The following is a 72089-nucleotide window of genomic DNA, read 5'->3' as shown; positions in this document are numbered from 1 at the left end:
ATTCGCTTTCGATATATAACCAGACAGCAAACTATTCTCACCGCGACTGACACTTGTATGTATTGAGGACACTGCTCAGACGCCGTTCGTGGTCAAATACAACAGCGCCACCTGCATTCTTCGCTAGCATCTGCATTTATGTTTAAGCAAGCATTTTTCGCGGCGTTGTCATATTTTTGTACAGCACCAGTATCACCATACTGTGCAAACCCCGGTGTTGTGAAGTGCAATTTTGTATTTAATCTTTCGAAGCATAATTGCCGTTTACACAAAAGAAAGATGGCACAAGTAGTAACAGGTTTAATCCAATACATTTCGGGCATGCAGCCGCGCAAATAAAATTTCCTCTACTGATATTTCGGCCGCGTATCGTCCGGCTATCTTCAGAGCGAGTCACAAGGTGCCAAGCGCGGCCTTATATGCTCCACCGCGGCGGTACTGCGCATGCGGGTCACAGATGCTGGTCGGCGGCAGAGACATGCGCTTACACATGCGCCGCCTGTGGCGAAGGCGTACGGACATTCGATATGCTTATCAATGTTTGATCGGCGGCGGTGACACGATGACGACTTCTCTGCAATTTAATTACTCCAAGAGCCGGATTCCATGCTTTGTCCAAATTAAAACCATTATCTCTGTTTATTAAATTGTTGGCTAATCGAATTTCTATAGCTTCATTGAATACAGATTCCCAAAAAGAAGAGGTGTATGCTAAAATCTTCACATCACTGTAATTCATGGAATGACCCGTAACAATACAATGTTCGGCCACAGCTGACTTGTCTGGTTGTAATAAGCGTGTGTATCTTCAGTGCTCCACACACCTCTCATGAACGGTGCGTGTTGTTTGACCTATGTATGACTGCTCACAATTTCCGCAAGGAATCTGGTACACACCCACCTTACGAAGCAGTAAATCGTCCTTCACAGAGCTGAGTACAGCCGCAATCTTCGTGGGGGGCCGGAAAATCACCTTAACACAGTGTTTCTCAAAAATACGGCCTATCTTTGAAGAAAGAGCACCCACATAGGGCAGAAACGCCCTAGATCTGAAGAAATTATTATCTTATTCCCATCACATACCTGCTTTTTAGGTTTTGCGTCGAATGCTCTACGAATTTGTTGCGGAGAATATCCATTCGATTTAAAAATGCTCTTGAGGTATGTTAGCTCTCCTTATAAATTGTCTTCATCGGATATACAGTGCGCCCGATGCACTAAGGTCTTAAGGACACTCATGGTCTGAGAAGGGTGATGACAGCTATTGGCATGAAGATATAGATTTGTGTGCGTTGGTTTCCGATATACGGCATGTCCTAATGTGCCATCACTTTTACGGCGAACGACAACATCCAGAAAGGGGAGGCAGTCGTCTTATTCAATTTCCATAGTAAATTTAATGCTAGCATGGATGGAAATCAAATGCTCAAGAAATCGATGTAATTCATCCATACCATGGGGCCATACCACGAATGTGTCGTCCACGTACCTCCAGAAGATCGTAGATTTAAAACATGCTGAGTCCAGTGCCTTGCCCTCCAAGTCTTCCATGAATAAATCAGCTACCAGATGACAGAGGGGGCTTCCCATGGCAACACCGTCAATTTGCTCATAAAATTCACCATCAAACTGAAAATAAGATGATAAAAGCACATGTTCAAATAAAGCCGTAATGTTCATATCAAAATGTTGGCTGATAAGAGATAAAGAGTCCTTTAAAGGTACCTTGGTGTATAATGATACCACGTCAAAACTAACAAGCACATCCATACTATTTAGCCTGACATTGCTAAGTCTCTGAATAAAATCCATAGAATTACGAATGTGGTGACTACGTTTTCCTACCAATGGTTTTAATAAGGAAGCTAAATATTTGGCAGAAAAATATGTTGGTGAACCAATAGTTCTCGTTATAGGTCTCATAGACAAGTCCTCTAGACGCTCATCCTTACCCATCTTGTGAACTTTTAGGAAGACCATAAAATCTCGGTGGTACTGCACCTCGTATTTTTAAACTTCTTATGACTTCCTTCGGTAGTGATGAAGCGTTCAGCAAGGCAGCAGTCCTTATTGTCACCTTGTTAGTAGGATCTTTGTTAATCTTCCGGTATGCACCAGAACTAAGTAGACCACATATCTTTTCCTTGTAGACTTCCTGAGGCAGAAGTACGGTAGCATTACCTTTATCAGCACGCAGGACGACTGTATCAGTATCGTGAGGATACTGATACAGTCGTCCTGCGTGCTGATAAAGGTAATGCTACCGTCCTTCTGCCTCAGGAAGTCCACAAGGAAAAGATATGTGGTCTACTTAGTTCTGGTGCATACCGGAAGATTAACAAAGATCCTACTAACAAGGTGACAAGGTAACAAGGCAGCTTTCGTATCGCACGTCTTTCTTCCTCGGAAACATTGCTTCTTTGTGGACGATGCTTCTTGATTGCTTGACAGGTTTCTCGTCTGATTTCTTCCGCAGAATCCTCTGATAGTGGTCGGATAGTTTCTTCAATGGCACTGATGAAAGATGATATCGGCAAAGTCTTTGGAGTAGGGGCAAAATTTAGCCCTTTACTTAAGACAGACAACGTAGCTTCGTCCAATTCCTTACCCATCAAATTTATGACAGGGCGTCGAATAACAGAGTCCACCTAACAAGGCTGGTCCAAACATCGATAAGCAAATCGAATGTCCGTACGCATTCGCCACAGGCGGCGCATGTGTAAGCGTATGTCTCTGCCGCCGACCAGCATCTGTGACCCGCATGCGCAGTACCGCCGCGGTGGAGCATATAAGGCCGCGCTTGGCACCTTGTCGTCAGTCTTGTGACTCGCTCTGAAGATGGCCGGACGATACACGGCCGAAATATCAGAAGAGGAAATTTTATTTGCGCGGCTGCATGCCCTAAATTTAATGGATTATTCATTACGCCGCGAGAAGTTGAAAAAGTAACAGGTTTGTTTCATTCACGGAAAATAATCGCGGAAATGAATGTACTGAATTGACCGACACTCGAAAAGAAACGAGATTCATCCCGCGAAAGACTAAATCCCAAATGTCACTGACTGCCCTCAAAACATTGCTTCCCCCAACATCAATCAGGGTCCCCTGTCCTCTGCGTTACGCACAATCGTAACACTGCAGTATATTTCTCTTACTACTATATATAGTTTCTTGCACAGCTCGTACCACGTCATGTACGGATCCTTAACCAGTCCAGAGATATCTGATGTACTGGAGGGTGTAATTGAGGAAGGCCATGCACCTAAGGTAGAATAACGTTGCGCACAGCAGACTAAAATCAGTACGGTGCCTCTGGCTGTTGCACTGTTAGTCATGTTCGTATGCTGCTGCTCCTTACGATATTGTTGTAATCGTACAAATGAAAGTATTTGCTCTTCCGAAATCCGTCCCTCTTGTGTGTCTGTTAGCCTGGTAAAGGATAGGACTACATTAGGATCTAACATTTGATTTAAGTAAATCAGATTTCTTATTGGAAGTATCGCTTAGGATTTCTCTGGCTTGTACAACTGTGGCTGCATAATTTGCAATTCGGTTCTCCTGTAACGGAGGCTGACAGGGTGAAGGTCAGGTCTGTTATATTACAGTCTGTCCCGTATACGAGTATACAGGGTGAGTGAGAAGTCGCTTCGCAGTTTTAAACGTTTATAAATTTCTTATTAATGAATATTTGCACGCGGAACAAGTGAGTTCTCAGGATCATGAGAACATGTGTAATACACAACAATTCCATACATATGTTCCTGCATTGTCGACCAACCGACGCAAAGGTATACGAATGTCATCAACTGATTTCTGCAGGAAGGTCACAGGTACATTTACGGACGTACAACTGTGACCTTCTTCTCTAATTCGTGCAAGTTTGATCGGTCACCTCCTCTTCTTTGGCCCGACAAGAACGAGTCACAAGGGGTGAGGTCGGGACTTCTCGGAGGCCATTCATGGTGTCCTCCCAGTCCGAGCCAACATCTTGGAAAATGTTCATCCAACTGTAACGAGCGATGCAGGCAAAATGATGTGGTGCTCCGTCTTGCTGGAAAAGGATGTGAGCAACGTCGTCCCATTATGACACCAGTGGCCAAACGCATTCATTCAGCACCTGTTCATGGCGTCGTACAATCTGAATGTACCAATGAGACGATATGCAGTCTTACCGCACCAAACAGTCGATTTTGATCGATTTCGTGATTTTTTTATTTATCATTCCTGGATTTGTTTCTGCTTCATTGTGAAATCGCATACAAAGTCCCTGAAAAATAATTAAATGTGTGATGTGACCTTCCCGCCACGCTCACTCTTTGAAGCCACACACCTGATCCACACCGTGTCGATAGGTAGCGGTATCGCTTCCGCATACGATCTTCGCCTCTAGCGTAGCGCGTGCCGTTTTGACGTAAGCAAGCGGCAGTGTGAGGAGTGAGTCGGACGGCGGCAGGCGGCGGAGCAGGAACAGCCCTCAGGCACGGCGTGTTATGATGTGGGCTGTGCTATTTCTCTGTAGAACGTCTGGACGTCCGTATTCCGCTTGAGGCCGCGTGTCTGACAATAATTTTCCTCCTGGCGGCTCCGGAGGCCACTAGGTGGCCGAAGCTATGATTTACAGATCGTGTTGGTTAAGACAGAAGTGTGCCGTCTTGGACCTCTGGTGAGCTACCTTACTTCTGTTAAGTGAATTTAAGGACAGCGTGAGGTTCACAAAATGTTTGTTTCTATTGTCTCTCCCAGTAACTCTAAAGCTACCAGTTCAATCTTATGCTTTCTTAACCCCCGGTCGTGGTGACGTTGGGTGTGGGTTCAAAAGGCTTCAACGTGTTTGTACTAATTTCTTATTAAACGAGCGCAAATTTATGATTTTCAGTTTAATAAGGCATTCTATGTTTTTACCTTCATGTATTTGATAGCTTTGTGGACTTTGGTTTGAAATACCTCAGTTATTGCTGTGAGTGGCTTTTGTGCTTGCTGGTTAACTTGTTAATGCAGGGAGAGAAGGATTTATGCCAACTGCTCGATATTTAAGGTACTTTGTGCCAATGTAATCACTTGCCGACCATGTGCAGTCACTGAAATCTTGTCGACTGTCCGTCCCGCCTGGCAGCCCCTTGCGCCGTTAAGCCATCAGCCACTGTTCTGAAAGTGACCTGCGGTTGGTGGGCGAATATCTTCTTGTTGAGATTTTGGTGTGTGTTCAGTAATAAGACTCCATTATTTTCTTTTTCCTCTTAATATTGGAGGTCTTGGTTTCTGCCCCTTTGCTGGTATGTGGGCGTGTGATTAAGCTCGTAGCCATACTGTGGTCAACTCATGATTGAGAGGTTAAAGATCATTTATAATTTGATTATTTGCTCAACTTAAAGATCATTTTCCTCTCAAGGCAATACTAGCAGTTACCAGTACCATGTGCACAACTGTCTCCATTATACGGGAGGTGCGTATATCTGATTTACACTGGGTGCAGACGGTGATTCTGAGGTCGCTGGTTGCGCTTGCTACTTGATCAACAGTACTCGTGTGGGGCACAAAATAATTGCTTGACGCAACATTGTATCTGGCTTGTTTAGTATAATTATGTGTTTTTTTGAAAATTGTGTGTGTGTGTGTGTGTGTGTGTGTGTTTGTGGGTGTCTTTGGGAAACTGAATGTAAATCTTAAAGTCATTGTTTTGGCAAGTTTAGTTTCCGTTGTTCAGTAACGTTGTGGAACATTCTCTGACTCCAGGCAATTCTAAATCAGTAAACAGGATGTCAGAAAAATACGATAAGGTGATTTGCTAAATAATTTGTGACGCAAATTCTTCTTGTTGTAGCTATCGTTTTGAAGCATAGATACTGTATTAAATTTTTACATCGTTCTTCTGTCACATAAACTTGTATTGAAAAGTTTATTGCGTCCTAATAGTTACATGGTATCTCATTATACACACATCAAAAAAAGTTTTGCATCACCTCGGTTCAGAGTGTTCCGGAACCTGTACAGAAAATTGGGAGAGAGATCAACAAAAACATCATTTCCGCAATTTTTATTGCTCATGAAAACCACACATTGCACGTTGTACCACCATACAGTGTACCACCTTCAGAGGTGGTGATCCATATTGCTGTACACACTGGTACCTCTAATAACCAGCAACACGTCCTCTTGTATTGATGCGTGCCTGTATTCGTCGTGGCATACTATCCACAAGTTCATCAAGGTACTGTTGGTCCAGATTGTACCACTCCTCAATGGCGGTTCGGCGTAGATTCCTCAGAGTGGTTGGTGGGTCACGTCGTCAATAAACAGCCCGTATCAAACTCTCCCAGGCATATTCAAGAGGGTTCACGTCTCTAGCACATGCTGGCCACTCTGGTCGAGCAATGTAGTTATCCTCAAGGAAGTCATTCACAAGATGTGCACGATGGGGACGCGAATTGTCTCCATGAAGACGAATTCCTCGCCAATATGCTGCCGATATATTTCCACTATCGGTCGGAGGATGGGATTCACGTATCGTACAGCCGTTACGGCGCCTTTCATGACCACCAGCAGCAATGCAATCCGAAAACAGCAGGAAACCTCCACTTTGCTTCACTCGCTGGACAGCGTGTCTAAGGCGTTCAGCCTGACCGGGTTGACTCCAAACACGTCTCCGACGATCGTCTGGTTGAAGGCATATGCGACACTCATCGGTGAAGAGAACGAGATACCAATCCTGAGCGGTCCGTTCGGCATGTTGTTGGGCCCATTTGTACCGCACTGAATGGTGTCGTTGTTGCAAAGATGGACCTCGCTATGGACATCGGGAGTGAAGTTGCCATCATGCAGCCTATTACGCACAGTCTGAGTCGTAACACGACGTCCTTTGGCGGCACGAAAAGCATTATTCAACATGGCGGCGTTGCTCTCAGGGTTCCTCCGAGACATAATCCGTAGGTAGCGGTCATCCACTGCAGCAGTAGCCCTTGGGCGGCCTGAGCGAGGCATGTCATCGACAGTTCTTGTCTCTCTGTGTCTCCTCCATGTCAGAACAACGACGCTTTAGTTCTTTCCGAGACGCCTAGATACTTCCTTCGTTGAGAGCCCTTCCTGGCACAAAGTAACAATGCGGACGCGATAGAACCGCGGTATTGACCGGTGAACTACAGAAAACAAGAGACGTGTATCTCCTTCCTGGAACCAATTATCGAACCCCCTCCGTCTAACTGTCGCTGCTCCTGCATGGTTTGTTACATCTTTGGGTGGGGTTAGTGACATTTCTGAACAGTGATACGATATCCACAGCCAACGTCTGTCTTCAGGAGTTCTGGGAACTGTGGTGATGCAAAACCTTTTTTCGTATGTGTAGGAACTGAAGTTTAGTGGTAAGTGTTTAATTCTGAAGGACCTGCGGCAAGTTTCTTTGCCTCTGTGATGTGAGATGTTGAACGTATTTGCTTCCATAACTGTGATAGTTAAGTAAAAAGCTCATTTTTTGTCTTTGAACATAGATATTTTCATAACCGTCTACAATATTTCGGGTTTCCTATGTTTTTAACATTACCATGTCGGTCAATATGACAGTGTATTAAAGTCTTATTTGAATGCAAAGTAAACACTGTAGTAGATGCTCAGGGATGTGCAAATTTATAAAATTTAATCACTTTTGAGACTTGTTGTTGTTGTTCTTAACGTGTTTTTCAATTGATTTGTGAAAATTTACAAGTAAATTTTTTAAAATTGGTTTGATTTCTCCTTTAAGAATATGTTGTTTAATAAATATTTTGGTCATGAATAATGTCCTGCCCTTACTTGGACCTAGTCCTCCCTGTCTTAGACAATCCCACGCAGTACCTGTGTACCACCTTCTATATTAGGTATGTGCACAACGACTCCGCAGATGACTTCCAAGCAAACTTGCACGGGTTTCATCTAGACGGCTATGATATACAGGGTGAATCACCTAAGACTTGCACCGGAAATGTTGTTAGTTAGTTAGGTAGTTGGTTACATGTTTCATTGATCAATAGCACGGAAAAACCGTTATGATGTGGAACGTGTCAAATGCACAAGAATTGCGCACAGGAAACAAGATTTTCTTCTTTTTTTTACACATTATAGTGTTATACCTAAATATTTTTATTATCTATCCCATTGCAATAAATGGCACAAAATGCATATATTATATCTCCAGATTTATTTACTTATATTCAAGAATTCACCTATGGTATAGAAAGAGATGCCAAGGCGGTATGATTTCAATTTGTTTTTGAAACTATTACTGCTGTCTGTCAGACATTTTATATCATCTGGTGATTTATCAAAAAGTTTTATAACAGCATATTTTACCTCTTTATGTGCCAAAGATAGGTTAAGTAAAATATAGTGTAGGTCTTTTTTTCTGGTATTGCAATCATGAATGTCGCTGTTGACTTTAAACTGGTCAATGTTGTTGAGGAATAATTTCATTTCTAATTAAATGTACTGTGAAGCAGTTATAAGAAATGGGAGATATGGGAAGTGATAATGATTTGCGATTTTCACAGAATGGGTTGATAGATGCTCGTACTGTTATCAGATACAGACTGTAATTATATTTAGAAAGTGTTTTTTGTGCTCACATTTATTAAAATGGAACAATGCCTACTGACAGATTAACAATCTAAAATTAGAATTAGGTTAAATTAGAATGTCAGTGATGTTTTTCGGTATGAGTCAAGTGTGAGACATTTTCGATGTGTCTTACTGTGCAACGTTTCCACACCGAGACTTGTTTGTACCATTCAACCTGCATAGTTGCCAGGCACTATATTGTTAGCTTACAGGGTACTCGTGTGTTCCTTAAGTGCATTGCGACTTGCTAGTCAGTTAGTGTGTGACTGTCCAAGCAGTGGTTCTTGAGCGGCGATGGGATTTACCAACGCAGAAAACACCCGACATGCTCATGATGTGTGGGTAATGTAGTAAGGATGTAGTTCAATCTTAAACGGTGAATGCGGCAACATATCCCAATAGACGTCAACTATTTCGGCAATTATTTATAACCTCATCAACCAGTTACGTGAGCGGGGTAGTGTAACGCCTAGACAACGTAACAGAAGGAAACAAGTGATGACAGAAGAGAGCGAAATTAATGTTCTTGCAGCTATTGCAGTTGATCCACATGCTAGCTCCCAAGCCACTGACTACCAGTCCATTCTCTGAAAACCGTACATCAATAGCACTTTCTATTTCTGCAGGTTTTGCGGTGCAAGTTTTAGGTGATTAACCCTGTATTCTCTTTGGTTTTATAGATTATGTGCGACTCTGTTCCGTATCCTAGAAACAATAAGAAATGAAGTGCTTCATGAAGAAGCAACTCTTCTCTTTTCGTGTGATTCTGACGGAGATTTTTACGCAAGTGTTGGATTCTTTCATCATTCAATAATGCCGAAACCTATCCAGTGTATTGTATGCATTTGCATGTTACAAACATATTTGCATATTTGGCTCATTTTCATCGGTTATTGCACACTTTATAACTAAAAACTAGTGATGATGCATATTTCCAGTCTGTTTACAGTATTTTAAAAATCTAGACGAGCAGACTCTGGCTCCATGTCTTTTTGGTGTCTCACAGAGAGAGACCGCGACCTGCAATTACGTGCGATTGCTAACCGAGAGGCTACTCGCTAGCGGACTGATGGCTGAGCGGGAACAGGCAGGCAGAGTCAATGCGCCTGCCCCCCCCCCCCCCCCCCCCGCTCACTCGCCACCACTGTCGTACCGCACGCGTCGCCAACAATTAAATTAAAGAAGATGTGAGTTGCACATACATTGTTTCAGCTTAGTTTCCGTTTTATTTGTACCAAGTTGACCGTGTTTACGTGTAGCGTGTAACGTGTTGTGCACCGTGCCACTCAAAAAACGAACTGTCATTCGTGGATAGCTGACCATCCTGGAACATTTACATATGACGGAAATGTTTTGTATTGTCAAGTTTGCGAGAAAAAAGTTTCGTACAAAAACATGTTTCAAATAGACCAGCATATCAAGACAAGTATTCATACCGCAAGAATACAAAAGACAGGCCCATGAAAAAACTTTTGGCAGCGGCAGGTAGCAGCACCACAGACTTAAACTCCAAAGGTAAACTATGCGAATAATTCATTTCAAGTAATATTCCTCTTCATAAACGTACGGACTCTATCCTCAAAAGGTTTCCTGAGCAAATAGTGCTTAAATTCAAATATACCATATGAATTAACACTGCGTAAAAATTGCATACCCACATGTTCTGGAAGAAATACGAAATGAACTCAAGGACAACATTATTTAGATTTTAGCTGAAGAAACTACCAAAACTTTTGTCCGTTACATGGCAAATTTAATTGTTAGTCCTTTAAAACAAAAGCGTTCTCCTTGCTAATTAGCTGTCTGCAAAGAATTTGAAAAGACAAATCATTCTACGACAGCCAGATTTTTGAATGAGGGTATTAGATAAATATTTCCAGATTGTTCTGCATATGATAGGGTGTTCGTGTGTCTCTCAGATGCTACTGCCTATATGATCAAAGGAGGAAAAGCCGTGTTAGTATTTTATCCCATAATTTCATTCATGCGACGTGCTTTGCTCACAGAGTACATCGCAGTTTTGAAGAAGTACGATCCGCGTTTGGGAATGTAAATAAACTGATTTCATCCACAAAGTAAGTGTTTCTTAAGGCACGAGATCGTATCAAGACCTATAAAGAAAAACAACCAAATATGCCTTTACCTGCCAAAACAATGGTAGCTCGTTGGAGACGTGGGTCGAAGCTGTGCTGTTTTGCGATAAACATTTCGAAGCCATCAGAGGCGCAGTAAAAGACTTAGACAGCGCAGAGGCGTTGACAGTTTCCTAGTGCAAGGAAGCATTTAATATTCCAGAATTTAAGAAAATAAAAAAACAACAACATTGTTATGACTAGCACTCATTTTGCTCATATACCTGCGAGTAGCCTATTAAAAAATGGCGTTGAATGAATGTATTCAGTTAATGAATATAATTAGTTTAGTGAAATCCTTATTGCTGGAGATATATAAAGAAAAGTTTGAAAACATTTTGAATGACAACCCAGGCTTTGAGCTCTTGTCCCAAATTGATAGTTTTATTAATGGGACAGGTGAACTTTTTCTAGAAACAGTAAATGCAACATAGCACCCAAATTCAAATACTACCGTTATACCTTAGCTGATGTAGAACGGTCTGTTTCGCTTATGAAAGTGTTTCGAGTGATCGAAGGCACAACTTTAGTACCGAACATTCGGAACAGTGCCTGATCGATTATGTTTACAATACTGGCAAAATGAAAATAATTTGTAACTAGAGTCTGATAATATTAATTAAACATTATTGTAGTTCAAAAAATTGCTGATTGTTGTTTTTAAAATAAAATGTTACCAAGTTCTTGTGTGTGCACCTCTGCGTTCGATATATATCATTGTAGGACCTGTGCATATCGATTTGTTCTTGGCAAGTATGTCACTTTGCATTCGCTTGTTACCGATAACAATAGCAAGGAAGAAACAATATTTGAAACACGGTGTTACTCTTTTTTACACTTTTTTCATAAACCAATCTCAAAAAAACCCCTGCTGAGCCTCTACTAAAAGAAATACAGATCTTGAGATCAGATTTCTAAATGTCCCGATTTTCTGCGCGTCCGGCGCTCTTCCTCGCAACCAACATACAAAGGTCCAACTTCGAGATATCTCTCATGCATTGTTGTGGCCGTACACTTCATACATCGTAGCGCATACTGCATCGGCATCCCACTTCTGTTCCAACCAACACGGGATGCCTGCATCACAGGGTGTATATTCACCAGGAAAACCTACGTCGTCTGTGTTGTCAACCCAAACATTTACCGGCTGCCACAATACAATACAACACCAGATCTCCACCAACGGCCGCCAGGGACCACTACGCGTTCGCGGAGCCTGCAGAACAGCTTCACCAGAGGTCGCAGCTAGCCCAGGAACGACTTTCATACGCCAGGCAAGTGGTCGCAAATAGCTCCGGCAAATACATCCGTCAAACGGGCTTTACAGGGCTGCGCAGTGCCGGCAAAGGGCAGCTGGACGCACCGCTTGGGAGTGTCCAGAGCTGCAGCCACGGCCAGACGCCTCTTCTAGCTGTCAGATCTACTGCAGGTGGACTTGGTATAGTCGACAAGCATCTTGACATTGTAGAATGGTTTTATCGTGATCTCTCCCCGTGAAGAGACGGGTCTTTTCTATCATTAATTGTTAGTTAATATTTGTGACGATCCGCAGTTGGGATCGAGTCTGTTGTTTTTTTGGAGATTGTATTATTGTTTCCTTTTGGTGAGCCCAATAAATTGTTTTCCGCATTTCTATTCTGCTAGCGCAGTTACTTCACCTACATTTTTTAATTATTTGGTCTTGCATTTTCCGACACTTTTCTTGCACATTTTAAGCATTTTTAATGCACATTTTCAACTTCTTATGTTGCATATAATACAGTCTCCAATAATCGCAAACTACTTGGTCTTAAGCGTCCTTGATGTAAGGGCTCGACAACATTACCCATTGACCGACTGTACACTACAGCAGTTTGCCCAAATGATTTCCAAACTGCGTTTGGTGTTTCAAGGCTCTGATGTTTGCTCCCTGAACGCGCTTCCATATTTCCGTCAAAGTATTAGCAAAATTGTTGGCAGACTCTCTGTTCATTCCAACCTTTTGTCTTTCCTTGTCAAAAAGCGACAGCATGCACCTCCCATAAAGTGCCTCATAAGATAAAACCCACGTTCTAGAATGGATGTTTGAATTGTGTGCAACCACAACAAATGATAGAGCTGTGTCCCAATCATTATGCTGTGAGTTCACATAATGAGTCAGCGCTATCCCGATTGTGTGATGCACAGTCTCTGTTCTACAATTAGCCTGAGAGTCCAGCGGACTTGTTCGTAACTTTCAAACCTTTAGAAAATTACACAGCTGTTTTAACAAAGCCAGCATTAAATTTGTCCCTTGATCTGTTGTTATCTTTTCCTCCACCCGAAATCTGAGCTTCTGACCAATGATTATATGTTACCATTGGTGCCAGTGTGTTAGGGTGTTTGCAACCATTTCCACATGTCAAGAAAAATAATCAGTAACAGTTAACACCAATGGATTCCTTGCCAGACTCTCATTAAATGGTGCAAGCATATCTAACCGAATTACTTGAAATGTTCTGCTTCGTCTGGTGGCCTTTGGAGAGATATTAATTTAAGGCTTATATGTACCCATTGCGCATGCGTATGCAATCTCCCATGTGTTGTAACCTCCCAAGAAATTTTTTTTGAAAAGGACAATAATTAAATGTTAATGGGAATCGTGTTAAACGTAACCTCCCAGCAAATTCTTACAAGACAATACAAATGTTAACGTGAACAGAGCCAAGTGTGATTTCCCAGCAAAAGATTAAAAAAAAGTCTATGATAATGAAAACGTGCCAAAAGTTATTTCCCCACAAGATTACTGAATAATAATGACCCAAATGTTGTTCAGCTCCCACAAAACATCGTTAAATTGAAATAAAAGCGACTGTACCTTCGCTACAAAAATATTGAAAAATAATGGCCCAATGTAAACTCGACACAAAAATTGAGAAATGAACATTCAATTGTAATGATTTTTTTCTGTTTAATAACGATTGCCTTGAAAACAGAATTATTATTGGGGCATTTCTTGAACAAATTAATTACAATTAACATGTTATTAACTGAGCGCAATGCTGCTTCATTACCTTTTACAACAAAATACCTCGTCCCGAATCATGACCAGAGATGGAGGGAGAGCACGCCGCCGCCCACTCGCTACAACTACTGACTCGCGACTGCCCACTCGCGCGGTTAAGTGCAGACTAGCAACGATAAACAACTCTCTGGTCAGAGATTCTGTCATGCCTCGCCATCGCTGGTACTGAATACATACGTGTTTCATAACCCTCCACTGAGGGGGCAACAATTTGGCAGCGATGGTGAGTCATTTGGACTTGCCATGTGCAACAAATTTTTTTCTTAACTAATTAACTTTACAATTACAGAGAATATACAGATGTAGAACATGAAGTAAATATGGTGCACATGCACCAAGTACAAAATATATCAGACAAAGACAAATGTATACACAATGAGTACAAAACATATTCACAAATGGCAAAGGTGCACACGCACAGTAGTACAGAATATATCAGCAAATGACGAAATGTATATACAATGAGTAACAAATGACATAAGTGCATATGCACTGAAGTATTCAACATATCAGGAAATCTCAAATGTATAGGCAACGAGTACAAATCATATTAAAAAATGAGAAAAGTGCACAGGCACTGAAGTTCAGTAGAAAACATATTAACACATGACATAAGTGCACATGCACTGAAAAATTCTTCAAAGTTTTCACAACAAATGTCATTGACAAATGACATAGGTGCACATGTACTGTAGTTTAGAACATATCAGCAAATCAAAAAAAAATGTACATACAATGAGTAGAAATCATGTTAGAAAAATCAGCAAATCACAAATGTATATACAATAAGTAGAAATCATGTTGGAAAAATGACAAAAGTGCACATGCACTGAAATGCAGAATATATCAGCATATCGAAAAAAATGTATACGCCATGAATATAAATCATGTTAGCAAAAAATGATTTTCATTATGTTACAAGAATTAGGATAGGAAAGGGAAGGATTGCATCATGGTTGTAGCACTTTAGGTTGCACGCAGCTGCACTGAAAGTCCATATCTTTCCACAGAAGTACAACATCAAGTGAGACAATCTGAAGTTCCTTTCCCAGGAGTATTAATCAGCGTACCCAAGACACTGAAATGTCGTAGTAATATTCCATGTTATCATTTTGGCAGTACATTAGGTACATCAAACAGTGCGACCATAATAACGTCTCCATCGCTCACGGTGGTGGACAGCATGTCGTGTCAACACCACGCTTTTACAAGGCACACCAATGTAGAATTAGTGCAAAACCAAATATAGTGCTCCATGATCAAGAGGATATACAGGACAAATGGATATTGCAGTAATTCAGGGTAGTCAGGTCAGAAGGTGAATGACATTAAGTCACATACTAGTCTTCATTGAGAATTACATTAGTAGTTTGCGGCATTCATAGCCCAGTTATTGAACATTTCTGTACCATGTATGTAGTATTACAGAAAAATCTTCATTAATTGATTTACAGACAACATTGTCATTGGTCATTTCAATACCGTAATCAGTAGCGTTCATTTCCCAGTTACAAAGCATAATCAGTAGCATTCATTTTCTTGTTACAAAGCATAATTAGTAGCATTCATTTCCTAGTTACAAAGCATTATTAATCATTGGTCATTTAAATACAGTAATCATCTCAATACAGTAATCAGTAGCATTCTTTTCCCAGTTACAAAGCATAATCAGTAGCATTCATTTCCTTGTTACAAAGCATAATTCAAGCATTATTCAAGTGACATATTATTCATAGCTGATCAGCATTACTCAGAACTCTCTTAAACTGGTATCATTATTTGGGACTGGTAATACATTGCTTTGGGTAATTACAGGGGAAAGAGAAAAAAAATTGCTTTTGGGCTTTGCTGCAAATGAAGATGTGTAACGTCATTCGTCATGAGTCAGCTGTAGCAAGGTTATGAAACAAGTAGAGTATATGTGATCACATTCATAGATGACAGACACAACCGGGTAAAAAAAATGCAAGTACTAGAACACGTTTAAAAAGTAACAGGTTTAGTAAGTATCATGAAAAGCTTCTCCTGGAAAAAATACAAAATGGATTATTGAGCTGAAAGAAGAAACGCATATTATGCTGAAAAGTAGTGAACTTCGAATTAACAGCTAGCGAAATGTGTATAAAAGATGTGTTCCATAGCTATCCCTTCCAAAACCTTCAGTCATCCTACTAAGCAATAAAATACCTACTGTCAAAACGAACTGCAACAAATACTTAAATAACTATATAGCATAAATACATAACTTCAACATTATCCTCATCTGTAAAGAAAAAGACTTCATTATTCATCACTTCATTATCATAACTCCATTATTATCATCACCTGTAAAGAAAAACTTCAGTATCCATATCGTCATCTGCAAAGAAAAACTTCATTACCCATATTATCATATTCTTCATCATTATTCATCAGCATTCATTATCATCTACAAAAAATCACTTCATTACTCATTATACAACTATTCCTTATCTCTAGCATATTTCATCACTAAAACTAAGATGTGTAGTTCTGTCTGACAGCCTGCATCAATCGCCTCGTATTCTGAAAGAAAAAATTAGTTAAGACTGCTATTCTACGATGTGTATAGTATATTCTTGTTACTGCTTGTTAATCCTGATCCATTTACTCTTCCTCATAAGGTTTTTGCATCTTCTTTCGTCTATTCCGTAGGTGAAATTCCCATTTCTGTTTAATTTGTTTCCTTTACACGTTATTTCTTTCTGAAAATGATGAACAAAGATTAATGTCTTGCATTTAATTCATATACTCACTAAATAATGACTGGTTTATGGTAACATAATTAAGCATAAAAAAAATGTAAAAATTGTCGCGATGTTGAGATTTCATAAGGCAAAAATGTCAAAGTCAACTGGTGTGTGTTATATCTGAATTATTTCATAGTGCATACAAACAAAACAGTAAAACAATCACACATACATAAAAAATGGAAAATGTGCACGGTCTGATGTGTAACGACAAGTAAAGCGACCTGCTAACCTTATCTTGCCGGGCACTTGCCAAGAAAAAATACGACAGTCATCAGTAGGTAATCACATAAATATAATTGCATAAGTGGTCATAAAATGTGTAAGTTCGTCTAGAAAAATATACACGGTCTGATGTGTGACGACAAGAAGAGCGACCTGCTAGCCTTACCTTGCCGGGCACTTGCCAAGAAAAAATACGATAATCATCAGTAATTGGTCATGTGAATATAATTGCATAAGTGATCACAAAAATTAGCAAATGGCATTACAGCATGTTAAATCATAAAGTACCTTCATTCAATAAAAGGTTTAATATTGGAGACATGGTGGTTTCCTTTGGATTTTCTGGTTCTCAAAGCTTCGACGTGTACAACATTGGGGTGAGGAATGCTGCGAATCCGATATGGACCTGCGTATAGAAGTTCAAATTTACTGCACTTACCTTTCATTCTGCTGGATGAATAGTGTGTTCGTACTAATATCTTCTGTCCAATGTGAAAGTCACGGCGTATACAAACCTGTTTTTGCTGTCTACTCCGGCGCTCTGTGGCACGTTTGATGTTGTTCAGAGCTATGTCAATTATTTCATGGTGTCGTAGGAAAGGTTACTAATTCTGTAATTTTGTTAGGTGGTTCAACATTTTTCAGTATAACAGACGGAGATAGCATAGTTGATTCATTTGGTATGGAGTTAATTACATCCTGGAATGAGTGTATGTGTGTGTCCCAATCAATACGTCTTTTATGGCAGTAAATTCTACACAGTTTACCAATGTCTTTCATTAATCGTTCACAAGGGTTCGAGGAAGCATGGTACCTGTATATATAAATCGGAGAAATGTTTCTGGCTCGTAACATACGTGTCCATATAGCAGATCGAAATTGCGATCCATTGTCGGAAATTACTTTCAACACATGCCCTACATGAAATAAGAAATGCTTTCAAATGCTTTCGAAACGGTTTTAGCAGTAGCTTTGCGTAACGGAGTGAAAGTAACAAATTTTGAAGTGAGTTCAACAGCGACAAAGATGTAGCAAAAACCTCTATTAGTTCTGGGAATCGGACCAAAAATGTCTACAGCGGCCATATGTCTTAATTTAACAGGTATAATGGGATATAATGGAGGAATATGTGAAGTTGTGTCTGACTTAGCTTTCTGGCAAATTTTGCATGACTCTAAAACTCGTCGATTACGTTTCTCCATGTTCGTAAAATAACAGTTCTGTCTCAGTACAAGAAAACATTTTCTAGCTCCGTAACGTGCGTAACTTAAATGAGTAATTTGTTAACCAGATTAATTTGTTAACCAGTTCGTCAGGAATGCATAATAACCAATTGTTGCTGTCTGGATGAGAGCGGCGAAACAGAATGTTATTGCTTACAGTGTAATGGTATCTAATCGTAACATTATTCCTATCTTGCCAAAGCTGTTTAATTTCTTTCCACACGTTGTCTTTATTTTGCTCCTTTGCTATGTCCTGTAATGACGACGAAATAAAATTTTCAAATGCAACTTGTTGAATATACATAACGCTGAAATTTGCTTTGCAGAAGTTGGTTGCGACGTCTTGCTGATTGTTGCCGAGAGAACGAGATAGTGCGTCTGCTACAACATTTTGTGTGCCGGGAATGTGAACTATTGTAAAACTAAATTCCTGTAGATAAAGTTTCCATCTGCTTAATCTATCGTGTGTAAATTTAGCCGAAAGAAAAAATTGTATCGCTCTGTGGTCTGTATAAAACGGTGGTATGTCTTCCATAAAGAAAGTGCCGAAATCTCGTAAAAGCCCAAACAACACATAATGTTTCAAGTTCTGTGACAGAATAATTACGTTCAGCAGGTGATAGAATGCGACTTGCAAATGCTATGTTTTTAATTACTGTAGAACCGTCTTCTTCAATTTCCTGAAAAATATGTACTCCTAAAGCGGTGTTAGAACTGTCGGTGGCAATGGAAAAATTTCTGGTAAGATCTGGGTGCGATAAAAGTGGTGCATTTAACAAAGCATGTTTCAAGTTCACAAATTCAGAATGTGATTGCTTATCCCAGGACCAAATACTGTTTTTTCCTGTCAATTGACATAATCTGGGTGTGTCCAAGGCAGAGTAATGAATAAATTTGCGAAAAAAGTTAATTAAACCCAAAAAGCTGCGTAATTGTTTCTTTGTCGTAGGAACAGTAATGTCACGTAGAGCTTGAAGTTTTTCCGGGTCAGGCGCAATGCCTTCTGCTGAAATTACGTGTCCAAGAAATTTTATAGAAGTTTTACCAAAGTGCGATTTACTGAGATTAACTGTGAGTCCTTGCGCATGAAAAGTTTGCAACAGTCGTTCTAAAATCATATTGTGTTCAGACCAGGTAGCTTCTGCAATAAGAATGTCATCTACGTACGTCGTGATTCTGTCTTTAAGTTCTGTCGGAAGTATTGTGTTCAAACCCCGAATAAAAGCAGCAGAAGAAATTGTTAAGCCGAACGGTAATTTACAAAATTGATAACAGTCGCCAAAACAGAGAAAATCCGTGTACTTTCTGCAATTCGGATGAAGCTGAATTTGCCAAAATCCTGATTTCAAATCTAGTGTGGAATAAATAGCCGTACCATGAAATTTCTGTAGTAGTTCCTCTAGTGTCTGTGGTCGATCTGTTTCATTAATAATAATGTCATTAATGTGACGCGAATCAAGCACGAGGCGAAGTGAGGCATCTTTTTTCTTAACAATATGTAGCGGGTTTATGTACGGACTAGCTGCCGGTTCAATAATTCCTTGATCGAGCATATCCTGCAACTCTTTTTTAACTTGTTCTCTGTGGATATATGGAATGGGATAATGCTTTGCTTTAAATGTGTCGTGCTGTTTGACTTGAAATTCATACATAAAACCGGACATAATACCAGGAATGTTGTCGAAAACTGGAGCTTGCTGTAAAAGAATTTTGCGTAGTTGCATGCGTTCGTCGTCTGTATTTGCACTGCTTTGTTTAACTTTATCAGAAATCATTTGCATTACGTCGTAGTCAGCTTCGTCTGGAGTGTTATAGTTATGTACGTACGTATCCGTGAACAATGTGGAATTACAGTCTATGTTACGTGATACGGAAATGACCTCTGTGCGATTAATTGTCTGTTCTTCCGCAGATAAAGAGTGCTGAAATTCTAAAGCCAATTGTACACTTTCATCCTTTAGCATTAAATAGGAATTTTGAAAATCGATAGCTGCGTCGTGTTGTACCAGAAAATTAGTACCTAAAAAAACGTCTGTTGTCAATAAAGGAACAATCCAAAAATTTGAGTGAAATGTGTGACCTGCAATGCAAAATGATAAATGTGTCTGTAATTTAACGTCTACTCCTTTACTCGATACTGCTCCTTTTACTTTCGTTTTGCCTAATGGTAATATGGGATAGGTATTCTCCTTGTTACACTCGTTGAAAGTTTCTTCATTTATTACTGACATAGGTGATCCGGAATCGATTACTGCTGAAAATTTCGATGAACCAATTTTAATTTCGATGACAGGATGTGAAATGGTTTTTTGAACAACTGGTCTTTCTTGTAAAAGAGTGTCTCGGATGTCGTCAAAAGTAATAACATTTTCGTGAACAACATTCTGCGTGTCAAAACTAGTGCTTCTGTTACTGGAAGATGCGACCTGTACAGTATCTAGTCAGATTCTATCTGACGTGTTATTATTTTCAGGAGGATCCTGTGGAATTTCCGCTATTTGTACTGTTCTATTATTTCTTCCAGACGTATTACGCTCTGGATGATACCTACTGTCGGGTTCATTCATGAGAGTATGTTCTTGTGGATAATTTTTCTGTTGGTAACACCGACTGTTGTTAGATGTACGCTGAAAATTGTCCTCGTTATTTTTACGTCTGTCGTAATAGTCATTCCTATACGGTGCATTGCGATAGGAATTGAAGTACTGTGTTTTCTGCACGTAGTTGTTTCTTTGCTGCCGTGCGTTACTATTTGTTGTACCTGGGACTATACGTCCACGCGGCGAAGCATTAAAGTTAGGTTGACCTTGTACATTACATTGTTGGTTAGGTATTCTAACCGGCTGGTTTTGTTGCAGTTGTTGTGAAAAACCTCTATTGTTACTAAAATGTGGTTCTTCTTGCTGATAATTTTCTCGATACTGATAATCAAAATTTTGTCTGCTATTAAAGTTCTGGTGGTTGTCGTTCCTAAAGCGTCTGTTACCTTTGCTATTGAAATTACGTGGTTGACCGTAATTACTGTAAGTTTGTTGGCCTTGGTTGTTATATAAAAAATTTTTGTTTACCAAGGAATAATCTGATTGCTGCACTTCTAAAAGCTGCAACAGATCCCTGAATGCCGAAATATTTTCTTTTTGCTGACCCATTAAAAGTGACACTCTTAATGATCGTGGCAATTTAGAGATACATAATTGTATGAGTGCAGATTCACTATATGGTTCACTTAAGTACTGGTTTTGTTGCACCATGTGCTCAAAAAATTGCGTCACACTGGTAAAATTTGAGTTCTCATAATTTGGTAAACTAATTAACTGATCTTTAATTCCGCGCTGTGTCGTCTTCGACCAATACGCTGACAGAAAAGCATTCTGAAATTCTCCTACCGAGTAACATTGCCTAGCGATCGGTCTCATACGAGTTGCCGGTTCGCCTTCCAAAAAACTGCAAATAAATTCAAGTTTATGCGTTACGGGCCAAGTCGGTGGAAAAGCAAAGCTAAATTGTTGTATCCAATCTAGCGGGTGAATCTGTGTTCTGTCATTTTTAAACACTTTAAATTTTCTCACTGATAGAAAATGTTTGTAATCAAAATTATCGTCTCTGTATGACGGAATAGGTTCTGTATTGTGAGAGAATCTATTTGTCTGTGTCTGTTCTGAATCTAAATTTCGTACTCTCGGTAGATTACCCATCTTACGCGCCGCGTGAGTCTGATAAATGTTCACAAAGTGGCGTCTGCTGTGATGTGTTAAACGCCGAAACATTTTTTATCTCTATTACCTCTTGCTGTAAACTTGACAATTTTCTACGTAAGGTGTTATTAGATGAATCGATCTCATTGATTGTCTGTTGTAGATTTTGAAATTCCGGTGTTTGATTAAATGAAACCGGTGAAGTATCGTCTGATTTGCTGTCTTTATTGCTTTCAATAACATCAATACGACTGGCCAATTCATCATATTCTTCAGTCAGTATTTTTACCTGCTCATCGTTTTTAGTGTCAGAGGCATTAATCTGTTTTTGCAATTTACGTGTGGTTTCGTTCAGTTTTTTAACGTCAGCTTTAATGTCATCGGAATCCTGTGTTAATTCTAATTGTTCGAGTCTGTCGGTCACTGTTTGAAAATCTGTTGTGTATGTGTCTGTTTTCGATTTAAGATCAGAAATTTCGTCACGTAATTCTGTGTTCGACTGTTTGATGGTATTAGTTTCATCGGACACTGCAGCAATATTGCTGTCCACGTATGTTTTTGCCTTCGCGAACAATTTACGTTTGTCTTCTTGTCTCTATGCTGTGATTGTTTCCATTACTTGTCGTTTTAGTTTACTCTGATCCTGTATAAATTTACGGAAACGCGTATTACTGTTTTCTAGGTGGTGATTAAAACGCTCGTCAATTTGACTGTTCTGTTGTTCGAATTTCGCGTCTATCTTTGCATCCATTGCTGTCATTACTTTAAACTCGTCGCGTAATTGTGTTGCTTTTTCAGAGCATTGTTTACCGACTGCATTAATTTCTTCTCTAAGTGATTCTGTTACAGTTGTTTGCATATCTCTTAATTCTTGCGCAACAGATCTAATCTCTTCGCTACTTTTTCTTGAACAAGCCTCAATTTCCTCGCGTAACTGTTCCTTAGTGTCATGACACTGCGCGGCAACGGCTCTAATCTGTTTTCCAAACTGTCTGGAATTGTTGTCTAAGTTTTCATTTAACTGTCTGGAATTGTTGTCAAATTTTTCATTTAACTGTTTGTTCTGTTCACTAAGTTGTCTGAAATCTTCACTCTGTTGTCTGACCTGTTCCCTAAGTTGTCTGAAATCTTCACTCTGTTGTTTGGAATTGTTATCAAGTTTTTCATTAAACTGCTTAGTCATTTGTAGCAACAATGCCATAATTGGATCCGACCCAAAATCAGCATTCCTATTCTCTGTGTTTTTAGTGGTGTACCAACAATTGTCACGTTATGTGTAACCATTTGGTTATTATGTGATTCTTGAAAATGTCTGCTAATCGGATGTGCACTGTTAGGCGCTACACCGGGATTAAATGAATCTGTCGTACTCTGATTACACTGTTCATTTTCATTAGAAAAGTTTGTCTGTTCGTCACGTAAATCCTGCAAACCGGGTGTGTTAAGCTGGGCACCACTCATTGCAACAGAACGCCCCGCGTCATCAATTGTCGTCAGATTAACAGAGGACACAACTGAATTCGTCTGTTCATCATTAGAATCAAAATTAACATTAGTGGTCGGTACGTATTGATTGTCAGTAAACGGAGGATTGTCATCATTACACTGCGTGTCACAATTACTAGCGGTCAAGTTGTTTAATTCGGTTATTTCACTCATTATACTTCGCGATGCACTATTCACAGTCTTTCGCGGCATTTTTACAATAGTCACAATTATTCACAAATGAAATAAGCACAATGCAAAAAGCAACAAACAAAAATACAACAGAGAGCAACGAATTGCCGATGATCTGTGGAAGAAAATCACAAAATTAGTAAAAGCGTTGTGCCAAATGTTAATTATATTAAGTAAATGAGAGCAGATATCTGGCTAATTTTCAGAAGATTCTCAAAGAAATACGATCCTGGACCGGATGTCGCCAAGTGTAACCTCCCAAGAAAATATTTTGAAAAGGACAATAATTAAATGTTAATGGGAATCGTGTTAAACGTAACCTCCCAGCAAATTCTTACAAGACAATACAAATGTTAACGTGAACAGAGCCAAGTGTGACTTCCCAGCAAAAAATTAAAAAAAAGTCTATGATAATGAAAACGTGCCAAAAGTTATTTCCCCACAAGATTACTGAATAATAATGACCCAAATGTTGTTGAGCTCCCACAAAACATCGTTAAATTGAAATAAAAGCGACTGTACCTTCGCTACAAAAATATTGAAAAATAATGGCCCAATATAAACTCGACACAAAAATTGAGAAATGAACTTTCAATTGTAATAGTTTTTTTCTGTTTAATAACGATTGCCTTGAAAACAGAATTATTATTGGGGCATTTCTTGAACAAATTAATTACAATTAACATGTTATTAACTGAGCGCAATGCTGCTTCATTACCTTTTACAACAAAATACCTCGTCCCGAATCGTGACCAGAGATGGAGGGAGAGCACGCCGCCGCCCACTCGCTACAACTACTGACTCGCGACTGCCCACTCGCGCGGTTAAGTGCAGACTAGCAACGATAAACAACTCTCTGGTCAGAGATTCTGTCATGCCTCGCCATCGCTGGTACTGAATACATACGTGTTTCAGTGTCGATCTTCATCAGTAGCGTTCCGCTGCTCTCCTTTTGTTCTATAATCCCCATGCCCCCACAATACGTGATTATGTACCACTTTCAGAAATTTATTTAGTTCTGCTGGCACTACTAACCACAGTCCCAACCAATCACACACAGTGCATTTTGGGTGCGACTTGTGCAGCTTACATTCCGTGTCGAATGTTTTCCTGCTTTAAAGACAATCTAATGATGCACAAAAAAGGTGAAACGTATTATTGAAACAATTAACTATGCAACTCAGACTCAGGAATAATACCAAACGGTTGTAACAACCAACCAGAATGGAATTGAATAAATTCTACTTGGAAGCACGTAAAGATGTTACCTCCTCGTTTTAACCTCACACAGAAGTAGCAAGCCTAATCGTACTGGCTTGGGCTGGCATTCATACCAAATCAGAAGAGTACCACAATTCAGATAATAAAGCAAAATCCCCAGAAGAATATTGAAATATATAAATCTCCCTAGTAAGGAGGTAGGGCGTTGTCCTCTAACCTGCACCCAGTGAAATTTGCACCGAGGAAAGGTCGAAGACGGTTTCACTAATCCTTCCATCCCAACTCCGGGTCTTGCCCAGCAGATTGAAGAAGCGAGGACTGTCATATGGTGTACTGACGAAGAGGACTGGAGATGCTCGAACAAGAACTGTAATTCTTAAATTTTTTTACACTCAGAAGCTATTATTTTTATATATATATACTTCTGACCTGATCTTCAGATAATACACTGCACTAACATTAAAACCGAATTACAAACACCGATTTTAAATATAGTGTATCTTCTAATCGACAAAGCATACTGTAAAATAAAATATAGCCTTTACTCACGGATCAGCATATGATAAACGTAATGTACGAGGACCATTCGAAAAGTAAGGTCTGATCGGTAGCGAAGTGGAAACCACTGTAATAATCAAAAATATTTTATTTGCAAGAGTTATCTAGACCTGCCAGCTACTTCTGTACGTAGTCACCGCTCTGACTTAAACATTTTAAGATTTTTAACTTGGGTGAAACAGGAACTGTTGAAATTCTTCACGGTAAATGATGACAGCCAATAGGCGAAGTACTGATGCTAAGCTGTGTTCGCATCGACCCTGTATAAATGGAGATGATGCTTTAACTACTGACGACGCCTTTGGCACAATTGTTTTATTAATCTCCATTGCAGGATGTAATTTTAGGTATTTTACTTGTGATGAAGGTATATTTATATATACCGAAACCGTGGTCAAGAATTCTAATAAATCTTTATCCTGCAACTGTTTTGGCTGTCATCATTTACCGTGAAAAACTTAAACATTTGTCATAACGCTCTAGCAACTTTCCAGTGCCTCGTCATCGAAGGCAACCGCCTATGCTTCCCGCCAATTCTCTGCGCTGTTCTAAAGCTCGTTGTCTGTTCCAAAATGTTGTCTTCATAGCCACAAGTTCATGTGAGCGGAGGTGAAACTCAGAAGGAGCCAGTTACGGCCTGTATTGTGGATGATCAAACACTTCACATCAGAAACGCTCCAGGAGCATCGTCATTGCCATCTGCAGAATGCGGCTGGAAACTGTCTTGAAGAAGGAAACGCTAGACAGTCACGTTACGTGGGACGCGTGACATCAGGCGAAATGTCTCACCAGGCCCTCTTACTTCTCGAGAGACACTGCTGTTCTAGGCGTCTTTGTGCGCTCAGAACTGAAAAGAGCGACGTGACGCCATCGACTGTCATACTAGAGACACTGAACGACACATCTGTGCAAAGATTCATCGATTTTAAGTCTGACCTCTATTTCGCACCCGATCGTGCATTACTTTCCGAATAGTCCTCGTACTAAGATGCGTTGTTCTTCTAGCGAAAAGGCTGTTATGCGTGTATACTTTCCAAGTATTTTGGTGTAAGGGACCTACTGCCCCGGGTATCTCCTTACAGAATAATTTATGTTTTATTATATTTTAGCCTGACAGGTGTCATGTATAATTTTGGTATGTGAATTTTTGGTATCTGACTCGATTGTGAGATAATGATAGGTGTCATGTATAATTATTGTATGTTAATTATTGGTAACTAAATCGATTGTAAGCGAGCAGCCGTGTTGTACGCTGTATCGCAGAAGTTAAGCTACCTTCTTTGAACTGCGCGACGGCGCAGTGGAGCAGACAATATTTAGCGAGCGAAGTCGAAGTCGAACTGTGTTAAGAGTTAAGATGATAATTTTAAGCAATGTTAGTGAGGAAGCTATGGCGATATTATGATTCAAATTAAAATTTATCTTTTTCTTCAAGCAACATGATTACGAAACTGATTTGTAAAGGAAGAAATCTAATGGAATGTCAGCTAAATACAATAATGATGTTAATTTATTTTTCACTATTGCTGCGCCATCGAACGAACTTGGTTATTGTCCTGGAAGTTGTTAGGTTCGAGAGATAAGAAAGTGTATTGTTTGGATGTCGAGAATTTCATTAAATTTAAAATCATCCTTGAGCACTTGTTCTCAATACACTAAGGAAAACAGAGTGTTGTCATTTATGCGCATATTTCGTTTTGTTACCAACCTTTCCTTTATAACTCTTTGTAATGGATGATCCAACCAAGTATGTTCGCTTTGCAATTAACAGAGAACTCGTTGCACCTCTCTAGTGTATCTGCAGATACAGTAATTTGCAGCACTAGCACAGCGGCGCGCCATACAGAGCAGTACTGCAACGCGTTATCCAGATTTGCGCAGATTAGAGGTATGGAGAAAAAAATTTTGATTGTTTTATTTATTCAATGAGAGCAAAATTAAGTTATTCGGAGACAGCTTTTGTGATCAAAGTTTGCAAAACCAATAACTCAAGGTTTAATGCCCAAGTTAATTATTTAGGCAGTTTATACTCTTCCAAAATCTTGCAGTCAGATTGCTAACTTTTACAGTATGAAAGACAATTCATTATTATTGAGGTGCAGCACTGCTTTCACATTACGACAGTACGTGCATCACATTATGTCTGTTCGTTCACCATTACAGCTCGTACGTCAATTCTATTTTCATTATTTAAAGAGAACTTTTAACTCCTTGTACCGGTATTGGATTGAAAATATATGCTCAAGAGAGAAAACGCTGATGGTATGTGTTGTGCGTCTTGCGTGAAACAAATTTGTTCCACTAACTCACGGTACTTCCTGTTTTCAACAGTTAGGTGTACTTTACTTTTGATTCTCAAGCTAGCTCTGTTCAGCAGTATCAGTTGTACGTTGACAGTGACACATAACAGGACGAATGGGTTCAATTATGAGAGACGCCCGATATGTATCTGGTCTTTGGGTTCACTGAATGCAATGGAAAACCTGCATGAAGACTATGTACTCGGCTGTTCCCTCAGCGACGGCAATCACATAGTACTTTTGCATGCATAGGCGCCCACGAAAAACCGGAACCCTTGGTCAAAAAATGTTTCACAGATAGTAAGATAGATCTTATCATGAAGCCAAATAAAACATAATTACAATATTATTCTGTAACGAGCCACCAGAGACCACGTGTGTCTTACACCAAAATACTTACAAAATATCGCTGAACAATGTCCGAAAGTTTGTCGGTGGAGTTCTGGCTGATCCTGTAAATGTGACACGAGTTGCACTTAGCTTCTTCTCCCACTCCTAGCCCAACGAGTATGCTTCCTCTATACATGACTTACAAACATGAAAACAACTTTCTTTATGATAATAATTCTACCTTTATATCAATACTGTGAAGTACATGGCACAAGGTGCTTCCCACTGTGCCGGTTACTCAGATTTATTAACGTTCCAGTCGCGTACGGAATGCTGCCAGGATGATTGCTTAGACGCCTCATTGGGCGCTGTAATTAGTCCTCTCTATCCCTACGGGACCGATACGTTGCGAGTTGTAACATGTTCTTAGATTCATTATTATTTAAAGGTTTAACCTAAAACTTATCAAGTAGACTTTCTCGGAATAGTTTCTCTAAACCTCCAAGCGTCCGCCTGTTCAGTTTTTGCAGCACATCCGTAATAGTCTCCCATGGGTCTAACAAACCCTCACACCATTCATGCGGCCCTTCTCTGTATTACATTCAGCATATCCTGTTAGTCCTATCTGGTATAGCTCCCACACACTTGAGCAATAAGTAATCTTTGTAGATCGAATGTATTTCCTTAGTATTCTACCGATGAACCGCACTCTGCACCTGCTTTACCCACGACTGAACCTATGTAATCGTTCCATTTCACATCCTTACAAAATGTTACCCTCAGGTATTTGTATGAGCTGACCGACTGCAGTTGTGATTCGTTTTTATGGTAGTCATAGAACACGTCGTTGTTCTCGTTTTCTGAATGCATAATTTTACATTTGTTAACATTTAATGCTCTTTTCCAACCTTTTTTTCAGTACTATGAAATCTTATCAAGATCCAATTGAATATTTATGCAATCTTGTTTTTCAGATAGTATCTCATTTTAGTTAATTACATCGTCTGTTAAAAGTCTGCGGTTACTAAAATATTGTCTGCAAGGTCATTAAGACGAGTCTTGGAACTTTAACAGTGGCAACTATTTATTTACAGCTCGTACAAAATAGGTACGCGTTTCAAAGTTTTACTGACCTCCAAAGTAGTCACCAGCATTGTGTATAACCCGTTGCCAGCAATGTGGAAGTTGTAGGATAATGCTAGCAGTGCCAGTTGTGTTGACAGTTCGAGCGGCGCGGTCTATTGCCCGAACAATTTGTAGCGCCGGCCGCTGTGGCAGAGCGGTTCTAGGCGCTACAGTCTGGAACCACGCGACCGCTACGGTTGCAGGTTCGAATGCTGCCTCGGGCATCGGTGTGTGTGATGTCCTTAGGTTAGTTAGGTTTAAGTAGTTCTAAGTTCTAGTGCTCAGAGCCATTTGAAATTTTTTTTTGTTTTTTTTTTTTTTGGATTTGTAGCAGTTCTGAAGCGAATGCACAAATATGCAGTCACATAGCTACTACACAGGATAATCAGAAAAAGATGAAAGAAAACAAGATGGTACAAAATGAAATACAAACACAAACTCACCCATAAAATCACCAACATTTTCAAAAGACACTGAATAACATAGCATACACGACAGACAATTCTATACAAAAATACAACCCAAAACTGACAAAAAACAGAGACATATACCAGAAAGCTGTGTAACACTTGTGAAGGCAGATACATAGGACAAACAGGTGGAACATTTGATGTCAGATACAAAGAACACATGAGAGCCTGGAAATATGGGACAAACCACTCCACATTTGCAGAACAGCTAAGAGAATATGACCACAAACCAACCACTAGAGAATATCACATGAAAATAATTAGAGTCAACAATAAAAATCACCTCCTATCCCTGCAAGAAAATTACCACACACAGATAACCAAAGCAGGAAGGAAAACCCTGTTGTATGACCAAGTATACATGCCAAGCAATTCATTATTTACACCAATAGATAAAATAATAGAATAACGCTCCCAAAGAGGATTAACACAATAATACTGTCCAATATAATAATAATACCCCCCAACATCTTTACACTTACTTATCCATGAACACCTCCACAGAATATTGGAACGAAAAGTCAAATCAGCTGTCACCAAAGTTTTCAACCACACGCTAACAGCTAGTACAACAAGATACAGTATCAAACCACCAAAGTAAAAAAAAAAGCACTCGTCGACACACACACTCTCTCTCTCTACCTCTCTCTCTCATACACGCACACGGTATAAACATCATGAATACAAGTTAGTCTTGAACATATACTTCGTTAGGTTGCCAACAAGAAGGTAAACACGCCAAAGAGGATGAAACACGTAATGGAATTGCAAAATTTACGTTGTGAAAAGCAGTGTCTGACGAAATAGTTATATCGAGGAGCAAAAACACAATAAAACAATACAAAATAGAGTGACCATCATGGTGAACAGTGTGAAGAAGGTCAGAACGCAAAGTTGCCCTTATAAGGCAGTAATAAAAGTGGTAGTGCGACCTCCAAGGCCAGACGTGAGGAAACGCAGGTCAGCAAATCGAAAGTATTTACTTTTTTACAAAAAAAAATCGCGACGTGAACTGTTTGATAATCTAAAACTAACAAAACTCTATCTTTATGGATCCCACTGATGATGCCTTAGAACAAGATAAGGTGAAACGCTTATGACATAAATAAGTAGCAGCGGGAAAATGCAGTTTTATTTACAAAACAAGTATTTGCAAACGCATTTACAAAACAATTATTTATATGCTTGCTGCGGAGAATGGCCACACAAACAAGTTTGTTATACTGCACCTACTTGACTGCCTTGATCCATAGCTTTCAGGTTGCCATGCGAAAAAACTGCGTGGTGGGTTTCACATACTACATGTTTTCGGAATTGATACTGTTTGGCATGGATGAGGTCATTCTCTTCCAGCTATCTCATTACGTTTGAGCTCAGTATATCTCCTAAGATTCTACAACAAATAGATTTCAAGGATATTGGACGTCTGTTTTGTAGTTCGTATCTAATACGTTTCTTCTAGATGGATGTGATCTGTGCTTTCTTTCAACCACTGGACACCGGTTTTTGTTAGAGGTAAGATAGATTACGGTACAAGAGAGGGGCAGAAAGGCTAACTCAGACCGATATCTGGTATAAAACCTGATATGGGTTCCATCCGATCCTGAAGCTTCGTCAAACTTTAGCAACTTCGACTGTTTTTCAGAGATTAATAGCTACTTCACTTGTCTTTGCAGAGGTGTGAGAATTGTTTAGGTGCAATACTCTGCTTATCATAGTCGTTATTGCGAAGTATTCATCATAACCTGCATGACATCGTAACTAGAACTTTTTACAGGCGGCAGTGCATAACGACTTTTCATATTAGACATCGTAGATTATGGAAAAGCAGGGTACCAACGTCAAAACAATTAGAATCAAAGCCGTATGCGTATGTATGAGGGAATACCGTAGACCATTCTGCGGCGATTTGCTTACGCTCTTGCCCTTCTTCCTGCAGTAAGATTTTTTGTTTACATAAGTCATATGCGTAATGGCGTTGACATGACCCCACAGCATCCCACTACGGCAATAGGGAGCTGATGAACAAGGACTCAGGGTGCAGGTAGGTTGTGACTTAATAAGCTGGTAGCTTCCAGGCATACAAGGTGCATATTCACAGATTTCTGATTGGGTGCAAATTCATTGGGTGCAGTTTTATCTCGACATCACTGGACCACCTACCTCTTACCTCATCATCGAAAGATGTGGTGTTGAGGTCAGTAGACCTGGAACAGATAAGAATCTAGGATGAGGTCCAACCCCTCTGGGCCGATACGAATCAAGTTCTCCTCCCCTCAACCAGTCTTAATAAAAATCGAATTGTCATTTATGCTCTGTATGCTGTAGTGAAATAAACATGATCTTTTGGGATCGGAATGTAGGTATCTATGTTTATAAATAATAATAAAAATTAAATATCAGGCTCATTATTAACAATAATTTTTCTTAACCCCTACCTCCTTCTTTTATAACTAGTCTCATCTTTTAAGATCTATGCATCGTAGTGAGAGGAACATCAGCAGTAGAGCTAATTTACTTAGAAAATGCCGGTAAATATTGACGTATGACACTTTGGCATTCGAAATACTATTATAAAATGATGCCACGACATTTTCTGTAAGCACTCCCATTTTCTGTTGCAACATGCCGCAAGTTTACCGGTTTTCCCCAAACACTCACACTTCCATTCTAAGATATATATCCACAGTGCAACAAAATATGTACCCTGCCGCATTAATGCCTAGTAGCTCTGTAAAAAATTCTCCAGCACTCTCAATAAAAAATACACACATGAACGACATCACTAATTGTACACCGTAAGCAACAGGAGAAGAATGGTGGAGGAAATGCACCTTTATTAAAGAACAAAAACGCAAGAAGACTGTTGTCTGAGCACCCACGACTCAACCACCACCACTGCAGGGCCACTCGCCACAGCTGGTCCCCACCACTCTCTAGCCATTGGCCTCAGCCTTTCACAGTGGAAGAACAACCAAATGAAAACCACTGTTTCAATCGGTTGTTGGAAAACAGTTCCTATTCCTTGAGGGCAGAGAACAGAGTGCAATTGCAGAGAGCTGTGTATTCATTTATCACTTATTTGCCTTCCACTATGGCTTTTTGTATCTGATAATTTTCTTCAATTATTAGTTTTTGTGGGGAGCTGTTGCTGCATTTGAGATTTTTCAGATCCGTGCTGATGTTTGTTGGGTTATGTTTCATGTGCATGAGGTGTTCAGCAAGTGTGGAACGACAGCTGTTACTTACTTACATGCAAGTTTTGCGACTTCGCGTTCCACCTATACTGAAAAGAATCTGAGGGTCCCCACACGCTACACATCAGCGTCTTGCTGCTGCTAGGGCTAGGGAGGCAGATGGCTGGAGAAGGTAGCTAGTCGCCGCTAGATCCCGGCAGTGCTGCGCTCGCGTCGTCTACTGCGCCACCTTCTCGCACTGGATGTTACCCTGGCTCCAGCAGCAGCAGGCGGAGGCTACGTGCCCGCTCCAACAGCCACCTTCCGTCGCCTACCGCGCAGGGGAAAAGGTTGTGAAACAGCATGTTCCTTCCCCATGGAAAAGGGTAAAAAAGTAAGTAAAGGAAATTACCCAAACCCAGAGACTGCGCAGAAAACATTCCTATTACGGAAGTAACCCACAGATACTTACTTGTGTCAGTCTCACATTAACCTCTCAAATATGGAGAGTGATGAGGCCGCAGACTAGTTTCATTTTGTTCTTTTATTGGTCTGAAAAAGCAGACTGAACAAAAGAACAATCTACTGACCAATCAGCTGTTGAAAACAGTCGGCTGTTCCATCACTGGCTACCAGTCACTACATATCAATAGCGAGGCCATTGTGGATACAGCACACCACTCGCCTGCTGCTGTGTATATCTCATGCCAGCTGATGAATGACAGATGCAATGGCCAGTGAAACAAAGAAACACCTCCCACCCACGCCTACAGCCTCCCACCAGCCTTCATCTGTGACAAGAGTTGACAGGTAGCTACATGTGGCGAGGTCATGCACCCCACACAATACCTCTGTTAAAAAGGCGAGAAACCATCTGGGCCAATAAGAATGAAGCTGCCTACCCTTCCTCCCCACCCCTTTTATTAACAGAGATTTGTCTCTCATTCTACACTGCGTAGAGTAAGGAAGCAGCAGAGTTACTGTACTTAAAAAATTACAATATGTATCCAGGACTGATGTCCAACACTGTACCTGAAGGCGTTAGCTACATTAAAATATTTAGCCGTAAATATTTGGAGCAAGATAAAGCAGATTCTGAAACCAAATACACCACTCACATCCTTTGAACACGTGGCACTAGATTTGAGAAGTTATGTAACAATGTAGCTTATTTTCAAAGAGCAACGATCGATGCAGTGCCTTGCTCTAGAGATTAAAATTTGTTGGTGGGTGTCAGTCTGCAGGCTGGTAAACGAGTAGTATCTGTTCAGCGATAGTATCTTCTTCGGCTTCTAAAACATGGTATGCGTTCGAGTACTGAAACGATATTAACATACAATCGTCGTCAGCAAAGTCCTCCTGCACAGTAAGGTACTAGAAAATCGAAATCATTTCCCGAAACGTAACATGCAAGTGAAAAAGATTCTATACTGGGTGTTATATGACTGCCACCATTTCCAGCAGCTTATTACCATCAGAAATGGTGCCATGATAACATGTACATTTATATGACTACTCTGCAATTCGTATGTAATTGCCTGCCACACATGGATCAACCAACCATCCCATACTAAACCTCTATCGTTCCTCAATGTAGAGAAAAAACTAACATCTTAATCTTTCTTCATGACTACTTTAATATCAAAATTTTCACAAAGCGAAGAGTTGTCGCCAAGTGTAACGTTCTTTCAAAAATAATATAACTTTACGCTTTGAATGAATAATCTGTGGAATGGATACTGAACTCGAATTGTCGTGCGACGTGTTTTATTGTTAACAAAACTTTACGAATCGATTGGCCAATTCAATCCCCATTACTAATAAAGAAATACAGTCACTGCAAAGTACATTCAGCCCCTTAAGCACTGAATCCTGAGGCCCCGTTCACATAACAAATAAATTAAATTGTCTTACCCCTAATGCAGCAATGGAGTAACGCGATATGTTCTGGTCTCTCATAAAAAAATATGAACATCCTAACTACAAGCTCAGGAGTGTGCAATGCTGGCCATAATACTTGAATTAAATTTCTTTGGCTGATAAACTAGAACATCTAAGAAAAATTCAATTTCTTTAATATATATATATATATATATATATATATATATATATATATGCTTGTAATAAATTGCTAACACTCAATTCTTTTTAGCAAAGTTATATTGCAAGCTAAGTATTACACATAGCTCTGTTAACAAATCTTAAAAGTATTAAAAATAGAATACCGTATCTTTTCTCAAAACAGTTTATGTACATTTTGGGGTTACTTAATAATTACAAATTATCAGCCAACTCATCTATACTAGCAAGCTGGTAAAAACAGAAATCGTAATTATTTAACACTTTTACCTTATTTCCATGAAGACTTCTGCTTCCATCTTCAACAGTGTTGACATACCTACATTAATGTAACTCTTGATGGCTTCATACAGCACACCACAAAACTGCCTACTCCATCGTCTTTCCCTCACAGACTGATACTCCAACAAAGCAGTATCTTTGGTTCTGCGGTCGCGCACGGTCAGCGATCCACATTATCGAGCCTATCAGAGACCTTCATATTTTATAGTATTGTAGTTTCATTTAAATTTATTATATTCTTATCTTATTCTGGTGCCACTTACAACTGTGCCCCAGTATACACCTTTTAACTTGTGGTAGAAAAAAGGGGTGACCGCATGATAGAAGCCTACAACAAAAGCAGTAATTTTGTAATACAGAGCCTATACTAGAGGATGAAATAAGAGATGTGGAAAAAGTCAAGTAATGGAAAGGCAAGTAGACCTGGAGGAATTTTGTTGAAACAGTGGGAATAAAGGCCATCTCAGATGATGAGACTTACATGTAAATTGAATGGGTGAAAATTATAATGGTATAAATAGCATAGAGTTTATTCTGAGAAAAACGACCTTAAGCATTCAGTGTCCATATAAAGTCAGAGGTTATACAAAATGAAACAAAAGATTTATATACAATTGAGGAACAAATACATGATACGTATCTAAAGATCGTTGGTGTAAGGCGTCATAGTTTAAAATATTCATAAAGTTCACTTATACTATTACGGTTTCAAAATGTCTTCATAAAATGACACTTGTGTCACCATGCCTTTAAAGAATAGACTCTTTCCTTTTACTCGCTTTCATTCACTTCATCACTATCACAGTTGTCAGGATAGCATTATTCATCACCTGGCTATGCAGCGTACTGTGGAAAGTATGGAAGATAATGCTGACCTCTGCCACGACCACCAGGACGACCACTGACCAGTTGCAGCTGTAGCGGCGCATCGAAAGCTATGTACTAATTAATTGTTTGTGCATAGTGGTTTATTTAAGAACTTTAGTAGTCTTCAACCGGTGTTCTTGGTGTTTTCTGGTGAAATAATTTCAGAAGAACCTTTTGGGAACTGTTTACAGCTTCGTTACTGTGTCATTAGACGTTTGATTCTCTTTCTGTATTAGTCTTTTGTTATATTCACATTTGTTGTTTATTAATACTGTTAATAATAGTAGTTACTTCCCTTGTAGAGTAAGTTTGTGATTATTGTAGTCAGGTTTTTAGCATCTTTTTATTGTAGTAGCGGAACTTAGAAAAAGTAAAATTTTACCATGAGTGAGAAGTATGGGTTTTGCCGTAGGTTCGTGAGTAGTGGATTGGGGTGTGAGACTTGTTCGAAGTATTTTCACTGGGGGGAATACAGTGGGGAAGCCAGTGGGCATTCTGGTGAGATCCTGTCCTGGAACTGCAGGTTATGTAGCAAGAGTAAATTGATAGAGGAGCAGGAGCGTAAGATCTGTGCCCTTCAGGTGCAGTTGAAAAACGCACAGGAAGAGCTAGATAGGATGAGGAGGGAGAAGGGGGTTGGGGAATGGGAGCTGGCTGTTGGCAAGAGATCTGCTAGGAGAAGAAGATTTTCAGATAGTTTTACTATTGGTGTTTACAATAGATATGACCAACAGTCAGAGTCTAGTGGAGAGGAATCTCTAGTAGCTGTAGATGTAGGAATTATGCAGCAGACCTCAGTAGTTACTGTGCCTAGAACAGTTGCAAAGTCGAAGAGGAAGAAGAAGGTTCTGCTGTTAGGTAGTTCTCATGGCAGAGGTGTAGGCCAGCAGTTGCAGGAAGTGCTGGAGAGTGAGTACCAGGTCACCAGCATTGTGAAGCCTAATGCAGGGTTGGCTCAGGTGACTGTTAACATAGAGGGGTTATGTATTGATTTTACTAAAGAGGATCAGGTAGTGATTGTGGGTGGGGCTGGTAATAGTATTGATAGGGATGGGGAGTATAACATAGATGGTGACCTGGAAAAGATAGCCACTCAGACTGGCAACACGAATGTGCATTTCGTGGAACTGTTTCAGCGTCACGATCGGCCTCATCTTAATACAGCCGTCAGGCGTAATAACATGAGACTTGGGGTTGCGCTGATGACAGAAAGCATGGGTCACATTTCAGTGGTGTCGGTGGAGTCTATCAGCAGGACGGGTTTCACTAGACACCGCCTGCACCTCAACAGGTATGGGAAGGGGAGGTTGGCAAAGCTTATAGGTGACAGCATAGGTGGGGTTGGTGGGATCACTCATGGGAAAATTCCTGCAGTAGTGGGTGTTAGAGCTGCACCTTTTTTAGATTGAAGTCAGCTGATAGGTGTTCCTGCTTAAGGGAAGTCTCTCTAATAAGGGAATCACTTCTGACAAAGCTTAGGCATCTGAGTAATGAGGGAATTAGTATATTTCATCAAAATATACAAGGTATTAGAGATAAAGTTAGTGAACTGCTTATAGATGTTGACTCTGAAATTATTGGTATATCTGAACACTTCTTAAATAAGGAGATAATTCAGAGGCTTCCTTTACCAGGATACAGGTTGGCTGGCTGCTTTTCGAGGAGCTCTTTGCAGTGTGGGGGAGTAGCCATGTATGTGAAAAACGGCATCGCATTTGAGTCAACTGATGTTTCAAAGTACTGCACTGAAAAGGTGTTTGAATGTTGTGCAGGTGTGGTTAAATTTAAAGGAGCTAAACTTGTAACTGTTGTTATTTATAGATCCCCAGACTCCGATTTCACAGCATTTTTGCTAAAGCTAGAGGAGGTTCTTGGTTCACTTTATAGGAAATACGAAAAGTTAGTTATATGTGGTGACTTCAATATTAAATGTGTAAGTGATTGTGCAAGGAAGAGGATGCTGGTAGACCTCTTTAATTCATATAATCTTATGCAAACCGTATTCTTTCCAAAGAGAGTGCAAGGGAACAGTAGAACAACCATAGACAACATTTTTGTTCATTCCTCATTACTAGAAGGGCATTCTGTTAGCAAAAATGTGAATGGCCTTTCAGATCATAATGCGCAAATTTTAACTTTAAAAGATTTTTATGCTGCAACACGTGTTAAATATAGTCATCAGCTGTTCAGGAAAGCTGATCCGGTTGCTGTAGAGACCTTTGTAAACCTTATAAAGGAACAAGAGTGGCAAGATGTTTATAGCGCTGATACAGTAGACGATAAATATAATGCTTTTCTCAAGACTTTTCTCATGCTCTTTGAAAGTTGCTTTCCGTTACAACGTTTAAAACAGGGTACTAGCACAAACAGGCAGCCTGGGTGGCTGACTAGAGGGATAAGAATATCTTGTAGAACAAAGTGGCAATTATATCAAAACGTTAGAAACAGTCAAAATCTAAATGCAGCAGCCCATTACAAACAGTATTGTAAGGTGCTTAAAAATGTTATTAGGAAGGCAAAAAGTATGTGGTATGCAGATAGAATAGCTAAGTCTCAGGATAAAATTAAAACCATATGGTCAGTCGTAAAGGAAGTTGCTGGTCTGCAGAGACAGGTCGAGGATATAGAATCAGTGCGTAGTGGGAATGTCCGTGTGACTGATAAGTCGCATATATGTACAGTATTTAATAATCACTTTCTGAATATAGCAGGTGAACTAAATAGAAACCTAGTCCCAACAGGGAATCACATAGCGCTCTTAGAAAAAAGTGTTCCGAGACTGTTACCTGAAATGCTCCTCCATGATACTGACAAGAGGGAGATTGAGTTAATAATTAAATCACTAAAGACCAAGAACTCTCATGGATATGACGGGATATCTAGCAGAATATTGAAGTATTGTTCTATGTATGTTAGCCCAGTACTTAGCCATATCTGTAACTTTTCCTATAGGAGTGGTCGGTTTCCTGACCGATTAAAATACTCGGTAGTGAAACCACTTTATAAAAAGGGAGACATTGATAATGTTGACAATTTTAGACCTATTTCTATGCCATCGGTGTTTGCTAAAGTTATCGAGAAGGTTGTATATACAAGGTTACTGAAGCATTTAAATTCACATAATTTGCTGTCAAATGTTCAGTTTGGTTTTAGAAATGGTTTAACAACTGAAAATGCTATAGTCTCTTTTCTCTGTGAGGTTTTGGACGGATTAAATAAAAGGTTGCGAACGCTATGTGTTTTCTTTGATTTAACGAAGGCTTTTGACTGTGTTGACCACAAAATATTACTGCAGAAGTTGGACCATTATGGAGTAAGGGGAGTAGCTTACAATTGGTTCGCCTCTTACTTTAAGAACAGAAAGCAGAGGGTAATTCTCCGCAATATTGAGAGTGGTAGTGATGTTCAGTCCCAATGGGGCGCTGTTAAGTGGGGCGTTCCCCAAGGGTCGGTGCTGGGGCCACTGCTGTTTCTTATTTATATAAATGATATGCCTTCTAGTATTAAAGGTGATTCAAAAATATTTCTGTTTGCTGATGACACCAGCTTGATAGTGAAGGATCTTGTGTGTAATATTGAAACAGTAACAAATAATGTAGTTCATTAAATAAGTTCGTGGCTTGTGGAAAATAATTTGATGCTAAATCACAGTAAGACTCAGTTTTTACAATTTCTAACTCACAATTCAACAAGAACCGATATTTTGATCAGACAGAATGGGCATATTATAAGCGAGACAGAACAGTTCAAATTCCTAGGCGTTCGGATAGATAGTAAGCTGTTGTGGAAAGCCCATGTCCAGGATCTTGTTCAGAAGCTAAATGCTGCTTTATTTAGCATTAGAACAGTATCTGAAATAAGTGACACTTCTACACGAAAAGTAGTCTACTTCGCATATTTTCATACGCTTATATCGTATGGTATTATTTTTTGGGGTAATTCTTCTGATTCAAAAAGGGTATTTTTGGCTCAAAAACGGGCTGTTCGAGCTATATGTGGTGTAAGTTCGAGAACCTCTTGTCGACCCCTATTCAAAAATCTGGGAATTCTGACATTACCCTCACAGTATATATTTTCTTTAATGTCGTTTGTTGTTAGCAATATTAGCCTATTCCCAAGAGTTAGCAGCTTTCACTCAGTTAATACTAGGCAGAAATCAAATCTGTATGTAGAATGCACTTCCTTGACTCTTGTGCAGAAAGGAGTGCAGTATTTTGCTGCATCCATTTTCAATAAGCTACCACAAGAACTCAAAAATCTTAGCAGTAGCCCAAAATCTTTTAAGTCTAAACTGAAGAGTTTCCTCATGGCTCACTCCTTCTATTCTGTCGAGGAGCTCCTGGAAGAGCTAAAAAATTAAGCAAATTCCAGTGTTACATTGTTGATTGTCTTCATTTAATCTTAAGACTTGTCACCTGAATATGTTTTTTTTTTTATATTTCATTTTATCTGTTTCTAATATCGTGTTATAATTTCATGTATTGACTCGTTCCATGACCATGGAAACTTCTCCTTAATTTGGTCCCACGGAACAATAAATAAATAAATAAATAAAAAATAAAAACAAGGACGACCACGACATCCTGGTTGGTTTTCTGGCGAGCTCTCAATCTGTATTAGACTCAATGGAGGAATAAACTGTAACAACAACGTCAAGTCATCAATTTTTGCTTGCTTTAAACATACTGGTCTAAGTAGTGGTAGTTGTTCAGGTATTGTTCCAGATTTACTTTTCGAAATTGTATGTCTTCATTCGATGTCTCCTTGATGAAGAAAGCTTTTGGTTCAGTTTTTCTGTGTTGCATCCAGCTCAGTGTCAACTAGTTAATATTTTGGTTCTCAGTGTCCATTTTTATGTTGATGAATAAGTTTTGCAATTGGTTATGTAGATAGGAAATCATCTTGCTTCATTTCTTTAACAGAAATGTCACCCTGGCATTTTCTACAAGCTTCGTCCAATCCTGTGACACAAATATAAACTGGGTTTGCTTTTTCTTCCTCTCAATGTGAGAAAAATCAGCATCAATCTCAAGGTCACTATGTCCAGGCACGAGGAACTTATGATCAACAATTTCAATAGAAGTATGAGCAACAATATAGAGGCAAAATCGTGATATTATTTGATTTCTGTTTTGCCCATCGCAACTATCAGTATAGGCAATAACATGTTTAATATCATATGGAAATGATATTACTTACTTCAGTAAGGCCCACGTGAGGCAGTATTTTCAGACCAAATTCACATGAAAGCATGATTTGTTCTACAGTCGTATATTCCATGATTAAATGTCCAAAGTTGTCTCTTGTGGTAAATAACATTGGTTGTTAGTATTGGTGTTGGAAATGTTTTTTCAAGGTCGAAAATAATGCATGTGTTGAGCCTTCTTTTGAATTCTGTATATATACTTTCTTAGCGGCTCTTGCTTGCTCACCTTTTCTTAGGTGAAGCTCTTTCTCCACCTTTAGATCGCGAATTTTACTGGTATCTACCTCTCTTTTGATTAAATTTTCTAATCGTTCACAAGTTGTGCATGTGCCACTCCTTAGCTTATACAATGATAGATTAAATTCTGAATCGAACACTTTACTGTAAATGCAGGCCTTCACTGGCAAAATGTTTTCTTCCTCATACTTCTTAGTACAAAGCATATACATTTTTGAGACAGATAACTCTGGCGACAGGTATTTCCTTTGAGAATTATGTTCACGAGAATAGACTTGTGTAATGAGGAAAGCTTTTTATGTGGTTCCTTACGGCAGTGAGGTGATCTTCTGGTACTTTATTTCCAGGAGCATATTTACCAAGTTGATCAACCAGAGACAGGCCTTCCACTCTTGGTTTGTATGATGCAGCTGAGGTAAACCGGCGATTGCTTATAGTTAATGTCTTCAGGAAGAATTCCTTACTCACTCGATTACCGTCCGGGATAATGACAATACTTCGTGTTTTTGGCTTCTTACAGTTTTGGTTTGGACGTCTTCGCCTTTCTTTTTTGAAAGTCCTGCGTTCATATCGGCAGATATGTTGAAAAGGCTAGATGGCTCTTGCATTCATAATTTTTCCTGTTGTAGATATACATTCTCGTCCCAGGTTTCTTAGGCGTTTTCTTTTATTCCCTTCCATGACTCGATGTTCCTTTTTCTCTTTTTTGAAACAATGTTTTCTTGAGTTTGTTCATGAGGAGCTTCTACGCACGACTTTTCAACCGTGTTATCGATTTTTTTATCGTTAGGTTTTTTCCTTGTTTGCTATGATCTTAGTTTTCATCGGAAGATGATGCCTCTGGATAGAAAAGGAAATATACCACTGAAGCACCGATATAAAGCAAATATCTATATAAAAATCAGTTTCACACATAAAATTCCCAAAATAATCTCGTCGTTTTGGTGAATGTAATTGTGTCAAAGGAATGCTAACGTACCTCAAAGATGTTAAGCATTTCAGTGACATACCGGTACAAGTGACAATATTTTTGTGACAGTATTTTTCACGTGGAACATAATTTTTATTGACATAAGGAGAAGTTGTTATGCTAGTTTAATGTGTACTTGTATACTAAAAAACAGTTTAAGATTTTTCTAATGGCCACAAAACTCATTGAAAATTTCCAAACGAAACCTCATGCAGTTACTAAAGTGTTACACAAAATGCTTGAACTTTAGTTACCTTGAACAGGAACATAATCTTCGTCTGAATGATCATCTGATAAATCTTCATTACTCGTTTCTGATCGACACTGAATACCTTGAAAGGTAGAATTACTCATTTCTGATCGAGATTTCGTCAGTAACTGAGAGCCTAAATCGCGATTCTTTGAAGCGTCCGCCATGTTTTTGCTTGTACCATTCTGACACTGCCTATCGACTGTCATTCAATAAATGTAGTTACACCACCTGCCGATAGATGACGGACGTTAGCAGTAAACACCTGGATCTTTGTGCCACTGACAAGTATCTCTTGTTTCGTGGTCGAAAGTGCACTTAACTCAGTTTAGCAAAAAATGTCACTTATACCGTTATGGTTTTCACCCATTCAATTGTTCTGTCAGACTGAGGAGTGAGAGATCTATAAAAAATGGAAACCAGAAGGGGACTTAGCGTCACGATATCTGTTACAAGACTTTTAGCGCTATACTGTGAAAAGCATGTTAGAAAATGAGAGTAACGGAAAGATGAGATTGGACCAGACAGGGTTTACTGTTGGACAATCTTGTATGGATAATATTTTTAGCTTTAGACAAGTAAGTGAGAGGGCGTATTCGAAGGGTCAGGAAGTGCACCTAATATTTGCGTATTTAGAAAAGGCGTATGATTCTGTACCCATCAGCGCACCATGGGAATCTATATAGGCCCAGAAGAACAGCAAATATCCCTAATTCGTACCAGTAATCACATGCTGTAGTTTAAGTAGGAAGAAAGTCGCGTGAGCCATTCCGAACATCGAAAGGACTTAGATAGAGTTATAGTACGTTACTACCCTGTTTAAAATATACATACAGTACACACTGTAACGGTGAAATTAGTAGTTTGGAGGTACGGGAATTCCTTTCCAGCATGGTACTACCTACTCATTATTATTTGCCGATGATCAAATACTGATAGCTCAAAACAGAGAGGATGTCATCTTTATGACAAAGAAGTTAAGAAGGCATTTGAACGAAGCGGTGTTAGAATAAATATGAGCAATGGAGGATACCCAGCAGTGGGAGGAGGTGGAAGGAATATAGTACTGGTGCAAGGAACTATGAAAACTGTAAAGCAGTTTAAATCGATTATCCATTCCTCGGGAAGCTGTGAAACAGATCTGAAACGCACGATCCGACAGGCAAGAGGATACGTTTAGTTGGTAAATGGATTTATGATGAGCAGGACAAAATTAAAAGAAACAAAGAAGAGAATTCTGCAAACAGTAGTGGAAAATATACTAACATATGATAAAGGAGGATGGACCCTGGTGGAGCGGCAAAGAAGTGGAATAGAGGCAGTAGAGATGGAAGGAATAAGGAGGGAAGCCAGGATATCCAGAAGATAGACGAGAAGAAATTAGAACGTCAGGGAAATAACGGACATGGAACAATCAGTCATGGTAAGAACTGATAATGCAGATCTTCAATGGTACGGTCATATATGACGAATGGAGCAAGGAGGACGGCAAAAAGTAATCCGCCATTGGCCGCCTACGGGAAAGAGGAAGCGCCGACGGCCGGTGATAACATGATGAGCAGGGTAACTGGAACGATGAAGAAGTCTGGAAGAGAATGTCTACCATGATCGTGAAAGCTGGAGAATTGGAATACGCAGCACCTGCTGTAGAGTCGAGAAACCCTTAGAAGTACTTAAGAATTTGCACTAGTGAGCAGTTGAACTGGAGGTACACCTCAACATTGAGACACATCCCCCCAACATTGATGGATTCTCCTAGCCATTTGTTGTTATTGTTTCATTCCTAAAAACAAAAAAGAGCATCTGAACTGGCGGTATTTTGACTCTATCATAGAGATCACAGTAGGACTGAACATACTAAAGTCCACGGAAATATAGCACGACTTCTAACTGTAGCTAGACCGTTATTCACAATTGCGAGGGGACTGCTCTGAGGAAAACGATGGAAATAAAAATGTAAAGAACGTTATCTGAATTTTATTACGAGATTCTTAGAAGTTATGGATGTTTCCCTGCCCCGTCGAACACCCAACCCCCTCCCAGAAAATAATTGCAGTGAGAGAGTTGGTGATAGCTGAAAACTTTTAAAAGTGTCAGTGACATTGTCGTGTGGTTGTCACCACTGTCGAAAGTTGCTTTTCTCCCTTGTTCAAAAAAAAAGTTCAAATGTGTGTGAAATCTTATGGGACTTAACAGCTAAGGTCATCAGTCCCTAAGCTTACACACTGCTTAACCCAAATTATCCTAAGGACAAACACACACACCCATGCCTGAGGGAGGACTCGAACCTCCGCCGGGACCAGCCGCACAGTCCATGACTGCAGCGGCTAGACCCCTCGGCTAATCCCGCGCGGCTCTCCCTTGTTCCAGAGGAAAGCGGAGAGTATCGGATTTGGTTCAAATTTCTCTGAGCACTATGGGAGTTAACATCTGTGGTCATCAGTCCCCTAGAACATAGAACTACTTAAACCTAAGTAACCTAAGAACATCACACACATCCATGCCCGAGGATTCGAACCTGCGACCGTAGCGGTCACGCGGTTCCAGACGGAAGCGCCTAGAACCGCTCGGCCACTCCGGCCGGCGTTTGGATTTAATTTAGAACATTCCGGTCATAATGGGACTGGGTGAGCGATCTACTTTATGTATTTTTCGGCTCACTACACAAAGTTCTATGTTATAATTGAAAACTCTTAAAAGTGTCAGTGACATTGTTATACGGTTGTCACGACTGTCAAAAGTTGCTTTATTCCCGTGCTTCCAGCGGAAAGTGGAAAGTATTGGATTTAATATAGAACATTCCGGACATAATGGAACTGGGTGAGCGATCTACTTTACGTATTTGTCGGCTCACCACACAAAGTTCTGTGTTTTTACAAAGCACTATGTGTAAAAAGATGATTGATGCATGAATAGAACCGTTCGCTCACCAAGACTGCATTTATTATTCTATAAATGTTCCATGAGTGCCTTTCTGGTCACACGACACTCATCCAAATGGTACTTAGGATCGTTAGATATCTTATGTAGCCATATCCTGTCAATGGTCATCGTAGGAGCACTGATGCCTACCGTACGTAGGTTAGGTTGCGACGAACATCGACGCTCCGACGACGGGGTGCCCCGTCTTGTTGCAGGATGAAATTCTCGGAATCTTCAGTTGCAACTGCAACACATCAAGGTACGAGATACCCGGCACATACAGCTTCGTCTGTGACACTGCACAGACAACATTAACCTTCATTGTATCTTGTTCATACGTCACAACTTCAGGAGAATGTTCAGTGTGCGATTAACCTTTTCAGATACGTAGAAGGTTGCTTCGTCACTAAACATCAGCATGGGGAAGAAATGTTCATCATCAAATGTTTCCTGCATTGTTACGCAAAACTGAAGACTCCGGACATTATCTTCCGCTTTTAATTGTTGTTCGAGCTGCAGTCGATATGGTTTGAAATGTAACCGCTGTCGCAAAAGCTTCCGCACAGTTTGCTGCAGTTTTCTAAATTAATGGGTTGCGCAGACCGTTGATTACTTTGAATTGAGTAGGAACCTTCCCTTCATACTCTCATACATCTAGCAGACTTGGTTGACTAGTTATTTGCTGTTCAGAGACAACTATCGTCCTTAAGTTGTCAGTACCAACGCAAAATGCTCGATTTACATGGTGGTTCTTTTTCATAATTCCTTCTAAATGGATGCTGCTCTGTTGTAATAGATAAACATCACCCAAATTCCAAGACACAAAAACTCTTTCCCTCCTTTGTCGCCATTCTGTCAAGGCACTTCACTTGTAATGTCAACTGGCGGGCATAATGCTAACTCGGTAAGTTTATGCATCAGTCACATTTAGACATGTAATACTCTGGAAAATATAGAGCTCTGAAAACGATTGAATTATTTATAGGAACCCTTCATTTGAAAACACGAATCACATTGAAGTGAAACATGAAGAATTAATTTGGAAGTTGCGACACATGTGGTTCACATCTGAATTCAAGCAGGTTTAGTTAAAGTGAAACACGATTAATTGTGAGAATCTCCTAATTTCTATTCCTAGAAAATTCACCATAAAACTAAAATGTTGTGCTAAGAATCGACGAGTGATTTTGTTTATTTACGTTCTGTATCGATATTGAAACTATTTACAATAAGGAGTAAGCAGTAATCGGAAGCACACGTTGTGAAACAACGTGTGTTTCAGTAACACGTTTCTGTAACAGGACAAAGACGCTGAGCGATGTGATGTGCTGGTTCAGACAGTAGGGCTCATATTCGGGATAATACTTCGGTTCCCCTTCCGGTCGATCTGACTTAGGTTTTCACTTTTTCCGTAAATGATTTCAAAACAACTACGACCGCTTTTCTTGATTAATAGTGCTTAACGGTGTTTGCGTTTCCGCAAAGATGTAAAGCACAGAGATTTTTCATCGAAGAACGCTTCCCCTTCTCGAAATACGAGGCTATAAAGTTGAGCGAAGCGCTACAATCAGTTTTAGGCTAGTAGGCAGCTCACTTATTAAATCAACTACAACGGAGTTAGTATTTGTGAAGACAATCTGCTTTGTAAACCTGCCCCTTCTGCTTTCATAATTGCCGTTTTGCTAAGGGAATCGTAGTTTGCTATGGCACATAATTTATTAATCTAGTACTATTGAAATGTACAGGCTCTGATCTTCAACACAAAAGGCGACAACATTTGTGGTTCGGTTTCGTCGCCGGTGAAATGACAGGCGGCTTCATAAGAAAACAGCGATAAAGTGACAAGTCCGAGCTCATTTGTAACCGTAAGAAATACTTGAGTACCACTAGCACACAAAGATAAGAACCGAAATGAGACCTCGTAATCATGAGATTTATGCGACTTGTATAATCTCCTCAAGTACAAGAGAGTTAGAAGCAGTAATTGGCTCTCATAAAACAGTTATTTTCAGTACAGTACGGACAGGGCCCAATAAAAGTCACGTAAATCTCAGGCAGAAATCAATTTAATGAACGCTTAAATTCCAGGAGATATTCGAGTGATACTAGTTCGAGTTTATAACCGCAGCTTTTGTTGATAAGCCGACTCTCTAGCTGTTTGCTGTAACATTACGATCAATTTGATATTTACTGCCCAGTTTCCGATACACATGTACAGAAGGGCAATGAACGTATTCTGATCCATTACTGCCTTGAGGCAAATCCGGTTACGCCGATATCTATTGTGCTTTCGACAGTATAAATACACGTTTCCTTTTAATGTACCTACCTGAAGAATACAGCGATCGAAAAGGTCGTTGTGCAGACAAAAAGACGAGATATTCTTCGTTAGCCTTCTGCAAACTTTAATACAGACTGAAAGAAAAACATGTTGCTTGCCATCGCAATACTTGTTAACATTCATATACCTTCGTTTGGGTCCTGCATTTTCACATAACGCACACATTAAGGTCCTCTGTATTGGGGTATTTGGCCTTTTGCTTATGTGAGTTAGCTGACGATAGAGAATCTAAATCTGGTGATCCAGATTGTAGTCTACTAAGTTTATTTTGTTTCAGTAATCATTTAATGATTTTTACTACGGAATATAATTCTTTATTTTCATCGTGGAAAGAATTCTAAGCTCTCGATTCCTTACAATAAAAAAAAAAACAAAGCCTAAAAATGAGTTTTTGAGAATCAACAGACTGTTAGCACTTTGCCTTGTTGCCCGTCGGGAAATACCAAAACAGTCTCTACTATTATTCAGTACGAACGAGATATGAAAAAGATCGATAGTGTGATAATTTTACGTCTGTCTCTTCGGCACACCAACTATAACATTGCACATATCATAATGTTCGTCCGCAGCTCGTGGTCTACTGGCTGGCGTTGCTGCCTCTGGATCACGGGGTCCTGGGTTCGATTCCGGCCGGTTTGGGAATTTTCTCTGCCCGAGGACTGGGTGTTTCCGTTGTCCTCATCATTTCATCACCGTCATCATCATCATTTGTGGCAGTGGCTAGAGTGGACTGTGAAAAAATTGGACTGTGTAACACTTGGGCCTTTGTACGGGCGCTGACGACAGCGCAGTTGAGCGCGCCACAAACCAAGCATCATCATCATCGTGTTCTCGCACTTGACTTTAATTAGATTCGGTAACGAGCTCCACTGAAACGGACACTTACGTAGTGATAAAATAACATCCACTCCGTCAGTTTGTCTTGGCCTCAGTAACACATCGCACTAAAGCGGAAGCAAATTCCTGATAATCAAACACACTAACGCCTTGGCAACTCTAACGGATCGCCACAAAACTTGGTCTGCAAGTAGTGTTAACTGATATCAAAGAGAATATAGTGTTCATCACAGAAGCAGAAGGCAAGCGCATGCTTTGCTTTCTGATTTATTTGCACCGGCCTAATGGTCAATCATACGTCACTCTATACCAGACGTCCCTCGTAAGAGTATTCGTACGCATTTTCTCTGATGTTACGGCAGATATTTTCAGTTGCAAGTTATATAATTTAAGTTCCGTCTTTTGTAACTACAATAAAGTCTAAATAAGACCAAATGCGTTTCTATGTATTCTAAAGCATCTTCAGTGGCCAGGTTTCCTTTGTTCCTTACGCCATTCTTCATTTTCTTCCACACATATGTGGTGGTTTCAGCACACAGCACTTTCACTGCCACTAAATATACTCTTGTTTCTGTGCAGTGGCATCTCTCCATTTTATGCACAACATCGTAATTTGATTGTGAATGTGGCTAGGTGCAAAGCAACATAACTTTTTATATAATTTCAAGACAGAACTTTCTGTTCTCCACTACCGCTTTCGTTCTTTTTGTTAAGCCTGGCCACATCACGTTGTCTATAGCACATGCTCATAAATTTTTGTGGTGATGAACGCTTTGAAGTCGCTTCTTCTGTTTCCTGAGGGTAGCACAAAACACATCAGAGTTGATCGTTGCAACATGATCGAGGACATCACACACAGTAACCTCTTCAGAGCCCCATAAGACGGTTGCCTGACTTCACCTGCTCAGGGCGCCGCTTTGAACTTTTCCTTAAGGGGCTCCGGAACGCCCTATACTTGCAATGTTAAAATAACGCTTATAAATTACATCTTTCCTCATAAAGTATTTGAGGTAGGAAGTTGAACTTTTTACAGATTATTTATTGGAATATGGGCTACAACTTAACACAGGGATTTTACAAAGTTTTTGTTCAGTTATTAAAGATGATTTTTTTAAATTGTAATGAAAATTCACAACATTTTTTGCAACCTTTTATTTATATATTAAAAAATATACAGTTTTTTGGAAAAAGGCTGTGTTAAATTATGCAGAAGGTACTGTGTAACTTTTACTGAAAGTTTGAAACAAATATGTTTGGAAGATCCTTAGAAAACATGTAATTAGTATGAGAAAATAAAAGTTTTGGGAATCGAGCGACAAAGATTGGATTAACTTTTTAGTGCATTCCAGGTCCATAGGATGGATTATCTTCATCCTCTCCAAACTCCCTCCTCCAGCTTCCTCTTGTTCCTCCTCCTGTTTACTCTTGCTTGTATTTCTAGACTCTTTAGAGCCCTGTCTGCAGCCCGAAGGCGTTCCTTGTCTAAAGCAAGCATCGCTCGTACCATGTTAGAATGTTATTATTTACAGTAATAACACATACCTTTGGCTTTCCAACATTTCTCCTTTTCTTAAAAGCCTTCAGAGGATTTCTAATAACTTTACTTTTACTCATTATTATACTTCAACGAAACAGAGACTCAAGAAACAGAATTAATTACGAATATTTTCGAGATAACGACAGAGTAAATAAACGTGAAACAATCAACAATCACACCAGCGATATATATTGAACCATCACAGGTTAGCCACAACACATACTTTATCTCACATCACTAAAATGTACCTGATGAACGCGGACGTTAATAATAACACCATTTGACAGCAGTTTAGCAGCGCCACAGTGGGTCACGCCCATGTAGAACACATTTCAAAAAAATTTTAAAAATAGTTGTAGTCTTCGGAATTGAATAAATTATATATCTATTAAAAGGTAATAGTCAGCAGATTCAGAAAACGCAAAAAAGTAAAAATTGAACTTTTCATGATTTTGAGCCTTTCCGGAGCCCCTTAAGAGGGGTGGCGTGCCGTCGCTACATTAGTTGAAGCCTGCAGTTTTTCTCAAACGATTTTACAAAACGTAATCGGTAAAAAAAAAATCATTTTCACATATGTCAGCTTCATGGTTAAGTGCCCAAAATTTCGATAACGGTAATACTTAACGTGATATTCGCAACAAAGAACGACACTGCGCGGAATTCGAATAAGTTTGCAATGAAAAATATGGGTCGCTATAATTTTGCGTTTGGTGCATATTACATCATATATTGCTGCAAGTGAAACTTAGCCAAAATACTGAACTTTTCTTTTGGCTTCGGAGGAGGTCTACATCTGTCTCCAGTCTCAAGAAAATGGAATTTGTATAGCACTATCATTTCCCACCGCACGAGCACAGGAATGCAATATTCATAATAAAATACCTCATATCTCCTAAACCGCTGGAGATATCGATACGAGATTTTGGCAAGTGACAGCATGCAAAGAGGAGAGTATTTTGCTATATGGTTAACATAGGGAAGTGTACAATCTACGGCGATACAGTGGAAGTTGTGGTTTTTATTTTTTCAGTCCAATGCCGTAATTTTTTAAGAGTCACAGACAATTGTTAAAAACAGATGTTGCTAGTAAGAAACTAAACGTGAGATTTCTTATCTTACTGTATAGCAAACCGACAGAATGAGGTTTTCTATAAGCTATTGACCACCTTAGTCGCCTGTTGCATTTTAATAAGATACTGTTCAACGATTCTATCGGAACAGATATTGTAAGGCAATCTGCGTAATTTATACCACATTTTAACAAAGAAAACAAATTTATACCTGTCAACAAGAGAAATGTAAACGTTCCTCATAAATGTGGATATTTCTTCAAATGAGGTTTAAGTTAACAATTCAGACAAAAATAGATCGCAGTTTCGTTGAAATTTTGGTGGAATCCTTTAACCCACCTTATTTTCAATTGTGAATGACTGGAATGAATGGACACTCACCGTGGTTTTTCTCTCTGTTTGTTATATGAGAAATATGAAAATAATTCGCAACAAATACTTCACAATATTTCTTTTCCTATCCCCATTCACAGTAAACTGGTAAACTTCTCTACCGTAATTATATTCTAATGGGTTGAAGATAGATTATATATGGTACAGTAGAAGAAGGCGTAATTAGATGAATGACGAACACTAACTTCACTTGACGAAGGTTTATTCAGCGCTTTCACATACGAGGACGCGGAGCGAACTGCTTCCAGCCAGAATACATACGGTATGTATACAGGTACAAAACATTTCAGTACAATGATTCTTGACATTTGTGAATATTTATAGAATGTACTCGAACCGAATATAGGAACTAAAATTGTACTGTCCAAGTGAGTTTTGAACTTACGAGTCTCCATGCAACAGTTTAGTATCACAACCACTACACCACGGTGCTACTCAGCTTCTTCTGCGACATTGCTCCCTCCTTGAGGGAACAGCGTCTCGGTGATCCTCGCCCTGGCGATGATCTTCGTAGAACTTCTTTTGCCGCTACGCTCTTCGTCATCTTTCCGCTTGTTGCCTGTCGCTGGAGCTTCGAATTTACCCTGGGTTGCAGGATCCTTAAAGGACTTCATTCTAAGGACGTGGAACGTATCTCTGATCTTTCGTTGTCTTGTATACGGGTCGAAATCTTCAATTTCATAAGTAACATCAGACAACTGTCTTACAACCTTACAGGGTCCAAAGTATCTCCTGAGGAGCTTCTCAGAAAGACCAACCTCCCGAAGAGGAGTGAAGATCCAGACGAGGTCACCAGGCTGGTAGACAACAGGGCGGTGGCTCGCGTCATCCCTTCGCGATCGTTTTATTGAGCCTGCAGCGTGCGAAGCTGAGCAAACTGCCGAACTTCCTCAGCTCCGATTAACACCTAGCCGATGTGTCCACGTCATCAGGATGTAACGGATACACAGTGTCCATCGTCATAGTCGCCTTACGCCTATGCACCAAGAAAAATGGGGTAAATCCCGTGGTGTCTCGTTTGGCGGTGTTGTAGGCAAACGTCACGAAAGCAGCTCCTCATCCTAGTTGCTGTGCTCAATATTGACGAACATTGATAGCATGTCAGCCGAGGTCTTATTGAGGCGTTCAGTAAGCCCGTTGGTTTGAGGATGGTAGGCAGTCGTCATGTGATGAGTAATGTTGCACCGACTTTTTATCTCTGTCACAAGATTCGACTGAAAAACTTTCCCTCGATCCATAATTAACGACCTTGGGGCACCGCGTTTTAATACAATGTCTTCCACTATGAATTTGGCTACCTCGGATGCTTCGACTGTTTCCACTGATTTTGTAATGGCATAGAGTTTCAGATAATCAGAGCAAACAATAATCCATCTGTTGTCACTAGCAGACGTTGGAAATCGTCCGAGGAGGTCAATTCCAACATGCTGGAATGGCGTTTCTGCTGGTGGAATTGGTATGAGTTGGCCACGTGGTTTCTGAGGAACTGCCATTCTCCTCTGGCACTCTCGACAGTGTGACACATAGTGACGGACACTCCTAAATAAACCTGGCCAGAAAAATCTCTTGAGGGTTCTATCGTATATCTTAATGAATCATAAATGTCCGGCCTCAGGTGTGTCATGGAATTTCTGCAGAACATCTAAGCGCATGTGTCTATGAATCACTGGTAGCCACCTCTTTCCAAACGGATCAAAGTTTTTCTTGCAAAGTAATCCATTAACTATCTTAAATTGTCCTTTCACATCCTCTGACCGATTTAAGGCAAGCATAATTTGAGAGATCATGGCGTCCTTCTACTGCTCAGCAGAGAGATCCTGGAGTGCAGCGAGACAATCTTCATCAAAGTCTTGATTGTCTTGCACAGGGTTTCTTGGTGTTTTCTTCCACTTTTGTAAACTATGGTAATGCCATACTCTTGAAGACGTAGTGCCCACCTGGCTTCCTGTTGGATCCTTCTGTCAACCAACAAAGTGAATGATGGTCTGTAACAACTGTGAATGGCCTTCCTTAGAGATACTGTCGAAATTTGCACACGGCCCAGATCACAGCAAGACATTCTCTTTTTTGTAGTTGAGTAGTTTCTCTCGACTTTTGTAAGTGTCCTGCAAGCATAGGCTATAACCTTCTCTTTTCCATCTGATATTTGCACCAGCCCCCCATGAACCATGGACCTTGCCGTTGGTGGGGAGGCTTGCGTGCCTCAGCGATACAGATGGCCGTACCGTAGGTGCAACCACAACGGAGGGGTATCTGTTGAGAGGCCAGACAAACATGTGGTTCCTGAAGAGGGGCAGCAGCCTTTTCAGTAGTTGCAGGGGCAACAGTCTGGATGATTGACTGATCTGGCCTTGTAACATTAACCAAAACGGCCATGCTGTGCTGGTACTGCGAACGGCTGAAAGCAAGGGGAAACTACAGCCGTAATTTTTCCCGAGGACATGCAGCTCTACTGTATGATTAAATGATGATGGCGTCCTCTTGGGTAAAATATTCCGGAGGTAAAATAGTCCCCCATTCGGATCTCCGGGCGGGGACTACTCAAGAGGACGTCGTTATCAGGAGAAAGAAAACTGGCGTTCTACGGATCGGAGCGTGGAATGTCAGATCACTTAATCGGGCAGGTAGGTTAGAAAATTTAAAAAGGGAGATGGATAGGTTAAAGTTAGATATAGTGGGAATTAGTGAAGTTCGGTGGCAGGAGGAACAAGACTTTTGGTCAGGTGATTACAGGGTTATAAATACAAAATCAAATAGGGGTAATGCAGGAGTAGGTTTAATAATGAATAAAAAAATAGGAGTGCGGGTTAGCTACTACAAACAGCATAGTGAACGCATTATTGTGGCCAAGATAGACACAAAGCCCATGCCTACTACAGTAGTACAAGTTTATATGCCAACTAGCTCTGCAGATGATGAAGAAATAGATGAAATGTATGACGAGATAAAAGAAATTATTCAGGTAGTGAAGGGAGACGAAAATTTAATAGTGATGGGTGACTGGAATTCGTCAGTAGGAAAAGGGAGAGAAGGAAACATAGTAGGTGAATATGGATTGGGGGGAAGGAATGAAAGAGGAAGCCGCCTTGTAGAATTTTGCACAGAGCATAACTTAATCATAGCTAACACTTGGTTCAAGAATCATGAAAGGAGGCTGTATACATGGAAGAAGCCTGGAGATACTGACAGGTTTCAGATAGATTATATAATGGTAAGACAGAGATTTAGGAACCAGGTATTAAATTGTAAGACATTTCCTGGGGCAGATGTAGATTCTGACCACAATCTATTGGTTATGAACTGCAGATTGAAACTGAAGAAACTGCAAAAAGGTGGAATTTAAGGAGATGGGACCTGGATAAACTGAAAGAACCAGAGGTTGTAGAGAGTTTCAGGGAGAGCATTAGGGAACAATTGACAGGAATGGGGGAAAGAAATACAGTAGAAGAAGAATGGGTAGCTCTGAGGGATGTAGTGGTGAAGGCAGCAGACGATCAAGTAGGTAAAAAGACGCGGGCTAATAGAAATCCTTGGGTAACAGAAGAAATATTGAATTTTATTGATGAAAGGAGAAAATATAAAAATGCAGTAAATGAAGCAGGCAAAAAGGAATACAAACGTCTCAAAAATGAAATAGACAGGAAGTGCAAGATGGCTAAGCAGACATGGCTAGAGGACAAATGTAAGGATGTAGAGGCTTGTCTCACTAGGGGTAAGATAGATACTGCCTACAGGAAAATTAAAGAGACCTTTGGAGAGAAGAGAACCACTTGTATGAATATCAAGAGCTCAGATGGCAACCCAGTTCTAAGCAAAGAAGTGAAAGCAGAAAGGTGGAAGGAGTATATAGAGGGTTTATACAAGGGCGATGTACATGAGGACAATATTATGGAAATGGAAGAGGATGTAGATGAAGATGAAATGGGAGATAAGATACTGCGTGAAGAGTTTGACAGAGCACTGAAAGACCTGAGTCAAAACAAGGCCCCGGGAGTAGACAACATTCCATTAGAACTACTGATGGCCTCAGGAGAGCCAGTCATGACAAAACTCTACCATCTGGTGAGCAAGATGTATGAGACAGGCGAAATACCCTCAGACTTTAAGAAGAATATAATAATTCCAATCCCAAAGAAAGCAGGTGTTGACAGATGTGAAAGTTACCGAACTATCAGTTTAATAAGTCACAGCTGCAAAATACTAACGCGAATTCTTTACAGACGAATGGAAAAACTGGTAGAAGCCGACCTCGGGGAGGATCAGTTTGGATTCCGTAGAAATGTTGGAACACGTGAGGCAATACTGACCTTACGACTTATCTTGGAAGAAAGATTAAGAAAAGGCAAACCTACGTTTCTAGCATTTGTAGACTTAGAGAAAGCTTTTGACAATGTTGACTGGAATACTCTCTTTCAAATTCTGAAGGTGTCAGGGGTAAAATACAGGGAGCGAAAGGCTATTTACAATTTGTACAGAAACCAGATGGCAGTTATAAGAGTCGAGGGGCATGAAAGGGAAGCAGTGGTTGGGAAAGGAGTGAGACAGGGTTGTAGCCTCTCCCCGATGTTATTCAATCTGTATATTGAGCAAGCAGTAAAGGAAACAAAAGAAAAATTCGGAGTAGGTATTAAAATTCATGGAGAAGAAGTAAAAACTTTGAGGTTCGCCGATGACATTGTAATTCTGTCAGAGACAGCAAAGGACTTGGAAGAGCAGTTGAACGGAATGGACAGTGTCTTGAAAGGAGGATATAAGATGAACATCAACAAAAGCAAAACGAGGATAATGGAATGTAGTCAAATTAAGTCGGGTGATGCTGAGGGAATTAGATTAGGAAATGAGACACTTAAAGTAGTAAAGGAGTTTTGCTATTTAGGGAGTAAAATAACCGATGAAGGTCGAAGTAGAGAGGATATAAAATGTAGACTGGCAATGGCAAGGAAAGCGTTTCTCAAGAAGAGAAATTTGTTAACATCGAATATAGATTTAGGTGTCAGGAAGTCGTTTCTGAAAGTATTTGTATGGAGTGTAGCCATGTATGGAAGTGAGACATGGACGATAACTAGTTTGGACAAGAAGAGAATAGAAGCTTTCGAAATGTGGTGCTACAGAAGAATGCTGAAGATAAGGTGAGTAGATCACGTAACTAATGAGGAGGTATTGAATAGGATTGGGGAGAAGAGAAGTTTGTGGCACAACTTGACTAGAAGAAGGGATCGGTTGGTAGGACATGTTCTGAGGCATCGAGGGATCACAAATTTAGCATTGGAGGGCAGCGTGGTGGGTAAAAATCGTAGAGGGAGACCAAGAGATCAAGACACTAAGCAGGTTCAGAAGGATGTAGGTTGTAGTAGGTACTGGGAGATGAAGAAGCTTGCACAGGATAGAGTAGCATGGAGAGCTGCATCAAACCAGTCTCAGGACTGAAGACCACAACAACAACAACAACATTTGCACCAGAACAGCACCGATCCCATACCCGCTACCATCTGTGTGTAGTTCTGTAGGTGCTCTCTCATCATACAGACCAAGTACAGGGTCAGTCTTCAGAGCTTTTCGCAGCACATCGAAAGAGGGTTGTTGAGCACCAAACCAAATAAATTTAGCATCAGCTTTTAACAACTCTTGGAGTGGTCTGGCTTTGATACAAAAGTCTTTGATAAAACGACGGTAATAAGAACATAATCCGGGAAAGCTTCTCACATCTCTAATAGCTTTAAGAATAGGAAATTCCGTTACAGATCTCACCTTTTCTGTATCTGGCAGGCACACCTTTGTTTGACACAAGGTGCCCTAGTATTTTGATTTCTTTTGCTCTAAATAGAGAATCTCTTGGATTAAGTTTCAGTCCGCCTTGTTGGAGACACTTAAGAACGGCCCTCAGTCGTATTATATGTTCATCAAATGTCTCTGAGAACACTCTAATGTCGTCTAAATAACGAAGACACATCGTCCACTTCAGGTGCCTTAGATGATTATCCATCAGCCGTTCAAAAGTTGCTGGTGCATTACACAAACCAAACGGCATTACCTTAAAATCATACAGGCCCATTGGGGTGATGAATGTAGTTTTCTCACGATCAGCCTCATCTACTTCGATTTGCCAGTATCCCAAGTACAAGTCCATGGTTGAGAATAACTTAGCCCTCTTCGCATCATCAATTCGTGGAAGAGGGTAAACGTCCTTCTTAGTTATCTTAGTAAGTTTCCTGTGATCAACACAAAAGCGCCAACTGCCGCCTTCAGCAGAGATGTTTTGCTGTCGACGAACACGGTTTTCTGCAACAGGCGACGTTATTTCTCCGAAATGACTGAATACGATGCTCCAGAGTCCAAAAGAGCTTGTGCTCGTCAGCCATCCATGAGGATGTCCACGTAGTTATCTATCATTTTTGTAGTGATCGACGGCGGAGGATTTCTCTATTCGGCGACCTCAACTCCAAGGAAGGTCGCACCCTTTAGTTTTCCAGGTTGCGGCGGCTAGGTGATTGGCTCGAGCTTCTAATCGGTGATGGAGACCTTGATCGGCGTGTTGGGGAGCGCCCTCTCCAGCGGCTAGCTTGCGGCGATGGTGACCTACGTCGTCCTGCACCCACATCTCCTTGTTCATCTTCGTCGTCCCGGAGTTGGCGTCGGCTAAGATCGGTCTGCTGTCTGCTGTCTTCTGGCACGGGCGTCATCAAATATCCGCCGCCTTTCTCGACAACAGCGCATCACATGTCCCGGTCGTCCACAGTGGAAACATACGAGTTGGTTATCCTGGGTGCTCCAGACGTCAGTCTTCCTTGGTGCCCAAACAGGTTCCTCATACGGCATTGTAGGAACGTAAATCCACCTGCGTCTCGACTTTTTCACCGTTTTATAGGGAAATGAAGGACGAGAGACTGAGTTAAATGTCTGTCCCACTTTCTCCCTTATGACCTCTTGTAGCGTCTCGGTTTTTTGCTCGCCGTGCAATCCAAGTGCCTTCTGAACTTCCTCTCTCACTATCTGACAAAGAACACTTGTGAAATCAGTTGCTTCCTCCATCAAAAACATCGATACGACGTTTGGAAGCCGCGTGTACTTCTTTTTTGATTCATTTTCTCGATATACTGTCACCATTTTATGAAGTCGTCTGCTGTCGAAACCTCCTTCGGGAGTAGGGCTTGATACATGTCCTCAGCAACACCCTTCATGAGATTTACAACCTTATCTTCCTCCTTCATTCTAGGATCCACTATTTTACACAGCGCCAAGACGTCTTGAATGTAGGATGCTGTAGTTTCTCCTGGACGCTGTGCCCTGCACTTTAATTTATCGTCAGCCTTGCACTTCTGTCGCTGTGTGTCACCGAAATAGTTGCGCAGTTCCAACTGGAATACTTCTCAGCTTATGAACGTCTCCTCGTTGTTCTCATACCATTGCTTGGCAGTGCCCTCGAAGTAGAAAAATACGTTAGCCAAACACACGGTGTCATCCCATTTGTCAAATTTGGCTATACGCTCATATAGCTTCAGCCACTTGTTTGGATCTTGGCTATCGTCACCAGAGAACCCGGAAGGATGTCTCATGTGGTGGCACACAGTTTCTGTCATCGTAACGTCCTCTTCTTCTGTCTCCCATAGATTGCGATCTACTGAATATGGCTAGAACTCGGGTTTCTCGCCACGTAAACGGCGGCTATGTCGTGACCTTATGGGAGCCACTGTGTCGTCGATAATGTGCACTATCGCAAGTTCCAATACCCAGCGTCTTCACCAGAATAATGTCACATAGAAGAAGGTGTATTTAGATGAATGACGAACACGAACTTCACTTGACGAAGGTTTATTCAGCACTTGCACATACAAGAGATTCCGGCCAGAACACGTACAGTATATATACAGCTACAGAACATTCTAGTCCAATGACTCTTGACATTTGTGGATACTTCTAGAATGTACTCCAACCGAAAATAGAAATTAAAATTGTACAGTGCATTTGCGTTTTGAATTCACTGCCCTCCCTGTAACACTTTAGTATCATAACCACTACACTACACTGCTACGCAGCTTCTTCTGCGACAATATATATACAACCTATTTTAATCTTAATAAATGTAGTACAATACTGCATTTTTGTTGCAGAGTAGAATTGAGCCAGTAAAACTCTTTCGTAACTCTCAAGCTGTGAACACACAAACGAGTTGCAGAACTTTGTCAACTATCCTTCAGTCAATGTCACTGATGAGTTAAAAGCTATTTGTAGTAATAATATTCACTCCCTCACTGTGTATGGGGATAGAAATAGAAACATTGTACATTATTCGCTGCACTTTTTCATATGTCAAACCTAACTGAGGTGTAGAAAGAAAATCCTTTGGTAAGTTTCAGTTCCAGCCGTTCATTATTAAAGAGACACGGTGTTACAGGATTCCCCTGAAACTGTAACAGAACTGGTGATTTATTTTCATCTGAGTTGTTAAACTTTTTCAGCAAAAAATCGTACCAATTACGCTTTTCGGAAAGAAGGAGGTTAAAAAAATCAAGCAAAATAAATCATTCCTTTCTTTGCAATTTCAGAGTAATCTTGTAACCCAGTGTCTTTTCAGTAAGGAATAGACAGTACAGAAACTTAGTAACTGATTGCCTTTCTACATCTTAGATCTCCTAAAACAGTGGGTTATTAAGTGACGAACTGAGGACAAATCAGGTCAATAGCTTATCAAGAAGTACATCCTCGACACGAAAATAAAAGTGTAATTGTTGCAAAAACTCACATCGTTTCACCATTGATGGTCCTTAAAAATCACATGGTCTCATTACTTTATGAACTGCTCAAAACTATTCATTAATTTTAAAATAGGTTACAAATATATACAATATGTCCTTAACAGATAAAAAAAAATTATGGTGGGAAAGTTCACAACTTCGCCCTGAATGGGGACAGGAAAAGAAATACTGTACACTATTTGCTGTGAATTATTTTCATATTTCTCGAATGAAAAACAGGGAGGAAATCTTTTTGCAAGCTTCCGTTCCTATCGTACACTATTAAAAAAACGGTGAATTACAGGATTCCGCCAGAATTGCAACAGAATTGGTGATTTATTTTTGTGTGGATTTTTAATTATTCCTCATTTGAAGAAACATCCTCAGTTATGAGGAACGGTTACATTTCTCTTGTTGACCGGTTTCATTTTGCTTTTTTTGTTAAAAACTGTATAAATTGCACAACTTTCCTTGCAACACCTGTTACGACGGAATAGTGAAACAGTGTGTCTTACTAAAATGCAATAGGCGACTAGGGTGATCAATAGCTTACGGAAAACCTCATTCTGTCGGTTTGGTGTACAATAAGATAAGAAATCTCACGTTTAGTTTCATACTAGCAAATTCTGTTTTCAACAGTTGTCTAAGACTCTTAAAAAAATTACAGTACTGGATCGAAAAAATAAAATGAAAACCAAAGCTTCCCCTATATCGCCGTAGAGAAGAAAGGTCCCTTCGTTAATCATGTAGCAAAACACTCTCCTCTTTGCATAGTCACTTGCCAAAATCTCTTACCGACATCTTGAACGGTTTGGAAGGTATGAGTTATGTTATGAATATTCCATTCCCGTCTAAGTGCAGTCGGAAGTGGTCGTGCTACACAAATTCCATTTTCTTAAGATTGGAGACAACAGGTAGAGACCTCCTCCCAAGTCTACAGAAAAACTCAGTATCTTAGCTAAGTTTCATTCACAGCAACATATGGTATAATGTGCACCAAACGCAGAATCATAGTGACCCATATTTGTCGTTGCAAACTCTTTTCGAGTTCCGAACAGCGTCGTACATGGATGCAAATATCTCTTTAAGTATTACCATAATCAAAGTTTTGTGCACTTAACCATGAAGCTGACGTATAAAGCTATAAGTAACGTGAAAATAATTTTTTTACCGATTACTTTATGTAAAATCGTTTGAGAAAGACTACAGAGCAAACGGAGCACTCTTAATGTTCTACCCATAATGACACTGCTGCCCCTCGATCCTCAGGCTAACCAGCGTTTTCTGTGCGCACCCATAGCCGCGTATATCCGAGCTGGAAAGCGCGGGTAGTCTGCACGCATACTATCGGCTTTCTTTCTGTTCTTACACTAAGCAGGCATCGTTACCAATGCGATCGCAGAAGGATCCCGTGTTTGTTTTTCTTATCTCTGTGCACATTATCCTGTAGTCTTCAGACCATGGCGTAAGAAAGAATACCAGGCGGCTGTGGCAGACCGTTTATAATCGTTCTTCTGTATCGAGCCACTTAAAACAGAGACGGCTTTAAATAATACAACTTAATTAATTTAGAATTGTCACAGAGGGACATAAAGGTGGGTGAGAGATTTGTATAAAGGGTGAAAATTATTTACACCGCCAAACTCTAGGAGGTTGCGCGAGACACCAATACAGATACACTGAAGAGCCAAAGAAACTGGTACACCTGCCTAATATCATACAGGACCTCGCGAGCACCCAGAAGTGCCCCAACAGAACGTGACGTAGACTCGACTAATGTCTGAAGTAGTGCTGGAGGGAACTGATACCATGAATGCAGCAGGGCTGCCCATAAATCCGCAAGAGTATGAGAGGGTGGCGGTCTTTTCTGAATAGTACGTTGCAAGGATCCCACATATGCTCAATGATGTTCTTGTCTGGGGAGTTTGGTGGCCAGCGGAAGTGTTTAAACTCAGAAGACTTTTCCTGGAGCCTCTCTGTAGCAATTCTGGACATGTGGGGTGTCGAATTGTCCTGCTGGAATTGCCCAAGTCCGTCGGAATGCACAATGTACACGAACGGATGCAGGTGATCAGACAGGAAGCATACGTACGTGTCACCTGTCAGACTCGTGTCCAGGCGTATCAGGGGACCCACATCACTGCAAAAGCACACGCCCCATACCATTTCAGAGCCTCCACCGGCTTGAACAGTCCCTTGCTGACACGCAGGGTCCACGGATTCATGAGGTTGTCTCCATACCCGTACACGTCCATCCGCTCGACGCAGTTCGAAACGAGACTCATTCGACCGGGCAGCATGTTTCCAGTCATCAACAGCCCAATGACGGTGTTCACGGTCCCAAGTGAGACGTAAAGCTTTGTGTCGTGCAGTCATCAAGGATACAAGAGTAGGCTTTCGGCTCCGAAGGCCCATATATATGATGTTTCGTTGAATGCTTCGTACGCTGACACTTGTTGATGACCCAGCACTGACATCTACAGAAATTTGCGGAAGGGTTGCATTTTTGTCACGTTGAACGATTCTCTTCAGTTGTCGTGGTCCCGTTGTTGCAGGCTCTATTTCCGGCCGCACCGATGTCGGAAATTTGATGTTTTACCGGACTCCTGATATTCACGGTGCATTCGTGAAATGGTCGTATGGGAAAATCCGTGCTTCATCGCTACCTCGGAGATGCTGTGTCCTATCGCTCGTGCGCCGACTGTAACACCACGTTCAGACTCACTTAAATCTTGATAACCTGCAATTGTAGCAACAGTAACCGATCTAACAACCGCGCCAGACACTTGTTGCCTTATATAGGCGTTGCCGACCGCAGCGCCGTATTCTGCCTGTTTGCATCTGTCTGTATTTGAATACACACGCCTATACCAGTATCTCTGCGGCTTCAGTGTATTTTTCTCTGATGTCATATTTACCTGCGAGCAACTTTTAATCCGGTAGAAGGTGTAATGGCTCTCTGAACTCGTTCAATTACGTATAAACTGGGGATGAATCAGAAGAATTTCAGAAACGTCCTTAATGATAAACTGTTAAGCAATTTCACTTACAGTGTGTGCACAATCTGGAACCAGATGTTTATGCACTATGAGCACAGTTTTCGCAGTGGTACCTGGGACATTGTCAATTGCATCCTACACTTCCGTCCTCTGTGCTGTTTACAGATGATGAAAGGCTCGGGCGTCATGATTTCTTCAACATCCAGAATTCGTTTGTTTTGAATGCAGGTAATTCACATGCTACATTTACTCACACTCATCAATTGCAGTGTCGGTAGATGTTATTAGAGACTGTTTAATTAGGCCATACCTCATACCCAGGCCATTAAATGACGAGCATTGTTTCAATTTCTTCGCCAGAGGTGCTGGATGACGTACCACTCGCGACAAGACAGCGCATATGGTTCCAAGAAGAGAGGGCGCCGGCACATTTCAGTTGTCCTATGCGTCTACTCTTGAACCGACAGTTTCCAGAAAAGTGGATTGCCATTGATTGTCCTGTACCATGGCCTACTCGATCCCCTCAGGACTATGTTGTGGAGGAGAGATGGGCAATCTTCTTTACAAAACCGCTGTTGAATCAGATGATGATAAGGTTGCCCGGACAGTAATGGCAGCAGTAAGAATTAAGGACACTACTGCAGTCTTTCACCGTGTTAGACAGAACATGACCCACCGGTGTAGCTTGTGTTTAAAATTCAATGGAAGCAATTTTGAATCTCTACCATAAGTGAAGTAGTTGTGTTAGTTTCATGTTACTGTTTCTTCGTAATAAAGAATTAAAAACTGTTTCTGCTACTTTTTGTTCTCACAAGACACATCTGCTGTGCAGCGAGCTACGTTAATTTAAGTACTAACTGTATTTTTCTTACTTGTCACTTCTTCTTCCGTGTGTTTTTGCTTTTAGGAAGCTTTAATTTTCGAGTGCTAGTAATACTGTTCCAGAGATTTCGTGTTTGTTTTGAATACAGTCAGAGGGAGTCCCTTTAGTCAGCCATAGTGCCAGTAGTGCTAGTGTTTGTTTTGAATACAGTCCAGAGACAGGTGGTGCTATTTTCATTGTTTTCAGCAAGAAGTGTCTAGTAACCACAGTTTAGTCAGCCTCAGCCAGCTTTAATGAATTAGCAGTCTAGTTAAAAGTTGATTAACTCTCTACTATAAATTGATTTCTTAGGATGGACAGGATGTGTGACTGCTGTGTACGGACGCAGGAGGAGCTGGCCACTGTTCGCGAACAGCTGAACGTGTTGATGGCCGTGGTCAGCCGTCTTCAGGCTGCTGCCTCGGAGTGTAGCGGCAGTGGGGAGTCTGGTGCGTCGCGTGGTACACCCCAGGTGTTACATGCTTCACCCACGGTCCCTGCAGTCGAGACGTCTTCGCGGGTACCGGGCGCGGTTGGGCCACCCTCTCCCCAAGGTGAGTGGCGGGTTCAACGGCGTTCGCAGCGCACGAGGCGGAGGGTCAATATGGAGGCAGGCCGTGTGGCATCGCCTGCTCTGCCTGTGAGTGGACATGCAGCCACTCCTCGAGCAAGGTCCTTGCAGACACACGGGGGGAGGGGTTTATTAGTGATTGGGAGCCCCAACGTTAGGCGGGTGATGGAGCCCCTTAGGGAACCAGCGGAAAGGTCGGGGAAGAAGGCCAGTGTTCACTCTGTCTGCTTGCCGGGGTCTCATCCGAGATGTGGAGGAGGCCCTGCCGGCGGCGACAGAGAGCACTGGGTGCACCCGACTGCAAATTGTTACTCATGTCGGCACCATTGACTCCTGCCGTCTCGGTTCAGAGGTCATTCACATTTCATACAGGCGGTTGGCGGAGGTGATGAACGCGGAAAGCCTCGCTCGCGGGGTGGAATCTAACTATTTGTAGTATCGTTCCCAGAATCGATCGCGGTCCTCTGGTTTGGAGCCGAGTGGAAGGCTTAAAACAGAGGCTCAGACGATTCTGCGGAGATCTGGGGTGCAAATTTCTCGACCTCCGCTATCGGGTGGAGAAATGTAGGGTCCCCCTGAATAGGTCAGGCGTGCACTACACGCAGGAAGCGGCTACAAGGGTAGCGGAGTACGTGTGGAGTACACATGTGGGTTTTTTAGGTTAGAGAATTCCCTCCCTAGGCCCGACAAGACGCCTCCTGAGACGCGACAAGGTGGTAGTAGGCAAAACGCAACAGGGAGTAACAATATTAATGTGGTAATAGTAAACTGCAGGAGCGTCTGTAGAAAGATCCCAGAACTGCTCTCATTAATAAACGGTCACAATGCCCACATAGTACTAGGGACACAAAGTTGGCTGAAACCAGATGTAAGCAGTAATGAAATTCTAAACTCAGATTGGAATGTATATCGCAGAGACAGGTTGGACAGTGAAGGGGGAGGCGTGTTTATAGCGACAAAAAATGCAATAATATCGATGGAAATTTACGGAGATCCGAAATGTGAAATAATTTGGGTGAAGGTCACGGCTAAAGCAGGCTCAAACATGGTAATTGGATGTCTCTATAGGCCACCTGGCTCAGCAGCTGTTGTGGCATAAGGAAAATTTGGAAAATATTTCGAGTAGATTTCCCCACCATATTATAGTTCTGGGTGGAGATTTTAATTTGCTGGATATAGACTGGGAGACTCAAACGTTTATAAAAGGTGGCAGGGACAAAGAATACAGTGAAATTTTTTAAAGTGCATTATCTGAAAACTACCTTGAGCAGTTAAACAGAGAACCGACTCGTGGCGATAACATATTAGACCTTCTGGTGACAAACAGACCCGAACTATTTGAAACAATTAACACAGAACAGGGAATCAGCGATCATAAAGCGGTTACTGCATCGATGATTTCAGCAGTAAACAGAAATATTAAAAAAGGTAGGAAGATTTTTCTGTTTAGAAAAAGTGACAAAAAGCAAATTTCAGAGTACTTGACGGCTCAACACAAAAGTTTTGGCTCAAGTACAGATAGTGTTGAGGATCAGTGGACAAATTTCAAAACCATCGTACAATATGCATTAGATGAGTATGTGCCAAGCAACATCGTAAGAGATGGGAAAGAGCCACCGTGGTAGAACAACCGAGTTAGAAAACTGCTGCGGAAGCAAAGGGAGCTTCACAGCAAACATAAACAAAGCAAAGGCCTTGCACACAAACAAAAATTACGCGATGCGAAATGTAGTGTGAGGAGGGCTATGCGAGAGGTTCAGTGAATTCGTAAGTGATGTTCTATGTACTGACTTGGCAGAAAACCCTAAGAAATTTTGGTCATATGTCAAAGCATTAGGAGGATCAAAACAAAATGTCCAGACACCCTGTGTCCAAAATGGTACTGAAACAGAGGATGACAGACTAAAGGCCGAAATAATAAATGTCTAAAGCTGTTTCACAGAGGAAGACTGCACTGTAGTTCCTTCTCTAGATTGTCACACAGATGACAAAATGGTAGTTATCGAAATAGACGACAGAGGGATAGAGGAACAATTAACATCGCTTAAAAGAGGAAAGGCCGCTGGACCTGATGGGATACCAGTTCGATTTTACACAGAGTACTCGAAGGAATTTGTCCCCCTTCTTGCAGCGGTACCGTAGGTCTCTAGAAGAGCGTAGCGTTCCAAAGGATTGGAAAAGGACACAGGTCATCCCAGTTTTCAAGAAGGGATGTCGAACAAATGTGCAGAACTTTAGACCTATATCTCTAACATCGATCAGTTGTAGAATTTTGGAACACGTATATGTTCGAGTATAATGACTTTTCTGGAGACTAGAAATCTACTCTGTAGGAATCAGCATGGGTTTCGAAAAAGACGATCGTGTGAAACCCAGCTTGCGCTATTCGTCCACGAGACTCAGAGGGCCATAGACACGGGTTCCCAGGTAGATGCCGTGTTTCTTGACTTCCGCAAGGTGTTCGATACAGTTCCCAACAGTCGTTTAACGAGCAAAGTAAGAGCATATGGACTATCAGACCAATTGAAGAGTTCCTGGATAACAGAACGCAGCATGTCACTCCCAATGGGGAGAAGTCTTCCGAAGTAAGAGTGATTTCGGGTATGCCGCAGGGGAGTGTCGTGGGACTGTTGCTATTCACAGTATACATAAATGACCTTTTGGATAACATCGGAAGTTCACTGAGGCTTTTTGCGAAGGATGCTGTGGTATAAAGAAAGGTTGTAACAATGGAAAATTGTACTGAAATGCAGGAGGATCTGCAGCGAATTGACGCATGGTGCAGGGAATGTAGACAAGTGTAATGTGCTGCGAACACGTAGAAAGAAAGATACCCATCATTTAGCTACAATATATCAAGTCAGCAACTGGAAGCAGTTAATTCCATAAATTATCTGGGAGTAGGCATTAGGAGTGATTTAAAATGGAATGATCATATAAAGTTGATCGTCAGTAAAGCAGATGCCAGACTGAGATTCATTGGAAGAATCCTAAGGAAATGCAATCCGAAAACAAAGGCAGTAGGTTACAGTACACTTGTTCACCCATTGCTTGAATATTGCTCACCAGTGTGGGATCCGTACCAGATAGGGTTGATAGAGGAGATAGAGAAGATCCAACGGAGAGCAGCGCGCTTCGTTACAGGATCATTTAGTAATCGCGAAAGCGTTACGGATATGATAGATAAACTCCAGTGGAAGACTATGCAGGAGAGACGCTCAGTAGCTCGGTACGGGCTTTTGTTCATGTTTCGAGAACATACCTTCACCGAGGAGTGAAGCAGTATATTGCTCCCTCCTACGTATATCTCGCGAAGAGACCATGAGGATAAAATCAGAGAGATTAGAGCCCACACAGAGGCATACCGACAATCTTTCTTTCCACGAACAATACGAGACTGGAATAGAAGGGAGAACCGATAGAGGTACTCAAGGTACCCTCCGCCACACACTGTCAGGTGGATTGCGGAGTATGGATGTAGATGTAGATGTAGGAAACACATTAGAAAAAGTGTTTCCACTGTCCCATAGAACCTGCCAGAGTTTCAGAGTTTGTTAGCTTAATTAATTTTATCCAGAGACAACTCCCGCTGCCGTTTTAAAAAGTGCTCACAGGAAAATATGGCGTCAGAGAAAAATATTTTTTTTGGTATCTTCATGTAACCTCCCAGAATTTGTCAGTTTAAATAATTTTCATTCTATATAAAAGGGCTTAGAAATCAGTTACGTCTCTTATATTATACGTGTTTTTTGGGATGTAACTAACACTTATTGGAGTAAATACCTTTAACATTTCCCATTCGGTTGCCATGCCACCAAAAGTGATTAACAGCAAAAACTATCAAACTGAAGTAAATAATATGGAACTAAATTCGCAGGCAAAAGAACGTTGTTTAAACAATGATATGGTAAAAAATTATTACTCTCCATATAAGTGACGTTACAGAAATAATCTAAATGACTTACCTCAAGCCGAACGACTCAGAAACAGCAAAGTTTTTGCTGAAAAAATGACAGAACAAGCTTCCTGTTTGTATCACACTGACAACAATGGTGATATATATTAGAACTAGTCTGACCACTTTGCAGGAGGCAGGAATGCTTTTCAATGTACAATGTACAATGGCCCCTGGACACTTTACCAAACCTCTCCCAGCCAGTCTTTCTGTTAATTGGCAACCTTCATAAATCAATACGATGTGTGAACCGATAACAGTAACTGCAATACGAGACACGATCACAAATATTTTGAATGACATTTTTCTTTTACTCACTGCGTTGTATTTGACTGCATATTACTTGCTGCAAACAAGTGTCACATTTGAAGAGGGCCGTCTCTATAATGCGCAATCATGAATCCATGTTACTTTGAAATTTATACCATAGCAGACATAGGTGTTAGATGCGCACGTTAGTGGGTTGTAAGAATTGAAAGACAAACAGTAAAATAGTCCCCGTCTCACTACTATTAACCCTGCGGTGCCCGCGCTACATATCACTTTGCCCCTCACGTAACCGCCGAAGTTTAGTTTGATGACGGCCGAATTCAGCAGCGTCAATTAAAACTGAGCACATCTTAAAATATTACTGTCTCTGTAAGAATTTTTGCCGGCCGGAGTGGCCGAGCTGTTCTAGGCGCTACAGTCCGGAACCGCGCAACCGTTACGGTCGCAGGTTCAAATCCTGCCTCGGGCATGGATGTATGTGATGTCCTTAGGTTAGTTAGGTTTAAGTAGTTCTAAGTTCTAGGGGACTGATGACCTCAGAAGTTAAGTCCCATAGTGCTCAGAGCCATTTGAACCATTTGTAAGAATTTTTCTTTGTTACTGAGCATGAAAAAGTGTAGCTCTTAACTTTAGAAGTCCGGCTTCAGCTGCCAGAGCTGTGGTCATGTGTGAGTGAGTTGCGTTTGCCTGAGTGTGTGTGTCGTCTATGTTTGACAAAGGCCTTGTCGGCGAAAGCTTATTTTGTGACAATCTTCTTGTTGTGCCTATCTGCGACTCAGCATCTCCGCTATATGGAGAGCAGAAACTATTCTTTAAATATCATTGTTACATTCCATCCTGGATTTTCCATTGTTTGATTAAGCTCTTAACTTTAGTTGACGTTTTTCGATTTGGCTGTTCGTCGGTAGATGCATATTATTACAAAATACGGCTAAGAACCGCGAGCCCTATGAATACTTGATTCGGGCCGCATGCAGCCCGCAGGATGGGTAGTCATCCGGATCTATCGAGTGCTGTTGCAAGCGGGGTTCACTCAGCCCTTGTGAGGCAAACTAAGGAGCTACTGGATTAGAAGTAGCGACACCGATCACGAAAAGTGACAACAGCTGGTAGAGCGGGGTGCTGACTACAGGCCCTCCGTATCCGCATCCGCTGACTTGTAAGGGCTGAGGAAGACACGGCGGTCCGTCGGTACCGTTGGGGCTTCAAGGACTGTTCGGATGGTGTTTTTTTTTACAGATAAATGTTGATAGGTAATTAATGTTCTTGAAAACTGTATAATCAACTTTTATAGCAATTTGAAATTCTGCAAAGTACCTCTTCACCATTAATTAATTTTGAAATATGAAAACTTTTGTTACAACATAAATTAAAGAAGCTTTCAGTCCACATACGTATCTGTGTAATAAAGCTGTTTTCCGAAATATCATTTTTGGAAAATAAGCTGTACTCAATGTGCTTTCAGTGTATTTTCAACATACCTAATTCAAATATCTAAACATTCATTGCTGTTTAAATTATTTATTTTACTTGCATTTGTTTTATGTTTTAAATCGTCATTTTACATTTTACATTCATGGTTTTTTCAGGTTACCCTCCATTCAGAGACAGTTGAACGCAGCGACTGTTATTTTGACTTGGAAATAATAGATTTCAGCTGTCAGTCGTCCTTTGGAATTTTTATTGGCACATCTAGATTTCAGCTAGAAACTAGCCACTCTCAATGCACTAGCATTTTTGAGCAATGCATGTAGTGCCTGTTGGTCGGGCTTCGTCCACAGTTCATTGAATGATGCCTTCTCATCATCCGCGATAGAAAGAAGGAAATCTGGGACTTCTTTTCCAGCTTCTTTAACATCTTCACTCCTTCATCTGTAGTCTAGGGTCGAATTTGACGTTAGCTGGAACGTCTAGTTTCTCCCCGATCTCTAGGCTAACTGTCGCGCAAGATACCTTAGTGGATCCGGTCGCCATTTCTAACTCATTGGGCCAACATTTTGTTGAGATTTCGAGCTCTTCAAATTACCCACCTGCCTTTCTCCTATAGAAACGAGCAGCTGAAGTGCGACCTCTTGCTTTCTCCTCTCAAAATCGCGAAAGCTATAATAATGGTTTTCTATGCAGGAACTCCAACACGCATTCTCTTCGTCTCGCTCTTCCGTCCCAGAACCGGATTGCATCCACGTACAAATGTTGCGTTACCTCCTTCGCCTTTATAATCGAATTTGTACTGACAGTACCTTTCCCAGAATATGGCCGAAAGCTATTTTTCCTGTTCCAAAACCTGGAAAGGACAAACATCTCCCCTCTAGCTATCGCCCCATCTCTCTCACGAGTAGTGTATGTAAGGTTTTGGAGCGGATGGTAAATTGCCTTTTAGGCTGGTGGCTGGAGTCCCGAAAACTTTGAACACCTGCCCTATGCGGTATCCGAAAACATCGTTCCGCAGTTGGCCATCTTGTTGCTCTCTCAACTTATGTCACGAACAATGTTCTCAGGAAACGCCAAACGGTAGCTATATTCTTTGATCTGGAGAGGGCATAAGATACCTGTTGGAGGACAGGCATCCTCCACACACTGTTATCTTGGGGCTTTCGAGATCGTCTACCCCTTTTCATTCGTGAATTTATGACAGAGCGCACATTTAAGGTGTGGATGAACACTGCTCTCTCCCGTACTTTCTCCCAAGACAACGGGATGCCCCTGGGCTCCGTGATAAGTGTTGTACTGTTTACCATCGCCATAAATCTAGTTATGGACTGTCTCCTTCCCGATCTCTCGGGCTCCCTCTTTGCCGACGATTTTACAATATATTACAGCTCTCAACGGACCAGCCTTCTTGAACAACGTTTTCAGGGATGTCTCGATCCCCTCCACTCATAGAGCATCGAAACCGGCTTCCGATTTTCTGCCAGCATGACCGTCTGTGTAAATTTTTGGGGTCGTACCGAGTTTTATTCGCCTTCCCTTCTTCTAGGCACTGTCGACCATCCGTTCGCGGACGTCACCAAATTCTTGGGACTTATGTTTGACAGGAAACTGTGCTGCTCTTCCCACGTATCATATCTTTCGGCTCGCTGTCTATGGTCCCTCAACACCCTCCACGTTCTGGGAGCTACCTCCTGGGGAGCGGACCAAGTGGTCCTCCTCCGTCTATATCGCGAGTTAGCGCGCTCGAAATTG

This window comes from Schistocerca cancellata, chromosome 1, assembly GCF_023864275.1.
Source record: "Schistocerca cancellata isolate TAMUIC-IGC-003103 chromosome 1, iqSchCanc2.1, whole genome shotgun sequence".
Classification (NCBI taxonomy): Eukaryota; Metazoa; Arthropoda; class Insecta; order Orthoptera; family Acrididae; genus Schistocerca; species Schistocerca cancellata.
The sequence above is the reverse complement of the archived record's forward strand: the minus strand, read 5'-3'. Positions refer to the sequence as shown.